The sequence below is a fragment of the Nicotiana attenuata genome, chromosome 12 (assembly GCF_001879085.1).
Source record: "Nicotiana attenuata strain UT chromosome 12, NIATTr2, whole genome shotgun sequence".
Taxonomy (NCBI): domain Eukaryota; kingdom Viridiplantae; phylum Streptophyta; class Magnoliopsida; order Solanales; family Solanaceae; genus Nicotiana; species Nicotiana attenuata.
The window spans coordinates 19,204,143-19,270,845 of record NC_032000.1 but is presented as its reverse complement, the minus strand read 5'-3'; the positions used below and the strand labels follow the sequence as shown (position 1 = coordinate 19,270,845).

At 39.2% G+C, this 66,703-nt stretch overlaps 3 protein-coding genes across 5 annotated transcripts; 1 reads left to right on the top strand and 2 right to left on the bottom strand.

Moving 5' to 3' along the window:
- Nucleotides 18,670-19,462, top strand: LOC109235940. The gene is made up of 2 exons (XM_019402184.1): nucleotides 18,670-18,882; nucleotides 18,959-19,462. The coding sequence occupies exons 1-2, from the start codon at nucleotides 18,670-18,672 to the stop codon at nucleotides 19,262-19,264; spliced, it is 519 nt and encodes a 172-aa protein (XP_019257729.1). The 3' UTR covers nucleotides 19,265-19,462.
- On the bottom strand, nucleotides 27,431-30,986 carry LOC109235363 (esterase AGAP003155-like). 3 transcript variants are annotated; one of them, XM_019401436.1, is made up of 5 exons: nucleotides 30,688-30,986; nucleotides 30,172-30,351; nucleotides 29,871-30,057; nucleotides 28,417-28,518; nucleotides 27,431-28,144 (listed from the first exon to the last, which is right to left on the bottom strand). In XM_019401436.1, exons 1-5 carry the CDS (start codon nucleotides 30,904-30,906, stop codon nucleotides 28,089-28,091), a joined length of 744 nt encoding a protein of 247 aa, XP_019256981.1. In that variant the 5' UTR covers nucleotides 30,907-30,986; the 3' UTR covers nucleotides 27,431-28,088. The 3 variants fall into 3 exon arrangements, with proteins under 3 accessions (XP_019256981.1, XP_019256982.1, XP_019256983.1); XM_019401437.1 differs by having other exon boundaries at nucleotides 30,253-30,351; nucleotides 30,688-30,985; XM_019401438.1 differs by lacking the exon at nucleotides 30,172-30,351.
- LOC109235361 (hyoscyamine 6-dioxygenase-like) lies at nucleotides 32,444-36,216 on the bottom strand. Its single transcript, XM_019401435.1, has 4 exons — nucleotides 35,935-36,216; nucleotides 34,922-35,172; nucleotides 34,024-34,342; nucleotides 32,444-32,818 (listed from the first exon to the last, which is right to left on the bottom strand). The coding sequence occupies exons 1-4, from the start codon at nucleotides 36,127-36,129 to the stop codon at nucleotides 32,564-32,566; spliced, it is 1,020 nt and encodes a 339-aa protein (XP_019256980.1). The 5' UTR covers nucleotides 36,130-36,216; the 3' UTR covers nucleotides 32,444-32,563.

Here is a 66,703-nt window from a genome sequence, read left to right as displayed (position 1 = left end):
GACTGCCTACAAAATAACTACAAAATTATTACATTATTTACCTGCTGCATCCATGGTGCTTGCTGTAAGCATAATCCCCCTGTAGGCTGACTTTAAGAATGTCCCATCAACCACTACTACTGGCCTACAATGTTGCCAACCACTTATTGATGTACAAAGAGCAACAAATGCGTATAAGAAGCAATCATCTGCTGCCTTCTTCAATTTAACAACAGAACCAGGATAAGTCTCCTCAAGAATATAAAAATATTTGGGTAATTTGCTGTAGGAGTCAGACGGATTCCCTCTCAAAAACTGTAAAGCCTTTTCCTTGGCTCTCCGTGCTTGCATGTAGCTTAGGTTCACTCCATGTTCGGATAACATGTCAGTTTGTATGTCCTTTGGTGTGTAAACAGTCTTAGGATCACAATACTTTGGAACGGCCATGCTACCAACTACAACTGCAGTACGTTTGCGCTGTATGAATGTTTCGTCCATTAGGGAGCATGTGTGTTGTCGGCTGAAACTCCTTATCTTGAACATTACCGAATCATTAATTGACGTTGCCTTGAAGTGCCATTTACAGTTTTCAGCAACGCATATAAGCCAGTAGCTACAAAAAAATACAATATTTAATACAGGCTATAGATGTAGAAGCAACAAAAAGGACTGTTTTAACATAAATTCGTCAAAACTACAATTAACTACAGTTTAACTACAATTTAACTACAATTTATAAAAACCACATATCTTCACTAATACACTGCTTTTATTGATCTATTCTCCACAAATAACTCCATACCTTCTATGACTTGATCTTTTTACTCTGAACTGGAACTTGTGCATCACAGAAAAATTCTTCATTGCAGCAGCTACAGTTTGCTTGTCCTGATAAACTTGTCCTTCTTCAATATATGTTTGTGTAGATTCAGTTATTATTTCACTTTCATATTCCTCTATAGCTGGTGAGGATGGAATTTCAAGTAACTTTAGGGATCCAGACGAACCTGCAGCAACATAGAGATAAATGTAGTAACTATGTAGATAATTTTGAAAACGACATTGCTTTATGAGCTTCAGTACATTGTTTTTTGTAGTTAATTTGTAGATAAATGTTGTAATATTGTAGATAACACACTAACACAATAACTCTCTGCAATGTCGAATTAAACATAACTGCACTTGTGCTATTGTTGGTGATTGCCAATTCCATATTGAAATCTCTTACGCTTATACATAAAGGATACAAACCTAAGTTCTTATTCTCCTTTTTGGTCTCCATATACACACGAACCCCCATATCATTCCTAATCTCCATTGGAGGACAATTGTCGTTCACAATGTATTTGATTTCTACAATTTTATCCGATGTATCAATCGATAGTTGTTCTGCAATTGTAGAAATCAGAATTCCGTAGCTTGCATTCTCATCTACCACAATGACATCAACTTCAAAATCTCTAAATCTGCCATAGTTATCCCAATTTCCATTCAATTTTAGCATTATTGGGATTTTTGACATGATTTAGTGTAGTTGAGAGAAAAGAGATGAAGAACAGATATAGGTTCGACAATTTGAGTACTGAGGTCGATGAAGAACAATTTTGAATTCTACAATTTGTATAGCGTTGTAGAATTTGTAAAAGCAAATTGAGTACTGGAGCTCCTGAAGCTTGCGTTGTTTTAGAATTGTAGTGAATGAGAGAATTACGCAGCAATGAGATCTCTTTACGTTTCAAAATTCGAATTTAATGTGGAAAGAATCAAACGCAGATTTCGTGCCTTCTTTTTAGCGCGTTTTAAATGGGAGAATCTGCCTAATTATGGATTGGTATATAAATTGTAGTAAAAATGTGGACTGGGCGGGTAATTAACCAATTATGAACATTTTTGGTAATAAGGTTTCATATATGGTATAGATAGAAAAAAATCCCAATATACTTCCTTCTTTTATTGCGAGCATACAAGCGGGGCGGATGTACATAAGTGGAAGTGGTGTCATCCGACACCGTTGTGTCAGAAAAAACTTTATACTAATATTCCACAAAAATGAAGCAATATATAATAATGACACCGCTTCTTGGTAGAGAGTACTTCTTGGTCCGCCGGTCAAGCTTGTATTTGGGCTTGTAAACATCGTAGGGTCGAATTTGGACCTAGATATTCTACTTTTTGAAGATCTTTGAGTGAACATTTTTGTCAAAAATTTGAGGCTAAGGAGAATTGGACTTACACCTCCATTTGCAATAATATTCAACTAAACCATTGGCCAAGCTTTTCAACTTGTGGGAAAATGATATTAAATTATACTTACTTTTATTTATTTATGTAAATACGACACCGTTTACAAAAAATTCTGCGTACGTTCCTGAATACAAATAGCAGTAAGATTTACATTTTGTGATTTGATTTCAGAACCAGAGATTCTGGCCCACTCCCTTGGAAGCTCGTAGTGTTGTGATTATCACAGTAAGCTCCCCTGAAAGCTCCTTGTGCTAATATATAACTGATATATAAAGTGTTTTATTAATATATATCACACGGTTTTACATGAGCCAAGAGTACATAAAAAGTAATATCCTTAAACGTACACTAGGAAAATAGAAGCGATTTTAGCACACAACTTATGATAAGTACAAATTTTACTTATCAGACAAGGTAAATTAAGGTACAGAAACAGACCATCACATGGTTTTTTAAATAATTCTTTTTCACATATCAGCATGTAGAACTAATAAAAACCTATGGTTTGGACTACATTGGTGGAAAAAAGACATGACACGTGGACTGTCAGCAAGCTGATAGGGTATGACGCATGGAGCATCGATGAAGCAACAAGTGACATTCTCAATTAGATGAATTAAGAATGCAGAAAAGGCACCGGAGAAACACCCACGGGTTATGTAGAGAAAAGAACCGAACCTGAAAGCTGTTAAAGAAGAAACAAGAACGAAATGAATAAAGGCTGCAAAGAAGGGAAGATACACGATCCAGAAGTAAATAAGGAAAGAAAATCGGAGCAGTTACGAGGAATCTTTAGTCATAAATGTGTCAGTTACGGTTACATATGGTAACGAGCAATTAATATAATTAATACCATTAGAGAGCCCAAATTAAGTGTGGGAATCGTTATAATTATAAGCTCCTATATGAGGACAGAAATCTCATTTGTAAGGGCAAGTTACGATTATTACTAAAATACATACTATTAATTTTACTCTTGAAGTTTTAAGCCTTGATTTTGGAGAGTGATTGTCAATTCACTTCTTATTTTTCTTTGCCAATCATTTTCATTCTTTGATCTATTCTTTCTAAAGTTGTTGGGAAAGTAAAGTAAATCTTGGCTATCAGTAACTCGTTTTCTTCTAAATATTGACTTTGACCGAAAAATCTATTTTTGGTTAAATAAATTGGTTCCGTTACCGGAAAACTGATAATCTGTTCACTTTCCAATGTCTAACAATCAAATATGTCTACCATTAACGACAACCAGCCGAACCAACAAGGTACAACTCCACCACACCTCACACCAACAGGATCCCCTCAACAGTCACGTGAAAGTTCACCTGCAAGGTCCACATCTCGTGCTGACGATCAACAGGGAAACGAATAAACTGTGGAGCAAGACGCTCTAAAGCAATTAATTGTGGAGCACATGAATAATGCGCTGCAAGCTTTAGTCAGTGGATTACCTAATGCGGTGCAAACTCCTCCACTAGTTAACACAACAACTCTGGAGAACCCGCGTTCGGGGCTTGATAATTCTTGAAGTGGAGAAAATCCTAATGAATCTCGTGATTGAGTGTCAGGTACTCTAAATAATTTTAATTTACAAAGTGCTAACTTTGCAAAAATAGTTGAAGGAGCAGAATGATTGTATAGAGCAGATACCAGGCGTACCATCTATAATCAAAGGGGTAAATACTGACAAGTATTCACAACAATCCTGGAAGCCAAGTGCAGCACCTTTACCAGTTCCTAAAAAGTTAAAAATGTCTGATATATTCCCAAATATGATGGAACAACTGACGCTCGAGATCATGTAATTGCGTTCACTACTGGCGTGAAAACTTAACCAAACAAGAAATGAAATCGGTTTTGGTCAAAAAGTTTGGTGAAACACTCACGAAGGAAGCATTAACATGGTATTCTCTTTTACCTGAAAATTCTATTGATTATTTTGCTGAGCTTGCAGATTTATTTATGAAAGCACACTCGGGAGCTCAAAAAGTTAAGAAAAGGATGGAAGACCGCATTAAGGTTAAGCAGGGAAATGCAGAATTGCTCAAAGAAATCGTAGACAGATTCCAGCGGGAGAGGATGATGTTATCTCGAGTACCTGATAACTGGCCAGCCATGGCATTCGCGAGCAACTTGAACGAGAAAAGTTCAGAAGCCACGAGAAGGCTGAAGGAAAGTTTGCGGGAATTTCCAGCATCAACTTGGAATGATGTGTACAACAGGTACAGTACGAAGTTGCAGATAGAAGAAGATACAGTCGCACGGCCAAGGGCCTATGAAAGAGGAGGATTGAGACGTTCAGAATCAGAAAAAGGTCCGAAAAAATAGGTATGGGCCGTACATTGGACTTGGGGGGCGAGACTCTAGATCTAAACAGGAAAACGCATGATTCGACTCAAGACCAAGGCAAAAAGACACGAGTTCTTCATCTAGGTTCAGAAAGGAACAGGATGCCCGAGGCAATAATTCCAATACGCAAGCAAGGATAGGAGATTACAACTCTAATATCAGCACCTCCGAGTTAGTAGTTTTTTTAAGAGGTATGCGGGATAAAGTGCGGTGGCCTCAAGAAATGATATTAGATCCAAGCAAAAGAAATCCAGATTTTTGGTGCGAGTTTCATAATGATCACGGCCATAGAACAACAGATTGTAGACTTCTGCAAGGAGAAATCGAGTTTTTGTTGAAACAAGGTTATCTAAATGATTTGTTCAGTGAGAAAGGAAGACAATCATATATGAAGAACAGACAAGAGCCCCCAAAACCTCCATCACCAAAAAGAACAGTCAACGTAATAACTGGGGGAGATGAGGTCAATGGTGTAATATATACAACTGCAAAAAAAGACATAAAAAGTCACGGTTACCCACGGGAAGAGAGTTCGCCAGGTCTTGGATGGTGACAGTATAAAATTTTATGATGAAGATGCTGACTGCTTGATGATTCTTCACAACGATGCACTGGTAATATCTTTGCTTGTACACGATACTAACTTAAAATGAGTTTTGATCGATTCAGGTAGTTCAGTTAACATCATTATATTGAGGGTGGTGAATGAAATGCAAACTAATAACACGGTGATACCAAAGGCATGGTCCTTGTCCGAGTTTGATAATTCAAGCGTTATCACAAAAGGGGAAGTTGTACTCACCACGTTATCAAATTTCCTTCATAGTGGGGAATCCGTCAAATCCTTGGAGATCAGCAAGCTTCAAGAAGTATCAATTCAGTGATGATTTCAAGCACGGTAATCATTGAGGCAGACGCAAAATAGCAACTACAGAATTCAGTTGAGGACCCCAACTGAAGACATACCAGAACAGACTGATGTTGATTCGAGACCTGATGTTATTGAAGAACCAAAAAGAGAATGAAAATATTAAGACAACTACCAAATAATTCAAAGTTGTTGTGCTAATTATACACTGTACATACAGAAAAGTTTACATCGGATCAAATTTAAGCCCAGAGATGAAAGGTAAGTTCATTGAATTTTTGCGAACCAACGTAGATTGCTTTACTTGGTCTCAGATATGACAGGCAGACCACCTGAGGGTGATGACCTACAAACAAAATGAGGATCTTGCATGCCCACCTGTAAAGCAGAAAAAGAGGAAGCAAGGATCCTTCAAAAATCAAGTGATCCAAGATGAGGTACAAAAACTTTTAAAAATTGGATCAATACGAGAGGTAATGTACCTTGACTGGTTAGCTAATACTCTGGTAGTTCCCAAAAAGAATGGAAAATGACGAGTTTGTGTAGATTATACTGATTTAAATTAGGCTTGTCCGAAAGATTCATTATCTTTACCGCATATAGGTCAACTAATTGATTCCACCGCAGGACATGAGCTTTTGAGTTTTTTTTATGCATATTCATGATATAACCAAATAAAAATGGGCCCTCTAGATGAAGAAAAAACTTTGTTTATCACAAACAGGGGGACTTATTATTATAAAGTCATGCCATTTGGCTTGAAAAATGCTGGATCCACATATCAATATTGGTGATTAAAATGTTTCAAGAACATCTGGAGAAAACTATGAAAGTTTACATAGACGATATGTTAGTCAAGTCAGCACAAGCAGGGGATCATTTTAAACACTTGTCAGACACTTTCGAGATTCACCGCAAGTATAATATGAAGCTAAATTCGGAAAAATGTGTTTTTGGCGTGGCTTCAGGTAAGTTTTTAGGTTTTCTTGTTTCTAATATGGGTATTGAAGTGAATCCTGCGCAGATCAAAGCTATCGAGGAAATACCAGATATACTCACGAGCAAAAAAGAAGTGTTGAGATTAACATGCAGGATAGCAGCCCTGGCGAGGTTTAAATTAAAGTCATCTGAAAAAAGCTTTAAATTCTTTTCAATATTGAAGAAGCAGAATCGGTTTGAATGGACTGATAAGTGCCAACAAGCTCTCAAGGACTTAAAGTTGTATCTATCAAATCCGCCTTTGCTAGCCAAGCCAAAAGATGGTGAAAGGCTACTCATTTACCTCACTGTGTCAGAAGCGACGGTAAGTGCGGTGTTGGTACGAGAGGATAAAGGTAAGCAATCCCCAATTTACTATGTTAGTAAATCTTTACTAGATGCAGAGACACGATATCCACACTTGGAAAAACTTGCTTTAGCATTAATTATGGCATCTATAAAGTTAAGACCTTATTTTTAATGTCATCCTATTTATGTAATAACTGCTTTCTCTCTGAGGAATATACTACATAAACAGGAATTATATGGTAGATTAGCTAAATGGGCAATAGAACCCAGTGAGTGTGATATCATATATCAGCCCAGAACTGCAATAAAATCGCAGGTTTTAGTAGATTTTGTAGTGGATTTTAGTACGAATTTAGTTCCTGAAGCATAAAAGGAACTATAGGTATTTAACGAAGCTAATCCGGGAACGTGGACCCTATTGACCGATGGTTCTTCAAACGTTAAAGGAGCGGGTTTAGGAATTATTCTGATTCCACCTTCATGGGAAGTCGTAAGACAAGCAATAAAATGTTATCCAATTACCAAAAATGAGGCAGAGTACGACGCTGTGATTGCAGGTTTAGAATTGACACGAGAACTTGGTATAGAACAAATTATGATCAAAAGTGAATCACAGTTGGTGGTTAACTAGATGCAGAGGACTTACGTGGCAAGAGAAATGCGAATGCAGCGACACTTGGAAAAGGTACGAGAATTACTTATACAATTTCAGACATGGAAGGCCGTGCAGATACCCGGGGAAGAGAATGCAGAAGCAGATGCGTTGGCAAATCTCACGTCTGTAACAAATGCAGAAAATGCATTCGTGATACATTTGTTTCATTCGGCACTCGACTAAGACAAGATGAGGTAAATTTCAATAATCTAACTTGGGATTGAAAAAATGAATTTGTGAAATTTTTGCAGTACGGTATCTTGCCTGAGGACAAGAAGTCACAATTGCTTCGACAAAAAGCCGTTTGGTATTGCTTAATTCGTGGGAATTTATATCGAAAGATGTTTGGCGGATCTTTAGCATGGTGCCTCGATCCATGACAAATGGAGTATGTGATGAGAGAAATACATGAGGGTCATAGTGCCAATCACGCCGGGGGAAGATCATTGATAAAAACATTAATAAGAGCAGGATATTATTGGCCAAAAATAGAAGAAGAAGCAGAAAACTTTGTAGCCAGGTGTGACAAATGTCAACGATATGCCAATAACATGCCCCGCCTGGTAGAGTTGTTGCATCCAGTTATTTCATCATGGCCCTTCATGAAATAGGGCATGGACGTTGTAGGGCCGTTGAATCAAGCTAAAGGAAAGATACAGTTTTTATTTGTTTTAATAGATTATTTTTCAAAATGGATAGAAGCAAGTGCTTTCAAACAGGTGCGGGAAAAAGAAGTCAAGGATTTTATTTGGAAAAACATTATATATCGATTTGGGATTCCAAAGGAAATCGCGTGTGAAAATGGCCGCAGTTCATAGGCACGAAAATTACAGAATTCTTTCAAAGTTGGCGGATTAAACCGATTACATCCGCACCTTACCACCATGCGGTCAACGGACAATCCGAATCGAAAATAAAGTTATTATCAATAACTTGAAGAAGAGATTAGCAGAATAAAAAGGCAAATGTCCAGAAGTATTACCGGGGGTGTTATGGGCTTATCAAACGACGGCAAAACAAGTACGGATGAGACTCCATTTTCACTTGTATATGGTGCGGAAGATTTGATTTCGGTAGAGATAGGTGAACCAAGTACGAGATACACATATGCTACTGAGGAAACAAATAAGGAGGAGATGCGAGTTAATTTTGATTTATTAGAAAAAAGGAGAGAAGCAGCATTAATTCGAATGGCATATCAAAAACAGATGATTGAACGATATTGCAGCAGGAAAGCTAGTTTGAGATACTTTAAGATTGGGGACTTCGTCTTCAAAAAGGTGCTTCGGTCAACAAAAATGGCCAATGCAGGAAAGTTGAGCCCAAATTGGGAAGGTCCATATAGGGTTCGAGACATCGCTGGAAAGGGAGTGTACGAGTTGGAAACCATGGATGGCAAGGTATTACCATCAAACTGGAACGCAACTCATTTGAAGAAGTATTACTTCTAGACAAGGAAAGTACCCACGGTCAAGTATCACACAAGTTCAATTTTTTTAGTTTTACTAACCATTTTAGATGATAGGCAAAAAGCTGGTCCGTACCAAATGATGATATTAAACCCGAAAGACATGTAGAATGCTGAGTTATTCCCGGTTTAAGTTGCAACTTTTCTGAAAAAGACATGCAGAATGTTGAGTTATTCCCGGTTTAAGTTGCAACTTTTCTGATAGAAAAAGGGTTATGCAGTCATCATCTAAATAATTATCTCCGACTCCCGTTCGTATTTTCATTTTCAGGGACTGGACCAAAAGAAAGTATTGATCCAGTGTTCGAGATTTCATACTTCAAAGCTCTTACACTGGGGGACTATGCATATAGCAGGAAGCAAAGAACCAAAGAGGCATAGTTCAGTCTGAATAAAAAACCTTGAAATTTTTTCGAAGGAGTTTGAACTCACAAAAAAGGATGCAAGATATTCCATATTCCCATGAGTTTTAAGTTAAGGCAAAAAATGTAGTCACGGGATAATACGCCCCAATTTGTATTTAGAAATCTACTACAATGAAAGCAGTTATGAAAGTGTTGTATGAACAGTTATGGAAATGATGCCTCAAATTATTTCTCCTTTCATGTCTACTTCATGTTTCATATATTTGCACCAATATGAAGATGAGACGTCATCTTCATCAGTGTCATTAACATAAAAGGGCCCTCTTTTATAGAAACCCATGTTTATCAAAGTCAAGGATTATTAAGTCATTTTTAAATGCAACAAAAAGCTCAAAAATTAAAAGGGCATAGAACATAATATGTGGCAAAAGCAACTGGAGCCTTCATATATATTAAACCCCAAAAAGACAGGGGCAACCAAAACAAACTGTCCAAAAAAAGTTGTTAAACTAAGGAAAAAATAACGTAAGGGGTTCCAAATATAGACCAATAAAAGAGTAAGGAAAATAAAAGCTAAGGAGCATCATCAACAGGAGAAGAAGGATCAAATTGGGAGAAGAGGCTTGAACATCAGCTCCGCCAGGAACAAGTCCATCTCCATCATCCTTAGAACCTTCGTCTTCAGGTGTGGAAAAGCTTTAACGTTGTTGAAATTTGTCAATTGCTTCTTTAGCCCTAGCAATCTGAGCATTAAGGTCAAAACCTTCCTGGTTGGCTTCAATTAAAGTCTCGAGGCGAGTGTTCAGAAAATCCCAACTAACATCCAGCGATAACTTATCCTTGAGGGCCTCATAGTCCTTCTCCCACTGATTAATCTCAGCTCTGAGCTCTTCTTTCTCTGCTTTCAAGGCTTCATAGGCTGTCTTCAAAGGGGCAAGAGTACTTTCCAAGAACTGAATTTTATCTGTAGAGGTATGGAGATCTTACTAGGCTTGGGTAAGTGTCTGAACCAATTCACCCGCATAAACCTCTTTTTGATTGAGGAGTTCTTTCAAACCCCTTATCTGTTCAGTAGCCTTGGAGAGTTGTTCAGCAAAAGAGGATTCCAGTATGTCCTTGTCCTTCCCGATATGACTGTAAGAAGCTTTTTCAACCGCTAACTTAGAGAAAACCATCCTCATTTGTTGCTCCAAAGTATTCTTCTCTTCTGCAAGAACTTCCTTTTCCAGTTGAAGACCTTCGAATTGTTCTTTCCAGTTGTCAGCCTCGGTATGCAATTCAATAATTTGCTGGTCAGTCTAAGAAACTCTTTTCATATGCTCTGTGGCAATCAAATTAATCCAAAAAAAGGTAGGGGAGGAAGAGTTATGAATGAGAAAAAAGAAGGAAGGAAGTGTAATTAAACGTATACCTTCAAAGAAGAATGAACAATGTCATTCATTAAGGTTAGTGAGCTATGGTTTTCTAACTTCTTCTTCTCCACGGGGCCTAGCAATGGCTTCAATCACACATCAGCTTGACCAGATTTCCTCAGTAAGTTCCCGCCTTCAGGGACCTCAATTACAACTCTTTTCATCTCCCTTCTGCTGCTAGAAGGCTCGGGTTCTACATGAGAAGCAACAATGGAAGCAACAACCGGAGTACCATCAGGTAAAGACACAGGGGGATTAATGGTAGATGGAACTGGAAGGGAAGCAAGAGTTAATTCTTCAGAGACAAGCCCGAAACATTCTTCACCCTCGAAGCCGTTGGCTAACAACCTATCAACAGGATTAGATGGAGGATTGACAGCATCTTCATCAGAAATCACTAAAGGAGCATTTTCTTGCTCATCTATGAGTCTGAAAGGAATTGAACTTGATTGAGGGTCATGAGAAGAAGGATTTTCATCATCAGAAACCACTCGTCTCCTGACGTGCGTTTTTTTACCAAAAAACCTTCTTCTATCTCCTCTTCCTTCATCAGTTTTCCTCTTGGAGGAAAAAGTACTCAAAATCTGTTCCTGGGCAAGACTCACAGAAAGCTTGGTTGATGGAACAGACATGGGACTAATGCCGCGAATAGCAAACCCTAATACAAAATTGGGAGGATGAAATTTTCTCATATGAACAAGTAAAAGAAGAAGAAGAATTATGAAGGTAAAAAGTACCGTGCCTTATCACTTTCCAATCAAATTTTTAAGAAAGAAACTTCCAAGATCCTTTGTCCATAAGAGCAGCAATCAACATCTAAGAAACTTCCAATATCTTTTGTCCATAGGAGCAGCAATCAACATCTTTTCTACGCAAGCACGAAAGTTGGGAATCTTATCAAAGACTTTCATGGTTGCTGAAAAAATGGGTATGTGATTACATGAAGTAATTCGAGACAGATAAAAAGAAAAAAGAGAAGAAAACTTACGTCCAAAGTTATATTTTTCGGGAAAAGGCATATTTTCTTCACCTACTAACCCACTAGTGGGGGCAAGAACAAAGCGGGCGTACTAGCCACGCTCCCAGCCATACTCAGGGCTAACTAACACAATTTTACATCTAGCCACGAGGGAAAAAACTCCTTCATGAAATAACTTGAGGGAGTAAAGATGAAGTAAGTGTCGAAAGGTAAAAGGGACGAAAATCAAATCCGATAAGTAACGAAGGCATGCTACAGCCCTCCATACGATGAGGCCAATCTGACCAAGGCACACATTAAAGTAGCGATAAAACTCAATGATAACTGGATCAATGGGAGGCTTAAACCCTAAAGTAAAAGGGTAGGTATAAACAAAAGAGAAACCGGCATGGTAAGAGGTTATTTTTTGGTTGGCACCGGGGACTAAAACTAGGAAATCTGGTTTCCAATGAAACTCCCGTCGAACTAAGTAAAGAAGATCGGCAGTAATTAAACTTGGATAAAGTTCAGCAGGGTTAAGCGAAGCTATAGAAGAGACTTGATTTCTCATGGTCTCACGATCTATTACAAAAGAAAACTCTTGAGGAACAATCTCTGCAATTGTAGGTTCATGCACAGATTCATTTAGGTCCCTATTTCTAGAAGAAGATCTAGGGGCTAGAGGTGCCCTAGGCCTAGAAGAAGATGGTCTGACAGAACTACTTTGAGAAGCGGAGCCACGATTAGATAATGAAACCAAGGCTACGAAGTCTACCACCTCTCCTACTTCTAGCAGGGGCAGTGGAAGGAGCAAGTTCATCAACGATCATAACTTTGCGAGGGTCTGGTGTTGACGAAGACATGTTTATCAAAGGAAATACAGAAGAAAGGGTACAGAGATACGAAGAAAGATTAAGGTAATGGATACTGTAGAAAGAAGACTTCAAGAAATAAAAAAGAATGAAGTATTTATAAGAAGATACAATCGTCGTTCAAATTGGTCATTATGAAGCGTCATAATGGAACCGTCACTTTCTGACTAATGCAGCCGCAGAAAAAGCGCTAAAAAGCGCAAAGAAACTGCAGATCCAATCGCAAGAAGCCACGTGTCATGGGCATTAAATGAATGTGACATACGTCGCATCGATTCTGAAGGAGACATGATGACACTTGAGAAACGACGGCAAAGAATTCCCACCATAAAAACTTACCACTTCCCGAATATTCAGTTGAGAATATTCAGAAAGTGGGGGGACTATCTGTATTGGTGGAAAAAAGACATGACACGTGGGTTGTCAGCAAGCTAATGGGGCATGACGCGTGGAGGATCGATGTAGCGACAAGTGGCATTCGCAACAAGAAGAATTAAGAATGCATAAAAGTCACGGGAGAAATATCCACAAGGTTATGTAGAGAAAAGAATTTCTTTGATCTATTCTTCCAAAAATTATTGGGAAAATAAAGTAAATCTTGGTTATCAGTAACTCGTTCTATTCTAAATATTGACTTTGACCGAGAATCTATTTTTGGTTAAACATGGACCTGAAATGGTTGAGTGCAACTTGAGCATCACATTTTGCACCAGCAGAAAATGCTTTAAAGAACTCTGGATAGGTAAAAGCTCTGAACACTGGTTAAATATTGCTACAACTAACCAAACCAGTGGCAGGTTTAATTATAGACTCGGGCGACTGACCAAGAAAAACCCCAATCGTTGTTCGAGCCTCTTTCGGGTGTGTCACTATGCAATGAACTGGAGTTGTGAATTGCGTTTAATATAGTATAGATATAGATTACCCTTAAGAAATAAGATACAACTGCATACATTCATTTCCTTCTATGAAGTTTTTCTCCAATTATCAAAATATCTAAATCTTATATTGAGATATACTAATAAATTATCGTGTTAATCTTGTGAAATATTACATCAGTATATTGTTTGACCAAAAAGTGTTAAGCATTTTGTTAAACTAATTAATGAGGAAAATAGAGGATAAATCTTAACCAAGGATAATTGACTCTAGATCAAAGCACGTTAAATACGAGAATAAAATATAATCAAGCTTATAACCTTTTTAAGATTATAAAAGATATCAAACATAAACGATAAGCTTACATTCTTTACGTACTGTTCCGTAATATAAGAACAAAGAAGAAAAAGAAGGAATGCCATTGACAGCTGCATGATCTATCTTTATTGATTCAGCAATGATGATTACAAAGATTTGCAACCAAGATCTAGACTTTCGCTTTATTCGTTAAAGATCTCCTCCTGTTCTTCTGTCCCTTTTTCTTGAAGGAGAGAAGCCCCCTCCTCTGTCTTCTTACCTCCTATATATATTATAAGTATTCCTTTTTGTCCAACGTTCCTTAGCCAGAATACCCCCATCCCTTGATTGTATTTTACGTCGCTCCCCTCAAGTATCACGACATATAATTTGCCGTACAAGCTTTCTGATGGCTCGATCTCGGCAGTGGCTGGGATACTTGTTATTATTACGCCTTGTGGATACGACCACGACTTAGTCGACCCCTTACCATTCCTCTTAGCGCTAATCTACGTATGGTCAGATTTTGACCCATACAGTTAGTCCCTCCGCCCGTTAGGGTCGCCTCTTGGCAAGCTCGATGGGCGGACTCTGTCGATCTGAAAATTGGGAGAAATTTGAATGCTTTATACGAGGGACGATCACCTCGTGGGGAGGTAGCGACGTGATGTTTCGAGAGCTGTGTCAGACCGTCACGTCAGTTCAGAATGTCATCAATATTTCTCATGCGTCATTATGGCGCACGTTTTCTATGCATTGCGTCGTTTCCCGTGCCCTTTCCGTTTTCTAACTGTCGGCCCTTGGTTTTCCCGCTCAGGGCATTTATATCCCTATAAATAGGGGGGAGCCTCTCATTTGAATGTTACACTTTTCAATTGCTTAAGAAAGAACTTTACAAATCTTCTCCTTCTCCTTTAGTCTCTCATATTTCTGCTTCTGTTTGGATTCGCTATGACCATTGTCTTTTTCCTTTACCATTGTCGTTTCTTTCGATCAAAGAAAAGATGGCTAGTGCTTCTTCCCACTATGATAAAGCTGTTGGTGCTCCAGTGCCGGAAAATGACATACCCCTACTCGAAGAGGGAGTTGAAATGGCGGAAGACGAGGGTTTTTCGACGGTAGATGAGGTGGTTCCCCGCCCAGGGAAAGCGAGGGCTGACTTTAACAGCCCCGCCGGAGATGAGACGAAGCCCTTCTTTTCTACGATGGATGCGTGGCGCTCACGGCGTTCAAAGCCAAATGTGGGATTTCTGATCATATTGAACTGGTTCCGGCGGATCAGGACATAGTGCATATACACTGTCCGGGCTACCGCGCTTTTTATGCTTATCCCTTTGTCGTCGGGTACACGCTTCCTCTACCTTCCTTGGTGGTGGATTTCTGCCGCTTCTATGAGGTGTGCCCGGCTCAACTTTCTCCATATGTGTACAAGCTTTTTCTTATGCTTATCAAGTACGCGGAGCTGGACGGCCGAGGGATTTCTCTACGACACCTGCTTCACATCTTCGCCCCCCATTTTCTTAGGGTTACGATGATTCACATGCGCCGCCGAGGAGCGAAGAGCTTGGTGGTGAAGATGGACGATAAGGCAAATCATCGCTTTTGGGAGAGCTTCTTCTGCGTCCGAACAGAGCACGTCGTGTCGAACTCGGTGGGGTTTCCTAAGACGTGGAATTTCGCTCGTAAGTTTTCCTTTCTATTTACTTTTTGCAATTTTTCTTAAGTTGGTCGTCGGTCATCTCCCTTTAACGACCTCACTGATGATTTGCTTTTGTTTTGTAGCCGAGAGAGTACCTCCCCCGCTAGTTACTGATATCCGCGAGTGGGTGAGCGCAATTCTCCCCCACACGGTGGGGATTCGTGAATGGGCACCCTTTCATGAGAAGCTTGGTCGCAAGCCTCTTGTCGGTGAGTTGGCTGGTTGTGGTCTTGCTTTGTTCTCTGCTCCGTAGTTTCTTTAACCTTATCTTTGTATGATCAAATCCCTTCTCATTGGCGGGTCGGAGAGGAGTGAGAAGGGCGAGAGCTCCTGCGCTTGCATTTCGTCAAACGACTCCCTCTACCCGGCCCACACCAAGAGCTACTGCGGACAGGGTGTACAGAGTTTCGTTGCTCGGCGGACCGCGTCCCCGATCGAAACCGTGCGCTTGGAGGTTGCTCCTCGGCCGGAGACTCCCGTCCCCGCAGTCCATTCTATGGGCGAACCCTCTCGCGTTGTTAGTGGAGAGGCCCCGTCGAAGAGGCGAAGGGTAGTGTTGGAAGGGGATTCTTTAGCTGGAACGCCCTCGAGGGGCGACCTTGCTTCGACGGTACCTGAAACCGGCGGTGGTGCCAGGTTGGGTGCAGAGGCGATACCCGTTGTGAGCATTCAAGAAGCTATTGTGGTGGAGGGACGGAGTTTCGTGGCTGTCGCTACTGTTTCGGGCGGCCCATCGACGTCTCGGCCGCGACGTACCCCATCTTCGGCCAATGAGAGTTTGAATAGCGTCATGGTGGAGGATTATGAATCCGACTCTGACATTGATCCTGAGTGTAGACATGTGATTTTTGACCATCCCCAAGATTTTTTTATACTTTAGCATGTAAATATTTAATTTAGGCCTAATATAGCTATTTTAACTATTTTTGATTTCTTTACTTTATTTTCGACATAAAAATGGAAAATTACAAAAATATTTTAGTTTTATATATTTTTTCATAATTTTAAATTTTTTTTTAAAAAAAAATAGTACCTTGTTTTTATCTCTATATAATTTCGAAAATACAGAAATAGTTTCATGTTTAGTTTAATTAATTAGGATTAGCTTTGGCATTGTGTAGTATTTTTATCTTATTTTAAAAGGAGTCAATTAAGGTGTTGGATTATAATTTTAAGAGTTTTACAACCCAATTCTAGGTCCAATTCGGATTAGTCCATTAAGCCTAGGGACCCTTCTAAACTCTTCTTTGGAACAAAAACAAATAAAAAAGACCCTAAGAACTTAACACAAAAAGACCCAGGACTAATTTATAAAATACACAAAGATACACCTAAACCTAGACTCTACCTATAAAGTAATGCTTGAGAAAATCTAAAGGAGAACATAGACGCTCTGCTAAAATCAGTAACGCCGCAGAACAAACACACCCCCCCCCCCTGCGACATCATCTCCTTCGTCACCCCGCCGGAAAACACCCCCATCAACGACCATCCCTAAATCTTCACCAACCAAAAACACCCCTAAGCAGCCGAGCTTCTCATCCTCCAACCACACACATACGTAGCAGTAGCACCTCCACCAAAAAACACGCACACAGGCGCAAATGGAGGGCCGTGACAGTGGGGAACGAGAGTAAGAAGGAAGCAACTAGTTTCATTCTGGAAATCGATTGAACCGTAGCTTCGATTTAGCTCCGTTTGAGGTTCCGGCGCCGATTCAGGTTTTGTCAGTAGCTCATCTTTTGGTTTAGCACTTTGGAGAATTTCAGTCATTGTACGCGAAAAAATGCAGCAATAAAGGTCCGAGTTCTTCCCATATCTCTTCGTTCCCTTTAACTTTATAGATATGTAATGTTTTGTGATGTTTAACCGTTGAATAGGTGCATTTTATATTATTGGTCATATTAAGCTTAGTTGTTTAAATTAAATATGCAATTTGTTACTATTTGAGCAAAGTTCCTTTGGTTGACAAACGCAGCATGATATTCTTCATGTTACTCGATTTGTCCTTAGTTAAAAGATAGAAAATTAAGAGTTGAATGTGGTATTGAACTGTACCCCTTTTTCCTTTCTATTGAGGATGATCAAGATTAGTTTTGGGTTTATTTCTACTTTCTGAAAACTTAAACTTCAGAAGTTGTTTCTTTAAGGAGGAAGATGAGTTAATTAGTTGAGCTGAGTTAAAAAGGCCGTGGAAGTGAAAATTGAAAGAGGCCATAATGGTGGTTTAATGTGACTTATTTTAATGTTTCTATTTAAGAAGGAAGTGTCTGACCTTTCATTGAAGGCATATCAGGTGATAATTGCTTGCACTTAGCTTCTCAAATATGTTGGTATAATAAGAGACCTGTGTTCTCCTCTTTTGCTTTTGGCTATTGCTTTTTTATGCACGAACCGACCTCATCTCATGCTTGCTTGTCCATATTGAAAGATTTAAATTCATGCTTTTGCCCTCTAAAGTAGCTTGCTATTTTCTTTAAAAAAAATGCATTAAATGGATCACTCATATATAGAACTCTATTCTCTGACTGGAGATTGAGTTCTTTAATGCAAGAGAGATTGTGGGCTCTTTTAATAAATTCAATTTGATGTCGCGAACTGTTAGCATACGAGTTATGGACATTGAGTTTGAAACTTTCGCATTAGTGATTATAATTGTTCCATGCAATTTGATTTAGCTAATTCCCTTTAAAATAAATCGAAGGCGTGCCATGCCCAAATGAAACCTTAAATTGCATGGCCCTCACTTAATTAGTATTTTGATCCTTAGATTCCGAGGCGTGCCATTTAGCAAATTTCATGGCCCTCGCTAAGTGCAAACGCGTAGTTGCTTTAGGCGCGTGTTTAATAATATTACTTTCCTAAATTCGGGTGCGCATTTATGTGACCCAAGTTCAAATCTCAACGATGTTAAAATATGTCAAAAACCACGGGTGCATTTATGTGACGTGATTCGAGGCGTGTTTTAACGACGTTGCAATTCTTTTTTAAAATAATAATAAAAGCGGCTAAAAGTTAAAATTTGCACATAGGTTCATAATTGTTAAAATCAGATAATTTAAGCCGAATATAACAGTTGAGCGACCGTGCTAGAACTACGGAACCCGGGAATGCCTAACATAGTCGGATTTCTGGTTCGCGACTGTTAAACAGAGTCAAACCTTTTCCTCGATTCGGGATTCAAACCGGTGACTTGGGACACCATAAATCTCCCAAGTGGCGACTCTGAATCTCTTAATAAAGTGAATCCCGTTTCGATTGTCCTTTAATTGGAAAAACTCCATTTATTATACCCTTCACGAGGTGTAGTAAGAGAAAAAGGAGGTGTGACACTGAGGACATGAGGATGTTCGAGGAGGGCTTTACAAGGATTGATGTAAGGGCGGAAGGCCTTTCCCGCATACTCGAAATTCCATCAGATTTTAACATGTTGCAGGACACGGTGGATTTGGTGCCACAGTTCGATCTTCTATGCTCCGCCGCTGAAAGCAGATCTCTTCAGGAGATCAACGATTCTGGGTTGTCATGCGGTATGGCTGCGATGGCCCTAAGGGTGAGTTTCCTTTTGTTGTTTTCTTTATTTTGTGCCCTTTGTCTTTATTGACTCTTTCTCTCCTCCCTTTTTTCAGACTTACATGCTGGAGATCGAGTGTGCTCGTAGGGCTGATACGCGGGCCGAGTTTTTTTTGAAAATGGCTGAGAAGTATCGGCTGTATCGCAACAGGTGTCGTGAGATGCACGGGCAGCTTAGGGCGGGCGCTAGTACCCAGTTCGTCAGGGAGGAGTTGGAGAAAAGAGATGAGGAATTGATGCGGTCTATCCGCAGATGCAGCGATCTTGAGGAGTTACTTCACGCCAAAGACGAGGAGCTCGAGGTGGGCAAAGGGTTTGCCGCGGAGGGCGAGGACCTTCAGGCGAAGGTGCAGTCTTTATGAGCTGAGCTTGAGCAAAATGCTACTAGAGTCGCCGCTCTGAGTGCAGAATGGACGGAAAATGTGCCTGAGCTAGAAAAGAAGGTGGCTGAGTTGGAGAGAGCCGAGGGTGTGAGCACGTGATTTTTGCCTCGCATAAATTACTCCTCCAGACTCCTTAGATTTAGAATTTCCCTTTTATTATTTGATTTTTAGGATTTAATTGCGTAATTTATGTGTGTATTTTTATTTGTGTGTGCATGTTTAGTTTTAGATAATTCATAAAAATACAAAAAAATATTGCATTTGCATTTAGGATTTAATTTTATATTTTTTAGATTAATTAGTAATTATAGTTTTATAAAATACAAAAATTAAAAAAAAAATTGATTGATTGTTGCTGAGTTTTAAATGTTAGCTTTGAATTTTATTAGTTTTCTTTAAATTGGTATTTTACTAATAGTTTTTGCTAGGTTTAATTCTAGTTTTAATATGAAAAAAATAATATAAATAAATAAGTAAAAGAAAAGGAATTGAAGAAAAAAGAAATTTGGCCTGATTGGGTATGCATTTGTTGGGCCAATATTACATACAATTCACTGGCCCAATCATTTAAACCCCTGAAACCCGTCCAAACCGCCCCATGCCCGGCCCAGATCCGGTCCAGCACCCCCTTCTCCCCAAAAACGACGTCGTTTGGTCTAAATCAATCCTAGCCGTCTAGGTTGTTTAATCCAACGGATGAGAAGCTTAGACCTATTAACATATAAGTGTCCAAACGACCCCTACCCCCCTCAGAACCCCCCTACCCTCTCGTCTCTCTCACCTCTCACTAGAAAACCCTAACTCCGCCGTTCTCCACCGCGAACCGCCGGCCGGAAATCGCCTCCGCTGGCGGCGGTCATCCAAAGGCCCCCAAATTAACACCATAGGCTCGCCTCGACCTCCTTAACCCCGATCTACCATCAGTCTGCCTCAAAACCCTCCCAAACCCTTCGAATAATCAAAACCCTAGCAGCCGCCTCCACCGTGTCCGGCGGCGCCACCACCCCAAACACCACCAAAATAATACCACACCACCTCCACCACCCCCTCTTCCCTAATCCGTAGTCTATTCCTTTCAAACCACCCCTGATTCCTTCAAATATAGGTTTGAAGAAAACCCTAATTTCATAAAAGGGGGGTTTATGGGCGATTTGACTACGATAGACTTTAGTCGTGTGTTTTCTCATGAAAACACACGATTAAAGACTGTTTTAGTCAAGAGATTCCAAGCGGCTTGCCCAGGTCTTGATTTAATTCGGGTATTCCTCTTCTTTCATTTTTTTTAATTTTTACATTCGTTTTCTGTTATTTGCTTATTGGAATAATTATTTGTTTGCTTGTTTTTGATTTAGTTTAAAATTGTAGTCATTAGGGTACTGATTTTTGTATTATTTTTATTGTTTTGTTCGTTTTAATTTTTCCTTTATTCTTTGTCTTTGATTGAGCCTCATTAGATTTTCTTATTGTGTTTTCTTTTACTGTTTTCATTAGGTAATAGCAAAATTAGTTTTAGGTTCTATTTTGATCAGTTAGTTTAAATGTTTCCTCCTAGTTCGATTTTAGTTCCTTTGGCCCTTTTAAGAGTTTGGATCAGTCCTTCAAATTATGGATTTGGGCCTCGTTTGATTTGTTCCCTGAAATTAGTAGGTCCATTTGAATTGGGTCACTTGGCCCAGACCTAGTTGGTAGACTTAGGTAAAATTCAGGGGTATCAAGGGTAATTGGGGTATTTCAATTAAGGAATCTTGCAGTAACTGAAAGTAGAACCCCCTAGAACCTTCTGGATGGGGGCTCTAATTTGAAATTCAGAAATTAAGTAGTATAACTTGGGTAACAAGTGAGTCCTCTAAGGACTTTTAAGCAAAAAAGGCTAAAATTAAGAAGGACTGAAGGGGTAAAAAATAAATCTGAAGTTTGCCCTACTTAGTCGCCTATAAAAGGCATTGTTCCTGGCCTTGCAAAGGAAGTTTTTCAGATCTGAGGGTTTTGGAGAGTTTTTCAGAGTTTTGAGAGCCTGAAGTTTTCAGAGCCTAGAGTTTTCAGAGCTTAAGATTTTGAGAGCTCAAAATTTGAGAGCCTAGAGTTTTAGAGATCAGAATTCATAAAGGAGAGAGCCTACAGAATTGAAAGAGCTGAAAAATACACAAAGAGAGATCTGATTTTAGGTTTTAGAGATGAAATCCTGAAAAATCAAAACAAAAATAGCTGAGAAATCGTGCAGTAAACACTGTTCCATTAAGACTAGTTGCTCTTTGAAACTGTCAAGTTCTGAAATCATTTTTAGATTCAAAGGGTGAAAATGGTTTGAGTTTGGATCATTCAAGTCTGTTCTGAAGCTGGTTGGGTCAAGGTCTATTTGAAATTGTTTTATTCCTGGGTTTCGAGCTTGTTTTGATTGCTGTTCTGCTGGGTCAAGTTTATTGCTGTTGTTGCCTCCTACCTTCAAACTCACCTTTGTTTATTGCTGTAATCAGGTACATATCTCCTGAAATTCCCTATGTATTAGTAAAGCTTTGAATTGAAGAAGGGAATAAGAAGAGAGGATTTGAAGATATAGTTCATTTGGTTTAATCATGCCTGTTTTTCTTTGTATGTGGAATACTGACCTGTTAAATAGATCCTTATGTTAAGTAGATAGACTCTTTCATATTATTATTTTGAAATCACTGTAACTGAACAAGACTTTTTTTTTATGCATGCATATTTGGTAGATCTCAGCCACAAAATCTGTTTAGTCAATCATGTGCTCATGGGATTACTTTAGATATTATAACAATGATTTTAACAAGGTCCATGGCGTTGATGACTGCTCTATATTTGCTTAACTGTTTATCAAATCTCATTTAGTACCCTCGCAAACCCTTTAGTTTAGTCATTAGGTGTAATACTAAATGCATGTTTATTCATGAGCCTTTTAAGCAATTATAAATAATGTATCCATATAGAAATCCTAGAGGTCCAGCTTTGCTATTGTATGCATAAAAATAGATGTGTATTTGAAGAAATGCCCATCGATTTGTACCGAAAATTGTGAGGAATTTTGTGAAGTTGAAACTTGCATCATTGGGCTTAATTTTGGCATCCAGCATGATCTGCTAAGTTGTGTATCCAGAAACCCAATTTGGTTACGTCTGTTATTTTGGTCCTTGGGCTGATAATGGATCGATATGAGGCCTGTATGTTATAGTCCATGGATCCCAGTTCTAGGCTGGCCGCACAGTAATTTTGTATGGCCCAATCCCTTGTGCAGAAGTGCTGTCAGAACGGTAGAGTCAATTTTAGAGCATTGGGCCTCTCATTCAGGCCCAGCTGTGTCACATGTGTGTTCTTGTGTTAGGCAACTGGACTTTAAATCCCAGCCCATGTTTATCTCTTGAAACCAATCCTTATGACTTTAGTCAATTAGTAGGACCCTTCGAATAATTTTAGGAGGGCCATCTTAGATAACACAATAGTTCATGGCCCATCAAGTTTAGTCTAATATCCTTTAAAAAAGAAATCGAGGTACGCCGCGCCAAACAAAAAATCACAAATTGCGTGGCCCTCTTTAATTACTTCCATTAAAATACTTAGAAATCGGGACGTGCCATTTAGCGAATTTTCATGGCCTCCCGCAAAGTTATCAACACGTTAGTCGCGTATTTTAATAATCTACTTTCCTAAACTCGGGTGCACATTTATGTGACCCAAATCCAAATCTCAACGGTGTTAAAATATGTCATAAACCACGGGTGCATTTATGTGATGTGGTTCGAGACGTGTTTTAATAACGTTGTAAAATTCCTTAAAAATTAATTTAAAGCGGTAAATAATTTAAAATTACACTATAGGTTGAAACATGTATTAAAATCAGATAATAGGCTAATTATGATAGTTTAAGCGACCGTGCTAGAACCACGGAATCCGGGGGTGCCTAACACCTTCCCCCGGGTTAACAGAATTCCTTACTCAAGAATTTCTGGTTCGCAGACTTCACAAGGAAAGTCGAATTTTCCTCAATTTGGGATTTAAAATAAACCGGTGACTTGGGAAACCAGAAAACAAACATATCCCAAGTGGCGACTCTGATAAATAAATAATCCCATTTCGAATAATGTCACTTAAATTGGAAAAACTCCCTTATACACTATCCTTCGGGGTGGTGTGTAAAAAAGGAGGTGTGACAACTCTGGCGACTCTGCTGGGGATCCAAACCCAGAACTGCGGTTCAGGGTTTAAGAATTCAAGCTTAGAATAGCTGTTATGATTGGCTTTATTTATTATCTGATTTTCCTACATGTTTCATGTTAAATGTGCTAAATGCTTTACCGCTTTGATACTATCTGAATTGTATATATAAAATTGTTGCGAAACCCTTCTCTTCTCATCTTCGGGGATGTGCTCGCTGGTCGAGACTCCCTGTTCTGTTAGTGTCATACCCTAAAGTAAGAAAGAGGCCGGACAAGTTACTAAGCCGGATGGCCTTTTGGTTCCCTGTACGTAGCCCCCTCCTCGACTCGAGTTGTCCGCTTGGGTACACAGTCTAGAACATATACCCAGGTTTTGAACCTAGAATAACTCAACCTCATGCCGGATCCCTAGTAGGAACGCTTATTTGCATCATGTGCATTTGACTTAGGGGACTCAACACAGGGGTTGGGTCCNTCCTAAACTCGGGTGCACATTTATGTGACCCAAATCCAAATCTCAACGGTGTTAAAATATGTCAAAAACCACGGGTGCATTTATGTGACGTGGTTCGAGACGTGTTTTAATAATGTTGTAAAATTCCTTAGAAATTAATTTAAAGCGGTAAATAATTTAAAATTGCACTATAGGTTGAAACATGTATTAAAATGAGGTAATAGGCTAATTATGATAGTTTAAGCGACCGTGCTAGAACCACGGAATCCGAGGGTGCCTAACACCTTCCCCCGGGTTAACAGAATTCCTTACTCAAGAATTTCTGGTTCGCAGACTTCACAAGGAAAGTCGAATTTTCCTCGATTTGGGATTTAAAATAAACCGGTGACTTGGGACACCAGAAAACAAACCTATCCCAAGTGGCGACTCTGATAAATAAATAAATAATTCCATTTCGAATAATGTCACTTAAATTGGAAAAACTCCCTTATACACTATCCTTCGGGGTGGTGTGTAAAAAAGGAGGTGTGACAGAGGGTGCTCGAGTGTCAACTTTGGCGAGGGCGGCAGCGCTAGAAGACATTATCCGCGTCCTCAAGTCTGAGCAGGAATCTGAGAGAGCGATGGCCACGCTGAGGGAGGCGCGTCTCGAGGAGCGGATTGGTGAACTTGATCAGGATGCTTTGAGCTTGGGAGACTGAGTTGCGGCTCTTGAGGCCGAGAAGGCGCAGTTATTGGCTCAAGCTCCCCCTCAAGAATCTGCCTCTGCTACTGTTCCCTGCCGTCTGTATGAGCTATAGGTCCATGCTTAGGCCCAACGTGATATATACAAGGGTTTGTGGGACGCGGGGAGCGTTCCTGAGGTCGCTTTTGAAGATGCTCGGGTGAAGGCACACAAGGCTCGTCTCGCCCGTGGTTATGACCCTGCGACACCGGGGGCCGGTGAGGGTGCTGAGATTGAAGTTGAGCTTCCTTCTGATGACGACGATGCTGGGGTGAACGGCGGTGGAGATGATGCCGAGTGAGGAAATTTTTGCAGCTCTTGTACTTAGTATTTTTTTTTTTGTTCTTTTGTGGTTTGTTTTCACCTTTTCCTTGGGGGCTCGCTTTTGGCCCTTTGTAAGGTGCAGCTGTTGCGCATGTACATCTTCTGAATAAAATAGTCGTTTTGCCTTTAGCTACGTATCTTTTGACATTCTTTCTCTTTCTTTTTTGAAAAAGATCTTCGGATTTCCCCGTGATGAGTCCCTGATTCTTAATTGGGAATTCGAATGCGGTTTCACTTCGCTTGATTTGAGTGAGGTTGAAGTCAGACTTGCCAACTCGGGCGAAGTCAGTTTTGACTTGTAAATTCGAGCGAGGTCGAAGTCTGACTTTTTAACTTGGCCGAAATCAATTTTAGCTTGTAAGCTCGTATATTACTTCCGCTTGGTGATGGCCAAGGGCCGTAGGAGCGTCAATTAGAGCAAAGTCGGAAATACGACTTGAGGCCGAATTGTTACCCGATATGAATTCGAACGAGATCGAATTTCACTCAACTTGCGATGGCCGATGGCCGTAAGGGTATGAATTCGAGTGAGGTCAAAATTGTAACCCGTTGAGTTCGAGAGAGGTCGAACTTTCTTTTCACTTGGCGACGGCCGATGGCCGTAAGGGTGTAAATCTGAGCGAGGTCGAAATTGTAACCCGTTGTGAGTTCGAGCGGGGCGAACTTCTTTTCACTTGGCGACGACTGATGGCCGTAAGGGTATAAATTCAAGCGAAGTCAAAATTGTAACCCGTTGTGAGTTCGAGCGGGGTCGAACTTTCTTTTCGCTTGGTGACGGCCGATGGTCGTAAGGGTGTAAATTCGAGCGAGGTCGAAATTGTAACCCGTTGTGAGTTCGAGCATGGTCGAACTTTCTTTTCACTTGGCGACGGTCGATGGCCGTAAGGGTGTAAATACGAGCGAAGTCGAAATTATAACCCGTTGTGAGTTTGAGCGGGGTCGAACTTTCTTTTCACTTGGCGACGGCCGATAGCCGTAAGGATGTAAATTCGAGCGAGGTCGAAATTGTAACCTGTTGTGAGTTCGAGCGGGGTCGAAATTTCTTTTATCTTGGCGACGTGCGGGTTTGGAGGGATTGTGAGATTTGTCTGTTGCATTACTTTTATTGGAGAACATTACTTGTTGCCGCACTATTTATGCCTGTGTCGGGGTGAGTCCCGGTTTGTTCGATTTTGCTTTTATTGGAGAGTACTATGCGTTGTTGCATAGTTTGTATGCGTCGGTGGAGTCCCAGTTTATCTGGTCCCTTCGTTGCTCGGCCTGGAGAGGTCGTTCGCGGGACGGACGATGAACTTATTGCTTGGGTTACTGGGCACCTTGGGACTTCATCAGTTCAAACGACGTTCGGATGTGACTCATAATATTCAATCGGCTGAATTGGCATAGGATTGTCGTGGCAAGTATACGTGCAAGCTTTTCGAGCTCATGTTCTGTCGGTGTTGGAGAGACTACACGTTCCATGGGCCTATTGCTCAGTCCCAGGTTCTGGAGATTATTTCTTAATAATGTCGGCCTATATGGTATGGCGTAGAGGGCTTTGCTCGGTCATTGCCTGCGAGATGATACGGTACGGAACATTTTCCTGGTGTGTTCGGTGGCGTTCGTTCCTTGTTCGCCCACCTGTGAGAATGCTCGTGTTCCTATCCCGAACCAAAAAGAGAGAAAGTATGATAAGTTAAACCCAAACGAAATTGCATGTTATCTTGACCTGGTAAGTCGGTGAACGGAGAAGGGCGTTGTAGGGCTACTTGCTTCGTCCCGTGCTCGAATGGCGGTTTCGGATTTGGCAGTTGTGTTTGGCTTTATCGTTAGTCGCGTCCAGGCTTCTTGTGGGTTGAACTTACTTTGCCCGTTGGGATCTCGAGACCGAGTCCCAATCCGATCCCGTCCGATATGCGCAAACAATAAAGGAAACATGTCATACTTGTTCATAAATTACATAGTGCGTATGGGTACGAAAATAAGGCAGGGCACACCCATTATTCCAAAGAATCACACAGTAGGCTATCGTCCCTTCCTAAGAGGTGGGAATACAGGTCGGCATATAAAGTAAATACGACAAATAGTATTGCGGTCATGCTGCGTGCGTAGTGACGGTGATCCCACTTTGAACATGTATATGACGTGCTAAACCCATCGTTACAGACGAGGCATGGATTTTGTATAGATATCAGACATAATTTCGATTTCATGCAAAGATCTGACCCTGATTGGTTCGTTTACTTCAAATGCTTGCCTACAACTTTCTCAAGTTGGTGTTCACACAGAGGGTGGGGCTATGTCCACCGGGTAGCGGAACTCTGGCTTTAGATCTAGAGGGAACTAAAAATTTGGCTAAGAAATCCTCACAGACGGCGCCAAATTGTTTAAGCAAAAAGTGTTAAACTTTTTGTTAAACTAATAATGAGGAAAATAGAGGATAAATCTTAACCAAGGATAATTGACTCTAGATCAAAACACGTTACATACGAGAATAAAAATATAATCAAGCTTATAACCTTTTTAAGATTATAAAAGATATCAAACATAAACGATAAGCTTACATTCTTGACGTACTGTTCCGTAATGTAAGAACAAAGAAGAAAAAGAAGGAATGCCATTGACAGCTACAGGATCTATCTTTATTGATTCAGCAATGACGATTACAAAGATTTGCAACCAAGATCTAGACTTTCGCTTTATTTTCGTTAGAGATCTCCTCTTGTTCTTCTGTCCCTTTTTCTTGAAGGAGAGAAGCCCCCTCCTCTGTCTTTTTACCTCCTATATATATTATAAGTATTCCCTTTTGTTCAACGGTCCTTAGCCATAATACCCTCATCCCTTGATTGTATTTTACGTCGCTCCCCTCAAGTATCACGACATATACTTTGCCGTACAAGCTTTCTGATGGCTCGATCTCGACAGTGGCCGAGATACTCGTCGTTATTACGCCTTGTGGATACGACCACGGCTTAGTCGACCTCTTACCATTCCTCTTAGCGCTAATCTACGTACGGTCAGATTTTGACCCATACATAGATGTCCATAATCAAGAAAATATAACTGAAAAAAGCATTTAACCATTATTCATTTGTCATACAATCGAGAATTCTTGTGGAGGAACCAGAACTACCATTAATTCCTCGTGCAGTCTCAAAGTTTTTGAACTTTTTCAATAAACCCAAGCATTATTTCAAGGCTGCTATCATCTGCAAAGTAACAGTAAATATATAATCAAGTTTAATTCCAGTAGATAATTTCAAGGCTGCTATCTTCCTACATTTTACTCTGATTGTTAAATAATTAGTTTTTTTGCAGTGGCAGTAAAAATCAATTCGAAAAGATAACTGATGACCAAGAAATTACTTCGAAGGAGTGTTTCATTTGAATTTAAAATATTACTCAAGTTAATAATTATATTTATATTCTAAACCAAGTATAGATTGTTAATTACAAAACAGCAACTGTATAGAATACTCACCTAGTCTGGGTATGGTATGGCCTTTAGAATGGTGAATCACTTGTGGATCTACAAAACTCTCCAGCAGAATTTCACCATCTTTTTTCTGTAAATCCGTCTCTCCTTTAAAAAGAAAATTAAATATATTTAAAATAATTGTTTTGGAACTCATTTATACTATTTTGTTCATGAAGTAGAACTTTTCGCAGTAGAGAAATAGCTTATGCTACATACTATCACTTATTTCCGCCCCAAACAAATTGGCCAGATCTCTGCAAAATAATTACTTTTTGTAACACTTTCTGATTTTTCAAAAGTTTGGTCAAAGAGAGTAATAGTCCAGCTCCCACTCATATAACACTTTAATAGGCATTTGTATATAGATTCGGTTGAAACTTGACGAAAAAATAATAATTTAGAGTTGTGTTGATAAATTTTTCGAAAGTTGAAGTTGTATTTGGACATGCATTTAATTGAAAAAAATTTAAGTTTTGTGAGTGAAAGAAAAACTTTCAATCAAAAAACTGATTCAAATCAATTTTTGGAACTTGAAAATTCTTTTTCAAAAATTTTTCAGGAAATCTGTAAGGTTTGACAGGGGATGAACAACTTCTTTGATAGGCGTCGCAATGATCTTATTTCGCCGTATTTCTATCTATTATTTTATATTTTCATTGTCACAAATTACAAATAAACCACAAATCATGTTTAGTGGTTGAATCAGTTTGAGCGCACACCCAATGTGTGGACTAATGTAGACATGAGCCTAATGTTTATCAAACTATTTGTTAGACAATCTGTATTACTATAATAAATAACGAAACAACAAATTTTCTGAAACAAAAAACAGAAACAGAAAGTTAGCAGCAACAGAATATCGAAATAATATCTGCAAAAAAAATATTCGGAATAAATCGAGCCCACTGAATGCACGGTGTGTCCTTAAGGAAATTATTCCCTCAAGTACCCGATGTGCTGGAATATTATCCTCCCAGAATAGAACGATTTAAATCACCGGTATATTGGTACCAAAAATCACAGTGTCAGCGAATCACTCAATGGTAGTAAATCGCACTGGAATAGATTTGTGCAGAAGAAGAAGAAGACTTGAAGTTTAGAAAATTCGTAAGGAAAAATCTGAGGAATCAATAGTTAATGGAAGTACTGTTTCTGAAAGTTTATAACTCTTCAGAACAGTCACTTAAAAACGAGAGGAAAATTTAAATAAAAATTCGGGAAGAAAGTGAATCGGGTCGCACACGGATCCGGTAAATTTTGTCCAAAAAGATTAATCAATGAATCTTTGACCGAAGCCGAAGCCAAGCAAGCGACGACGACAGCGCGATGCTTGCCTTCTTCTTAATTCTTTAAGAGCTAGAAAAAGAGCAATTATATATATACCCATCAAAGTCTTTTCTTCTTCCAATATGGGATCTTCGACAACTTCTAAAAAACAAATTATAATATGTAAGTACCTAAGAAGTGAAGGGATGGGCAGTTGATAGGAGATGAAAATACATTGGCAGCTAATTGTGGTACCCCAAATGAAGGTCCTCCAAATTTAGCTCCTGATATTATGATTACAAACTTTATTTCTTGAACTTTTGTTAGAGCCACTCTTTCCCTTTGCATGCCTGGAATTGCTGCACCTAAAACTGCTCCCTATTTTCACCCAACAACCAAAAAATAAAAAATATATATTTAAAAATTAATAAAAACAAAATACCTAGAGTATTCCCATAGTGTAGGGTTTGGGAGGGTAGAGTGTACTCAAACCTTACTTCTACCTTGTGGAGGTAGAGAGCCTGCTTCCGGAAAAAAAACAGAAAACAGAAAGAAAATGGTAATAAGGTTTACTTGGGAGAAACCAAGAACACCATCAAAAGGTCCATGCTTTGACATAAAATCTTCTATGTATTCTAGGCATTCTTCAAAGTTGTAATACTCTGTAAAATCCTACAAAAATAAAATATTTGCAATTTGAATCTTCCACATGTTATACACAAATACTAACGTAGAAAGTTTTGATCTTTATGTATTCTTCATTGGTAAGTTTGACTTTCGAAAAATCAAAAAATAAAAAGATTGAATTAATACGGGCAAAAATTAGAGGCAGATCCAGAATTTAAACTTAACGAGTTCAACCATTATGTTAACGCAATGCACTTTGTTAAAATTCTAGTGATTTTCATAGGCGCATTGAATTTAGTTTGAACCCGATGATTATATACTGAATCGTCTAATAGAAGAAATAATAGTGAATCAAGGATGGGAAAAAGCAAGTGTTAATACCTTATTTGATTGAAACCATTCAAAGTAAGGAGGATCAAAGAAACCCTCAAGTGCAGATTTTCCCTGAGCTGGAAAAGGTGCGTCCAAAAAAACCAAATCTAATTTATCTACGACGGATTCCGGCCACCGGAGAACCAATTTTTTGAGGATTTCAGCACTGCCTCTAAAGCCATGGAGGCAGAGAATTCTTGGTTTCTTCTTCTCTGATTCTTTTTCCATTGTTAGGTTGTCTTTGTTTTGATATATTTTTATTTTCCTGGAAAATGTAAGACCACTTTAGCATTATATGACTGGTTGTCACGTGGTCTCTTTAAGTACTTCTCCATAATTCAGCCAAAATTGACCAACGACTACCACAGTGTTGGTGGACTTTGTAATTTTGCACAAGTATATAGAGTCAAATAGGCAGGTTGAGTTAATTTTGGGGATTAAAATGGTCTGAGTCAATAAATTGACGGTTCAATAATCGGCTCAACCTTGGATAAATTGGACGGGTCAAATAAGTTTGGGCTAAAATAGCCATCCCTAATATAGAGCAATTAATTTCCATTTTGACTCCTCTCCTTCTCCATGTTTGGGGTTCAGCCTTCAAGAAATAAGGGCGAAGTGTACAAATAATCACTTTTTAGAGGACTGATATTTACAAAAAATTTAGCCACTTCAGAATCAACTTTGAAGTTGAAATTGCGGGTCTCAAGTTTCAAGATGATCATCGGGTCTAAAGTTGGACTCTACAAATGCTAAACTTCCATTTTAGTGCTCGAATATATAGCCTTCATTACAACCTTTTTTTGAGTGAATTATTATATGCAGTCTTACCTTGTATTTCTGAAAGAGACTGTTGCCACAGCGTGAATACAAATAGCAATAAGATTAATTGTTGTGTATCTGATGGCCTGGACGTTTGAATTCATTCTAGTACAAATAACTAAGGACCCGTTTGGCCATAGATTTTGTCAAAATATATTTGAGATTTTTTTGGCAAATACATGTTTGTTCATAAATTTAGTCATATTATGGCAAATTCTCAAAACCCAAAATCCAAATCCCAAAATCAGCTCAAGAGCTGGTTTTGACCCAAAATATTAGTATTACATTTTTTTAAAAATTGCCCCAAACTTCTGTATTTTATAAAAGAGCCAACCATTTATTATTTTATAACAATGTTGCTTCGTCTTCTCGGTCATCTGATAGTGTACTATGCAGTTCATTATAAAAATGATAATTTTGTACCAAATTTATTTATGTTCAGGACTATGGTTGCGATAATATAATGAATGTTACTTGCTTTTGGCTAAGGTCTTTATTTACCTTTTTGATGAATGTATTGTTGGGTTGTGATAGTTTTTAGAATTTGTGGGTATAAGTCATGTTTCATGTTTTTTCAAAAATAAAGCTGAAATATGTTTTGAAAACTAGTGTCCAAACATATTTTTATTTTTAAACCAAACTTCACCCAAATCAGATTTTTAAATTTGGGAATCTATAGCGCTAAATATACTACTACTTCGAAATCGAGCAATTGTTTCCTACACATGCATGCAAAAGAGTCCTATCTCATGCACAACATCAATAGGTCGCATAGTTGAAAAAGTGTGACCATTTGCTGGTACGGTAATCTGTCCTTTATACTAGAATAAGATGGAATTAGTTCGGATTGATTATAAAAAAAAAAAAAAAAGGAAGCTCGGTACACTAAGCTCTCGCTATGTGCGGGGTACGGGGAAGGGCCGGATCTATTGTACGCACCCTTACATAACTTATATATAACGTGTTTTATTATTTATATCACAAGGTTTTACATGAGCCAATACAGTACACACCATATTTTACAACAATTTTAGTTGACAAATCATCATGTAGGACTAATTAAAACCTATGGTTTGATCCTGAAATGATTGAGTGCAACTTGAGCATCACATTTTGCACCAGCAGAAAATGCTTTAAAGAACTCTGGATAGGTAAAAGCTCTGAAAACTGGTTCCATATTGCTGCAACTAACCAAAGTAGTAGCTGGTTTTATTAAAGACTCAGGCGACGGACCAAGAAAAACCCCAATCGTTGTTCGAGCCTCTTTCGCATGTGTCACTACACGATGAACTGGAGTTATGAACGTGTCGTTGCTTATTACCTGCATTATTACAATACAAAACTTATAAGAAAATGGACCTTGAGCCAAACTCAACATTCACACGCCCAAGATCAGATATCTAAAGGGGAAAAAATCAAAAATAGCTAGATGTACAATTGGTAATTGAAAATTAGCCACAATTTCAAAAGTAATATTAGCCAGTTTTTCATGTAAAGATAAAATCTAAACAAAAATACCATCAAAAATTAGAAAAAATTCCAGCATAAATATGCTGGAGTTTGAATTTTTTACATATGAGATTCCAGCATAATATGCTGAAGTTCCAACATAATATTATAGAAGTTTACACGCAGGAGCTCCATAATCATGCATATCATGCTGGAATTTTTCGTGTGCTGTTGTACCAACATAATATGCTGGAAGTTTATAAGCATGAGCTCTATAATCCATCCAGCATATTATGCTTTAACTTTTCGTATTTCAGCAAATAAGTGGCTATTGTTTCAATTATCAGTCCAAAATTTTCGGGAGAAATTCAAAAATAGCCAGATTTACCATTGGTCGTTGAAAAATAGCCAAGTTTCAAAAGTCATCGAAATTTAGCCACTTTAAATCTGAGCGAAAACACTGTTCAAAATTCGGAAAAATACGCCCGCAAATTTTACGGGAGTTCCAGCATAAGTATGCTTGAACTCCCGTAAATTTTACGGGAGTTCCAGGATAACTATGCTGGAACTCCCGCAAATTTTACGGGAGTTCAAGCATAATTATGCTGGAACTCCCGCAAATTTTACGGGAGTTCCAGCAAGTATAATTGTCCAGTATAATATACTGGAGTTTGGAGCACTGGTGCTTCAATCTCCCGCAAATTTTACAGGAGTTAGCAAAGTATACCGGTCCAACATAATATGCTGGAGTTCGTACACAAATGCACCAGAACTCCCGTATATTATACTGGACTGGTCCCTATTGCAGCAAAATAGTAGCTATTTTTCATTGACTTGATAAACGCTGGCTATTTTTCATTAACCAGTGTGAAAACTGGCTATAACATGATATTTTAACAAAATTTTCACCAACAAAAAATGGACCTCGAGCCCGAACTTAACATTCTCATGCCAAGGACTGGACATATGGAGAGTGAATAAGATGGAGGCCCAAATTTTAGTGAGATTAACCCCCCTATTCTTTGTAACCAACGGCGCCTAATTTCATAATTAGCATTGAAAATTACTTGAATATACCTTTAATTGTAGACCAGGAATAACAATTAGAGAATCAGGAACAGGGTTAACGCCAATCCATTCGCCATCCTTAAGGATCTGAAGTCCAGGAACATCACATTGGTGAAGTAATGTTATGAGATTTGGATCAGAATGTACAGGCATTCCCAGTGTCAAACTTGGATCAGGACATGGAATATGATGATTCACTGATATCAAGTGAGTTTTACTGATTTCACCTTCAAAATACCCTGATTCTAGTCCTAATCCTTTGCATATCATTTCCAGAATCCTGTATAGTAGCTTCCTCGTTTCGATTGTATATTCACCTATGACTTCCCTAGAAAAAAAACAAATATATATATATATATATATATATATATATATATAAATTTGAAATTTATGGATTATGAATTTTCCATTGAACTCATAGAAATCCGTAAAATACTTTTTGTGTCTTGTAGTGACACGTATTTGCCTTTGATTTTTGCAAAAATAGCCCCCAATTTCTTTTCCAAAGTATATAGGGGCTATTTCTGAAAAGATAGCTTTTTTGTGTCCATTTTTGTCAGTTTCCCGTCCATTTTTTTTGGGCAAAATAGCGGTAAATTCTTTTTTGAAAGTAGATTGGGCCATTTTCTACAACAATAACCTTTGGAGTCCATTTTTTTAGTAGATAGCGTCTATTTTTGCAATTAGCCCTAAATCCTTTTGCAAAGTAAATAGTGGCTATTTTTGCAAAAATAGCCTTGAGTCCCCGTTTTAGTCTGTCCGAAGGGTCGTTTTTGCAAAAATACCGCTAAATTCTTTTTGAGTCAACTGCTTTTGCAAGAATAGTCTCGGGTTTCCGTTTTACTGTTTTAGAGGGTCATTAAACGTGAAACGCAAGGATGAAAATTTTGTACAAGAGAGAAATTACCTATATTTGGTTGGCTTATCAGGCCAAGACTGAATGTATTCCTCTAAAGGATGGCAACGATGAGTAAAATTATCTCTCCAGTAATGAAACTCTTCATTGTCATACGATAATGTGCTAGAATAGATCCTGCAGCTTTTGTTGATGTCATTTGAGTAAAATTTTGCCTTGTATTCACTAGGTAATTTGAAGAACTCCTTGTACATATTCATGGTCTCATCCATTAGATTTTCAGATACTCCATGGTTTATCACCTGTTAATATACCAAAAAAAAAAAACATTATTAAGCATGCAATCAACTACTAAAGTTACAGTGGAATGGTTAAGTGTTCCTCTGTTACCAAAGGTCTCGGGTTCAAGTTTAGGATAATTAAGGAGTTTCTTTCAGGAAAGGGCAGAGCTAGCATGTTAAATACAAGTTCGGTCAAACCCAGTAACTTTAGTCCAAACCTTGTATTTATCTAAAGAAATACATTAAAAGTACACAAATTATTAATTTAGGACTCAGTAACTTAAAAAGACTAGAAACTTAACAAAACAATAATAATAACAAATTCGGTGAAGTCCCACAAGCGGGGTCTATGGAGGGTAGTGTGTACGCAGACCTTAGCCCTACCTTAGGAGGGTAAAGAGGTTGTATCCCATAGACCCTCCGCTCACAAAAGAAGGAAAGAAATAGTAGAGACAAGCAATACTACATCAAGAGCTATAAAGATAATAATAGCAAACTAAGAGCCAGGAACTAGATGGAAGGAAGCAGTAGCAACAAGCTTCAACCACAGCAAGAAACTAGGAAACCAACACGAATGATAATGTGAAAACATGTACAATTAGTAATCTAAGTACACGAAAATACTACCAAACTAACCCTACTACCCCTGTACAGAATACTCCGCCTACTCTTTTAAGGATTACGTACCCTCAAGGTAGGACTTTTCGACGCAGAATCTGGTTAGTCAGGCCTCAAAGCGGACAACAGTGGCTGAAAAACCAAATTAATAAATAAAAATTATACCTGAAAGAACCCAAATTTTTGGCATGCACTAATAACTTGCTGAATTATCTCAGCTGGATGATTTTGGTCCAAGTCTATCACCGGTATATTATTACAAACAGGAAATTCAAGTTTCCCTGGTCTACTATCTAGTGGGAAAATGTATGTTTTAGGCACAGATTCAACATTTGACCAGTTTGAAATCAAGACTTCCATTTTCTTGATTTTTTGATCTCTTTCGAAAAGATACTTTTCTTACGTGTTTAATTCTCTTTGTACATAAATGATCTATATAAATAACATGAGCAATCAAATGATTCTGCTGTTATTAATTAAGGAAGGAGTACTATAAATTGTTATTAATTAAGGAATGAGTACTATAAATTAAACAAAGAGATTTCATTTTCAAGATGTGAGAACAAGGCCATTGTTTGAGAGTATCAAACTTTTAGATTCCTTGAGCCTAGTACGAACAAGTATTGGAGTTGCATTATTAAAGGAGAAAATTCAGTTTAATCCCCTTAGCATTTAGAGTTCATTATGTATTAGGGAAAATAATATAAGTATTACCTTTGATACTATTAGTCCATTGTTTGGTAGTTTCTTATTAGTTATATGCTCTATTCAGTATTATTCTTATACATAGCAAACTGATGTTTAGCTTAAACATATATATTTCTATTTATATCGCCTCATATTTTACTTTTGTTTCGTGAATTTGGTATGTTAAATGCTATGATTTATATTAATTTGAAGTGTTTTTATGTGTAGGAATGATTCGGGAGCAATTGGGAGCGAAACGCGCAAGATTTGAGCCAAAACGAACGAAATCGGGAAACTTGCGAATTTGGGCGCCACAGGTGGCGCCCAGCCCTACCTGTGGCGCCAAAAACAGTAGCAAAAGTTTGGCAGCGCCGTGGAGGGTGCCTGGCGCTAGCCAGGGCACCAATGACGGGAATTTTGTCCAACTTTGCCCGGGAAAAGGTTATTTCGGCCCTAGACCTATCCAACACGTATAAAAGCAAGACTAAACATATTTTTTGGGGGAGGACGCCACTTTTGAGGATATCTAACATACATTGGAGGAGAATTCACGTGGGGGAACACACACCACGCTTGGAGGAGGCTTTCAACTAGTTTTTCTTCTCTTCTCTTCCTTTAATTTCATAGTTTATTAGTTCTAGAGTTTTGGGTGCTACATGAACGTTGTAGTTTGAAGCTTGAATTGTTCTTATTATTTTATCATATTGGTTTATTTATTCAATCTTGCGCTTAATTATTTAATTGCTTGATCACCAATTGAATACTATCTACGAATCTAGGATTGAACTCGGGAGAGGGAATTCTAGATTGCATATAAGATTGAGTAGAGCAAGATCTTAACTCTGGGGGGGGGGGGGGGGGGATTTGGGTTAGGATAGGAATATACCTAATCGCCTTGCTTGGTTATTATACGAGAATTATAAATGCGTTCTTGTTAATCCTAATTCCGTAGGAATATAGGCGTTAGGTTAGCTTGAATAGGCAAGTTGTACTTCGGGAGAAGGCTACGAGCAATATTAACCCTGTCAACCAATAAACTAGATAAATTAATTAGACAATTTAGGTAGAAAACTCAACGGGATTGTTAGCTAACCCATAGCTCTAGAATATTCACTCACATTGAATTCGTCCCTAATATTGCCGACTTATTTTCTTTAATCTCTTAGTTGACTACTCTAGATTAATTTTAGTTAAATATTCATACGTTAGGATTCGCTTGAATAGATTAATTGTTTGGTTTAATTTAGTTGATAGTTAATCACAAGTCCCTGTGGGTACGATATCTGGACTTACAATCCTATATTACTTGTCGACCACGTATACTTGCGTGTGCATTTGGGAGCAACAAGTTTTTGGCGCCGTTGCCGGGGATTTAGAAATTTAACTATTTTACTAGATTAGATTTTTACTTTTTATCTATTTAAGTTTTTAATTTTAGTCTAGTGTAGTTAGTGTTATATTTTTATTTTTTTACATGGCATCTTTGAACGAAAAGTGGTGGGATAATAAGTATTCTTGTTTTTGTGATCCTTGTCCATATTGTAAAGGACCCCACTTGTGGCAATATTGTAAAAATATTCCCAATACCGAGTTGTGTGCACCATCTCCATCCTGTACTATTTGTGATGGAAATTGGAATATTTGTCCTAAGTGTTGTTATCCTACTCCTATCCCTTCTTATGTTGATTCTAATAATTCTTGTGAGTTTGACAGGAGTAACGAACTGGATGATGTAGAACACGATGTTCGCATTCTTGATATGTACGGGAAATTATTAGAGGAATATGGAGGTTTCCGTGAGAAAATTATGAATAAGATGCAACAATTTATAGAAGGAAGAGCTAAACTGGGACAAGAGATCGACCAATTTGGTAGTTCTATTCGCGACTTGGAGGCTCAATTGAATGCAAAGGTTGATGCCTGTAACGCCCAAAAACTTAGTGATGAGTTGTGTGAAGCTGAAAAAGATCTTCTAGGCCAAATTGAGGAGCTAAAACGAGAATACCAATTATTAAACCATGTTCTTGTTGATGATGCTGAGGTTGAGGAAGTATATATTATTGAGGATGTAAAAAATAATGCAATTTTGGAGTTAGAGCGTATTGGACCTCATTCTAAACACTTTTCAACACTGTGTTTGGTTGGTGACATGGGAATTGATCCAGTCGAGCATATGGAGGAGTCAATGGATGAGGAACAAAGTGTTTATATTCTAAAATTTGCCATACAAAGGAGGCAAAACGACATTCCTCACTTAGGCCAAGAAGTGCAAGATGCGATTTCTATTGCTTGATTCCTTTATTTTTACACCACCGCCCCAGGAACGTGATAGAAAAATTGATGCAAAATTAGGGGTGCAATTTATATCCTCAAAGTGGAAGGAAAAGTGGTGAAAATGATGGAGTCGTGCCACGACTATAAATAAGGCGCTTGTTGGGAGGCAACCCAACCTGCATTTTGATTTTTTTTTTATATAGTGTCAAGTTTCTTGTTGTTTTTGTTTTGCAGAATTGGGGAAGTCTGAGTACCCGAAGTTGAAGCTGAGGAGCATGTTTGAGCTTAAGTGTGGGGTCGTCCCGACCCTTAAAATGAGGATCATGTCCGAGCTAGGCCCGAGAGGGTCTCAGGGAGTATTTGTCACCCTTGTTTTAATATCTTTCTCTGTGATCATGCATCGAGGACTATGCATAATATAAGTGTGGGGTGGGAAAACTACGTTCTGAAGTGTAATTGTATAAAACTATTTTTTTTTATTTAGTTGTTCTTTTAGAACTAATAGTAGACATAGTTTAGGTAAAAAAAAATACGAAAATTGAAAAAAAATTTAGAAAAAGTTCGGATTTTTCCCAACAATGGATCTTCTGGACAATTTTCTTGAGGGATAAAGCCCGATTAAAAATACCAAAAAGATTTTTTCTTTTGTTTTTTTAGAATAGCTAGGTAGTATTCCTTGGTTTTTCTTAGGGCACCGGTTCTTTTCCAAGGATGTAGCTCGAACCGGGTACTTTATTTTTTTTAGGAGTAGTTTAGGAAGAAACTGAGTCGCTCTAAGATACTCATTGACATGGTTGATGCTGGCACATTAGGCTATGACATACATTATGTCTTCCCGTGTATTTGGTTTGAATTGTAAAGCCTAAGTAAACTAAATAGCCTATTTTGTGATGCTCTTTCTCAGTTGTTTGACTCGTATTCCACATAGTGCAATATTGCTTAAAATTTTTCAATTATGTGTGCTTACTTGACTTGATAGTTGAACATAACCGTCTTGATTGAGTCATGTGCAACGTGTGTGTGAGGATTTGTGGTTTTCTATGCTATCCTGTGTAGTCTAGAACTTGCCCCGTGTGTTAATCGAAGCGAAATTATAAGTTGTGATAATCTAGGAGATGACGTAGGCATTTTCTTGCTTGATCATAGATGTGTTTGTCACATAAAAATAAAATTTTCCGTTGCTAGCCCCTTTGAGCCTATAGACCTTTTCTTTGGCAACCGCATTACAAGCCATACCCCTATTTTGTTCTTAATTTGATATTGATTGAACCTTTACCTCCTAAGGCACTTAGTCGCTAAAAGAAGTACGGTTAGAGATTGAGGAGTAGCTTTTGAGTGGAACCATGGAAGGGCCCGTTGGTGCCCTAAGTTGAAATCGGAAGTCACTAGCCGATGAACTTTAATGTATGGAGTGTGAAGAAAAGAAAAAAAAAGGAGAAAGGAAAAGAAAAATTGAAAGAAAAGAAAAAAAATGACAGTGAAAGTATGTAGAAAAATACACACCTCAAATTCTTAATGATTTGTGCCAGTGGAATTATAAAAGTGCTTAATTGAAAAGAGGACTATGTTTTATATGGCAAGTGAATTGGTTGAGAAGAATATGAGCTTGAATTGTAAATGTAGTGTATTAAAGTGCTTAGGAGGGTTAGTCACTATTTTTAAATATATCCTACTTGTCCCTTAGCCTACATTACAACCTTAAAAGTCCTAATTAATCCTAGATTTGGCTAGCTTAAATTAGTAGAGATATACACTACGGGCAAGCTTATGGCACGACCACGGGATGCATATGAATTCTTTTTGAGAGTGAGAGAATTTTGTTCAATTGTGTGATGTCCTTAAATTATGTTCAAAAGCATATTTGAATGTGTGGACTAATCTATATTCACTCTTTTGTTTGTTGGTGAGGGCACATGATCTCATGAATGATTGGCAATGTTGTAAACTTTCTTGTTGGGTAAGTGCATGAATTGAGGGTGGTTAGTGGTTACAAGTCGGCTTTTGAGGTTGGGTGGTGACAAATAGGTTGTTGGAATTGATTGAATGTAAAGGTTATACTTAGGCAGGCTAAACGGGAAAAATGTGAAATTTTGTGTATTCATGCTTGTGTGCCGTTGATCATAGTCAAGGGTATAGTCTGTGTGGTTAAAAGTTAAGGTGCTCCTCAATGATTGAACTTTGTACGTAGTTGGACGGTAGTAGATTGTCACATTGCTCGAGGACGAGCAAGAGTCTAAGTGTGGGGTGTTGATGTTTAGCTTAAAGCATATATATTTCTATTTATCGCCTCATATTTTACTTTTGTTTCGTGAATTTGGGAAGTTAAATGCTATGATTTATATTAATTTGAAGTGTTTTTATGTGTAGGAATGATTCGGGAGCAATTGGGGGCGAAACGCGCAAGATTTGAGCCAAAACGAACGAAACCGGGAAACTTGTGAATTTGGGCGCCACAGGTGGCGCCCAGCCCTACCTGTGGCACCAAAAATTGTAGCAAAAATTTGGCAGCGCCGTGGAGGGCGCTAGCCAGGGCGCCAGTGACAGGAATTTTGTCCAACTTTGCCCGGAAAAAGGTTATTTCGGCCCTAGACCTATCCAACACGTATAAAAGCAAGACTAAACATATTTTTTGGGGGAGGACGCCACTTTTGAGGATATCTAACATACTTTGGAGGAGAATTCACGTGGGGGAACACACACCACGCTTGGAGGAGGCTTTCAACTAGTTTTTCTTCTCTTCTCTTCCTTTAATTTCATAGTTTATTAGTTCTAGAATTTTGGGTGCTACATGAACGTTGTAGTTTGAAGCTTGAATTGTTCTTATTATTTTATCATATTGGTATACTTATTCAATCTTGCGCTTAATTATTTGATTGCTTGATCACCAATTGAATACTATCTACGAATCTAGGATTGAACTCGGGAGAGGGAATTCTATATTGCATATAAGATTGAGTAGAGCAAGATCTTAACTCTGAGGGGGGCGGATTTGCGGTTAGGATAGGAATATACCTATCGCCTTGCTTGGTTATTATACGGGAATTATAAATGCGTTCTTGTTAATCCTAATTCCATAGGAATATAGGCGTTAGGCTAGCTTGAATAGGCAAGTTGTACTTCGGGAGAAGGCTACGAGCAATATTAACCTCGTCAACCAATAAACTAGATAAATTAATTAGACAATTTAGGTAAAAAAAACTCAACGGGATTGTTAGCTAACCCATAGCTCTAGAATATTCACTCACATTGAATTCGTCCCTAATATTGCCGACTTATTTTCTTTAATCTCTTAGTTTACTGCTCTAGATTAATTTTAGTTAAATATTCATACGTTAGGATTCGCTTGAATAGATTAATTGTTCGGTTTAATTTAGTTGATAGTTAATCACAAGTCCCTGTGGGTACGATATCTGGACTTACAATCCTATATTACTTGTCGACCATGTATACTTGCGTGTGCGTTTGGGAGCAACAAGTTTTTGGCGCCGTTGCCGGTGATTTAGAAATTAACTATTTTACTAGATTAGATTTTTACTTTTTATCTATTTAAGTTTTTAATTTTAGTCTAGTGTAGTTAGTGTTATATTTTTATTTTTTTTACATGGCATCTTTGAACGAAAAGTGGTGGGATAATAAGTATTCTTGTTTTTGTGATCCTTGTCCATATTGTAAAGGACCCCACCTGTGGCAATATTGTAAAAATATTCCCAATACCGAGTTGTGTGCACCATCTCCATCCTGTACTATTTGTGATGAAAATTGGAATAATTGTCCTAAGTGTTGTTATCCTACTCCAATCCCTTCTTATGTTGATTCTAATAATTCTTGTGAGTTTGACAGGAGTAACGAATTGGATGATGTAGAACACGATGTTCGCATTCTTGATATGCACGGGAAATTATTAGAGGAATATGAAGGTTTCCGTGAGAAAATTATGAATGAGATGCAACAATTTATAGAAGGAAGAGCTGAACTAGGACAAGAGATCGACCAACTTGGCAGTTCTATTCGCGACTTGGAGGCTCAATTGAGTGCAAAGGTTGATGGTACCATTCTAATCTGATGGTACAACGATCTTAGATCAATCTTAGAAAAGACTGTAGCTCCAACAAGTTCATCCAAAAGATCATCTATAATGGGAATGGGGAACTTGTCCTTAATTGTGCATTGGTTTTACTCCCTATAATCAACACACAATCTCCATGACCCATCCATTTTCCCTACTAGAACCACTGGTGAAGAGAAGGAACTATTACTATACTGGATGACACCTTGCTGTAACATTTCTAATACCAGCTTCTCTATGATATCTTTCTTCATAGAGGAGTACCTATAGGGTCGGATGTTGACTGGTTTAGACCCTTCTTGCAGGGGAATTCTATGATCAAAAGCACCCCTCTGAGGAGGCAAAGCTGTAGGCTCATTGAAGATTTGTTAATACTGGCTGAGTAGATTCTTAAGTGATCCTGGTAGAGGCTCCTCTACGGGCAAATGAAGGGAATTAAGGTGGCTGCTACACTCCTTCCTAGTTTCCGGTGTAACCTCCTGTAACATGACAACCCAGCCTTTTTGCAGATTCAACATCAATGAAATTATGAGTACTTCCACCATCTAACAATATCTGAATGGGTTGTTTATCACTATAGCCAATAACATGGATAGTTTGGGCTCCCTGAAGTCCACTTAGAGCACATAAGCATATCAAGGGAGGATCTCCATCAGTCACAGCCCATTCCTTAGTAGCTATTGTTCCTTCTGACTTAACTAGCTCCTCATCCATATCACCCTCAGGGTATTCTAGGTCCATGATGAACATTTGCTTAGGTAAGGAACACCTATGACCAGGTGTGTACTTGTCATTGCAAAAATAGCATAAACCCTGAGCTCTTTTGGCCTGCATCTCAGCTGGTGCAATCATTATTCTAGTTCTGGGAGTAGTAGTGTTTGAAGTTGTCAAAGCTGATTTGTTGGTGGTTAGGAGTTTTGGTAGGGGTGGGTAGGTGCAGGAAAATGTTTCAGAGTTCTAGCATTAGCTGCTAAGGTAGCTTCAACTAATCTAGCTAGTCGATAGGTTTTTGAGAGAGTTTGGGGTTCATGCATCATAATTGGGTTAACCAACTCTTCCTTCAGTCCACCTAGGAAGCATGATATAGCTTGATCTACTAACAAATTACACTGTGAAACTAGCCTATCAAAAGCAAACTGAAATTCCCTCACAGAACCAGTTTGTCTCAGCTATTTTAACTCAAGCATGGGATCTGCAAACTCATCCCCAAATGTTTCAACCAACATATCCAAATATTCCTCCCACTCAGGTAGCCTAGGCACACCTCTACACTTCACAAAGGATTGATGCCAAGCCAACGCATCATCATCCAAATTCATAGCTACTAGCCTCACTCTCTCATTAAGAGGAGTATTATCCATAGCAAAATACTGCTCAATTCAATACAGCCAATTTTTCAAGTATTCACCATTAAAATGAGGAAATACCAGATTATGATTTCGATTGTTAGAAACCTAGTAAGGGTTTGGGCCTAAAATACCCTAACCTATTGTAGCAGCGTGAGCTCGATTAGTCGAAGTAGAACCGTCATCCTTCGATTGCTGATGTAATTGCATTCCATCAAGGGAGCTTTTGAGAGCAATAACCAATTAAACTAGCTCAATTTTCCTGCAAACCATACCGTCCCTAAGCTCCTGATGCTTCTGATCCATGATAGCTCGCAAATCCAGTTGCTGAGCTGCTAAATCCTCATATTGTTCCTGGAGGGTAACAGCTGGAATTCCGTGAGCATCTTCCACAGCCTTTCGAGGTCCTATCGTGGACGCTTAGCTCTGATACGAATCGATACCAATACGGTATCAAACGCAGCAATGAAACAGTAATTCGAGAGAGAAGAGGAGAGAAATAGAAGTAAGAGAGAAGAGAGAATTCAGAAGAAGAAGGAAATGATCTGTATTAGCTTTTCAAGTGACTTTTTCATATTACAAATTATTACTTATACAATTAGAGTTTGAAATTGAAATGCAAAACATGTTGAAAATCAAAATAACTACTTTTCCCGCCAAAACTAAATGTTCAAATAATCCTACTTAGTTATCCTACTCAGCTTCCACGTCAGCTGTTGCTGTAATGCGTGTATCACATAGCTGACGACTTCCTTCTCCTCTTCTCGACAAATCTTCGATAAAGCTGGCAAGAATTTCGCTAATTTCGCTACCAATTTGTACTCGGTATGTTTTGAAGATTGGAATGACGAAGGCATTTTTATTCTGCTATCCAAACACTTTGTCCTTTGTTACCCCTTTGAGCCTCGATTATTTTCTTGCATGCCCCTCTTTCGGAATCAATAATCAGACTCGCAAGTTCAAATGGGGAAGTAAATGGAGAAACAAGAGAAAAACAGTGAAGAAGAAAAAGAAGAGAAAAAAAAAAAGAAGAAAAAAGAAAGAAAAACAAAAAGAAAGAAAGAAAGAAAAAGAAAAAAGAAACGAAAAGAAAGAANAGAGAAAAACAGTGAAGAAGAAAAAGAAGAGAAAAAAAAAGAAGAAAAGAAAGAAAACAAAAGAAGAGAAAAGAAAAGAAAAGCAAAAAGAGAAAAGGGGAAAGAAAAGAAAAGAAAAAGTAAAAAGAGAAAAGAGAAGAGAAGGAAAAGAAAAGAAAAGAAAGGAAAAGAAAAGCGGAAGAAAGATCGCAACAATCAAAGTAGTCGCCTGAACTACGTTTGACTTGATCCCAAAAGGGTACGTAGGCAGCCTCACTCTGAGGTTCAGTCATACCAAAACAAAAATCCAAAGTCCCCCAAGAAAGAAACTGGGGCAGAAGTTGTGGTTGCTGTGGGAAATCTGATTCCGAAAGTTGTAACTTTAAACCCATGATTGAATTGTTTTGAGCCTTTGATACCCCTCCTTTCTAACCCTATCCAAAAGCCCACATTACGGTCCAAAGAAAGACCTTCCGATCAGTCTTCAAGAAATGCCGAGGCAAGTGAGCAAGAGGTGCATCATATCAGGGGCAACACTCCGGTCCGAACGAAGGAAATGAAGAATGAGAAAGTCTTGTTGATGAGAATCCTCACGGGTACCCCCAAGGTGATGAAAGCTGAGAGAGATCAAAATGAGAGAGTCTTATTGGTGAAAACCTTCGCGGGCACCATAAGGCGATGGTGAGTTGAGAGAAAAATCAAAATGAGAGAGGCTTGATAGTGAAAACCCTGTGGGCACTACAAGTCGAATAAGGATTGTGAATCTGATCGGGCAAGCGGAGAATCGAAGCCAAGTTTCACGGCAAGAAGGTATAACAAAAGCTGAACATCAGATTTGCTTAACAGAATAGGCTGCAGGTGCATGTCAAGGTCATCAGAGTCGGTATCCACATCCGGTAGATTGCTACTCTGTAGGTTTCTTGTTAGGAATCGTCTCTCTCCATTACCCTTTACTCCAATCCTCCTACTTTGTTTTACTCCTTCGTCCTGGGTCGATTGTTCAAAACAAGTGAGAAATGACATCAAATTCTGCCACCAAGCTTTCCAATTAAACAACACGGGACCTGGTGAGCACATAAAGGCGTCAAGCCAGGAGAAAACCATAGGCACACTGAGTTGGCCACAATCAACATGCTTTGGGATTCGTGCGAAATACAAGGGTCTGATTTAGGAACCACGCAACAGATGGAGGATGTTTTGGTGAACGGATCAGAGGTAGTCTCCGTGTCAAGGGTAGCAAAGAAAGTGGTTAGTCAATAAACAAGCAAGATCTTCGAGGGGGTGTCAGTTATCATGACAAGTGAAAGAACAATAAACTCAAGGCTAAAGCCAGTGGTCAAGAAAGAACATCATATACACGAAGCGGGGACAATAGACATGCTGCGGGATCCATATGAGACATGAGGATTGGGGAGATAACCGTTCATGCAATGCAACAAATGGAGGATCATGAGCCACCTTCGAAGTTCAAGGCCACAAACCAACCACCACATTTGAAACTCACAAGTTTTCGTTGTTTGAAACAGGAACAAAGCAGTGCAAGAAATTTGTTTCAACAGTAAGGGAACAAGAAAGGAAAGACAAGAAAAGGAACGAGAGGAGAACCGACAAAAGGGAAGTTTCTCAAATCATTGACCTTTGCCATTACTTTTCACAATGTTTCCTCCTAGGGTAAAAGGCCTAGTCTGATGGAGTTTTATAGAGTCAAAATCTTAGTCTGATGAATCTTTCTCCTGAGATAGTAAACCTAGTCTGATGAACCTTTTCCTGGGATCTACATCTTAGTCTGATGAAACTTTCTCCTAAGATAACCAAGAACATACCTAGTCTGATGGAGTTTTATAGAGTCAAAATCTTAGTCTGATGAATCTTTCTCCTGAGATAGTAAACCTAGTCTGATGAACCTTCTCCTGGGATCTACATCTTAGTCTGATGAAACTTTCTCCTAAGATAACCAAGAACATACCTAGTCTGATGGAGTTTTATAGGATCAAAATCTTAGTCTGACGAATTTTTCTCCTAAGATAACAAAAGTGGACCTAGTCTGATGAATTTCCTCCTAGGATCTAAATCTTAGTCTGACGAATTTTTCTCCTAAGATAACAAAAATGGACCTAGTCTGATGAATTTTCTCCTAGATAAAAATCTTAGTCAAATAGTTTTACTCACAGGAGACGTACTTGCCAATCAAGTCTTTAGTTTTGCTGTCACCATCGCACCAATAGCTTAGGTAATAACTCACAAGTCTGCCCAGTCACCAAACCGGGGCAGAAAATTTTCTTTGTTTGTTTATTTTGTTGCAGTCAGGAGCCCACCTGGAGAATAAGGGAATACTTTTCAGGTTTCAGCAGTCAGGCGCCCACCTGGAGAACAAGGGAAGTGCAATTCAATTTTAGCTTTTAATTTTTAATATTTGATAACATGCTGTACCCAGTCACCAAACTGGGGCAGAAAATTTTCTTTGTTTATTTTGTTGCAGTCAGGAGCCCACCTGGAGAATAAGGGAATACTTTTCAAGTTCAGCAATCAGGAGCCCACCTGGAGAACAAGGGAATATTTCAAATTTCAGCAATCAGGAGCCCACCTGGAGAACAAGGGAATACTTTTCAAGCTTCAGCAGTCAGGCGCCCACCTGGAGAACAAGGGAAGTGCAATTCAATTTTAGCTTTTAATTTTTAATATTTGATAACATGCTGTACCCAGTCACCAAACTGGGGCAGAAAATTTTCTTTGTTTATTTTGTTGCAGTCAGGAGCCCACCTGGAGAACAAGGGAATACTTTTCAAGCTTCAGCAATCAGGAGCCCACCTGGAGAACAAGGGAATACTTTTCAAGCTTCAGCAGTCAGGCGCCCACCTGGAGAACAAGGGAAGTACAATTTAAATTTTTAGCTTTTAATATTTGATAACATGATGTGCCCAGCCACCAAACTGGGCAGAAGTTTTCTTTGTTTGTTTTGTTGCAGTCAGGAGCCCACCTGGAAAACGGACACATGTTTCAAATGGTAACAATCAAGCATCATTCGGAGGAATGGCAGCAACATCGCCAATCACAATGCAAGACAACAACAGGAATACCATCGGAAGATTACAAGATACAAGTTCAAGGCAACACAAGAACAAGTTAGAAGATATAGATAGGACCCTTTTGTAATTCGTAGATCATAGCTTAGGCTAGCTTCTTTTATTTTAACACGGTGTAATAAGGAGGTCAGCGAGCAGTAGCAACAGCAACAGCAGTGAAATCACAGCTCCTGGTAGTCCCAGCTACCAAACCTTCCCGAACTACACTGACCTGATTCCTGTTTAGCCTAGGATATGTAGGCAACCTTTGAAGCAGGGCGCGGTCAACTCTTTTAAAAAATGCTTCACACGGAATATGCGAACGGGCAAAAATCGCTCGTTTCCGCTCACTTATCTTTGCACGGAAAAAACATCATCTTCTCAAGGAGCAACTTTGTGAGCACGTGATTTTTGCCCTAAGCAATAAATTCCCAAATTTCAAACAAAAAAAAACAATTTCTTTAGTATTTTATAATTTTTTGTGAATTTTGTGGCATTTTTGGTAATTGTTGCATTTTTATTTGTGCACTTTAATTCATATGAAAATACAAAAATATGCATTTTTGCATTTAGGATTTAATTTCACATTTTTAGATTAGTAATTAAGTTGTTTTAGAATAAAATAAAAAGAAAATAACAAAAGTGGTCCTTTTTGCAGTTTAGTATCTTAGATGGCATTTAAATTAGGAATTAGTGTATGGAAATTAGGAAATCTAATTTTAATTTGGTTTTAAGCTTTAGTTTAGCATTTTAACAAAATCAGAAAATATAAAAATACAAATTGAAATACAAAGAATTAATTAAAAGAAATAAAAAGAGGAAGCAAAAGAAAAATTACAAAAGGGTGGTCTTAATAAGAGACCAAAATTTGGGCCAAATTCACTCCAGGCCAATTAATCAAACCCCCCAACCCAAATTTTCGTCCAAATACCTGGCCCATAAACCTTTAACCCAGCCCAAAACCATTACCCCACCCGGTCCGTCTCCGGTTAATACCAAAACGACCCCGTTTCATGGTGAAGCATATCAACCGTTGATCTATCTTGATCCGACGGTCTCGAACTAGGGGTGTCATTAATATTTATATGTCCAAACGTTCCCCCCTACCCCCCAGTCATCTCTCTCAACTCTTCAGAGACCCCGCCGAGCTCCGCCTTCAAACGCCGCCTGCCGCCCGCCGGAATTCGCCTACGGCGGCGGCCGGCCACCAAACGCCCCCAAACTCACACCAAAGCTCCCTCTCCTCTTCCTCATCATGAATCCACCACCAGCTCCCCTCAAATCCCACCGGAATCCCTCAAAACTCCGAAACCCTAGCCGCCGCCCTGTTTTCTCCGGTGACGGCGCCACCGCCAATCCACCACCAAATTTACACCCCATTACCTCCTTCATCTCCTCTACCCTATCCCATAGTCAGTTTTCCTCAAGCATGGCTTGAACTCGTCGAATTCCAAATCTTAGCTCAAGACCCGCCAGCCATAGTCAAAGTCATTCATGCAGAGGCACCTCTCAAGGTCCCCTTAGAGTTCAAGGTCTGTTTGGCCTTCAAAAAATGTTGTTCGCTTTTTCTTGGCAAAGAACAAGTGGATAACATTATTTGGGGATCAAATGCGAAGTCAGTCGAAATCGAGCTTGATTCAGTAAGTGTCTTCACCTTTTATCTTTCTTTTATTGCTTTTGTTTTCTTAGTTCTTGTCCATTCCCCCTTGTTCTCCTTCTCCCCAGTACGCAATTTTAAATTTGGACGAGTTTTAGTTAGAGCTGATTTCTGTCCGCTGCTGGTTTCTTTAAACCTTGTTTTGGGCCTAGTTTGTTTAAGTTCGTTTGGTTTAGTTTAGTTTTATTAATTTAGTTAATTCTAGTTGATAAATTGTTTAGTCTAGATTTTTAAAAGAATCGAAGTCATTTCAGCATTTGCGTTATATGGCTTATAGTTTTAATTGGATAAAATGTGTCATTTTGGGTCATTGGGACAGATTTGAGCCCACTCTTGGTTTCAATTCAAGGTCTATGGCCCAATTAGTTTGACCAGTTGGTCCGGGTGGGTTCAGGGTAAATAACAGTAGCTACAGGGGTGATTTGGGTAGTTTAAGTGAGGGGAATCTTTTCATAACTGAAAGAAGAAGCTTCTAGTAGGATTACTAGCCAATTTCAGGTTTTTAAGTAGTTTATCTTGGATAGCAAGTCAATAATTGGAGGTTAGCTAAGCTAAAATGAGAATTCAAGAGGGGGCAGGGTGCAAAATTGAAAACATAAGGTCTGCCCTAGTCCCTTGCCTATAAAGGCATCTTAAGCTTGCCTTTCAAGGCAGAGACGGAAGAGCTGAAAATCCAAAAACAATAGAGCTTTTAACATTCTGAAATCCGAGAGAATGAAGGGCTGAAATACAGAGAGAATAACTTGAGAGAGGAGAGATATAGAGAGAAAAAGATCAAAAAAAGCTAGATAGTTCTACTGTTCTATAGGAGTTCAGAGATAAAAGTTTTCAGAAAAGAAAATCAAAAAAAAAAACTAGAAATTCTGATGAATAACACTGTTCTATTGAAATTTGTTTGGGGATCTTTTGGAGCTTCTCTGATTCTGAAGTAGTTTTGATTGGCTGAATTCACAAGGGTTTGAAATCGAGTCTAGTTTGAAGTTGCTAGGGATTTGGTTAATTAAAACTGGGTTTCAGACAATCATACATCATTTCTGGGCTTTAAATTGGTGTTGTTTCCTCTTTATTGGCTCTGCTGCTGTACTGTTTCAAAATTCTGGTCTAAGCTGATTTGCTGAAGTACTGTTCTGTTGCTGCTCATGTTTCCTCACTCTTCTTTCTCCTTTTGACCTCCAGGTATTATATCTCGAGCTCTATTAAACATGTGAAGTCAGATTTGATGTATGAAATAAATATTGGGATTCAGAACATGGCTTCAACCAGTGTTGTGCTTCGTTTATTCGATATTGTATTGTAGTCATTTCATTTCTTAGTTAGTTTCTGTGCGATTTAAGAATAATTCACCATTTGCTGTAGTAAGAGTTTATTTAAGCCATGAAAGGCATGTCTGTGTTTGAGCTCTGCTGAAACTGATGGGTGTTTGATCCCTGGATATTCCATGTAAAAATGTGGATCAGCTGAATCCATGTGAACTTGTTGAGCTAGGAACTGTTCAGGGCATCAGTTGTTCATTTCCTGTTTGGTTTTTCGATTCGAGTCATGATAAGAATTAGCTGCGTTTCCGTGATGAGATTGTTAGTAAGTTCATACTGGTATGTATATAATAGGCTGGAAAATGCATTTAGTGTAAGGTGAATTCAGCCTCTTAGTGTCTACTAGATCAGTTCGCATAATTGCTATTGTGATTAGTTCGGAGTTTTTCTTGGTTGCTTGGTTGTTCAATCCTCTTTGAAGCAATTAATTTTGGAAGCCAAGTGTACGGCTATGTGTATATTTTCCTGGATTTTAATCGATTGGCATATGTGCAGTTTCTGGGTTAATTGCTAAATAGGCATTCATGGTCGTTTGAATTAAGTCTGGGCTAAGTCCTGTGTTTTAAATCAACTTGGGATTGTTCAAATCTTGTGCTTGGGATGCTATTTGGGCAGCAGTAGGATTCGATCCTGGGCTCCTTGTTTGAAGCCGGCGCTGTTTGGAGTGTTTGGGCCCTTTGGGCCTAAATGTTATCGAGGTTTTTTTTAGTTCAAGGCAGCCTCTTTGTATCTGGCAGCCTAATAATTGAGAGACTTGGGCCCGAGTTTTATACAAAGTCTCTTATTTAGCCTATATGAACATTAAAGTTAAAAAGGCTAAGGATCTAGAATCAATTAAGCGAGGTGTGCCACGTTTAGCAAATGTAGTTATGGACCTTAACAACGCAGTGTGAAATTTCCTTTAAGATCAGAATAGAGGTGTGCCAAGCCTAACAAATTTCAAATGCTTGGCCCTCTTTAATTATTTGTGCAAATCCTTAGACCTCGAGATGGGCCGTTTAGCGAATTTCACGGCCTTCTCCAAAGATAATAACGCGGTGGTCTCTTTAGGCACGCAATTTAAATAATTTTACCTTCCTAAATACGGGTGCACATTTATGTGACCCAAATCCAAATCCCAACGAAGTCGAAATGCGTCAAAAATCGCGGGTGCATTTATGTGACGCGGTTCGAGACGTGTTTTCACGACGTTGCAATTCTCTTAAAATAATGATAATAAAAGCGGTTCAAAGTTAAAAAGCATAAGCTAAAACATGTTTTGAAATCAGATAAATAAGCCGAATATGACAGTTGAGCGACCGTGCTAGAACCACGGAACCCGGGAATGCCTAACACCTTCTCCCGGGTTAAACGATTTCCTTACTCGGAGTTCTGGTTCGCGGACTGTTAACAGAGTCATAATTTCCTCGGATCGGGATTCAACCGGTGACTTGGGACACCATTAATCTCCCAAGTGGCGACTCTGAATATTAATAATAAATCCCGTTCCGATTGTCCTTTAATTGGAAAAACTCCTTTACACCCTCGCGGNCGAAGTTGAAACGTGTCAAAAACCATGGGTGCACTGGTGCGACGCGGTTCGAGACGCATTTTCACGACGTTGCAATTCTTATTAAAAATAACAATAAAAGCGGTTTACCACTAAAAGGCATATAGGTTAGAATATGTTTTAAAATCAGATAAAAGCAAATACAACAGTTGAGCGATCGTGCTAGAACCACGGAATCCGGGAATGCCTAACACCTTCTCCCGGGTTAACAGAATTCCTTACTCGGAGTTCTGGTTCGCGGACTGTTGACAGAGTCATAATCTCCTCGGATCGGGATTCAACCGGTGACTTGGGACACCATTAATCTCCCAAGTGGCGACTCTGAATATTAATAATAAATCCCGTTCCGATTGTCCTTTAATTGGAAAAACTCCTTTACACCCTCGCGGGTGTAGTAAAAAGGAGGTGTGACAGTACTCTCTATTTCTCGCTCCTTTTTGCTTATGTACGTATGTATTTATGTGGATATACAGTTACTTTACTTTTTCACTATGCCTCATTATGTAGTTGTTGGATCTGTGCTTAGCTTGCTTCTTTCGGAGATTTTAAACATCTTTCGGAGTACTCAATTCACCTTTTTAATGAGACCAATAACTCCCTTAAATAATATTTTCCATGAAATTCAGGATTTAATACGAGGAAAAAAGATACTCCACTAAGCTATCGGGTGATTTCGTATTTGTGGCCAGCATAAACTAGAGCCCTTGTGTTAGTTCTATCGTCACTAATACTTTCTTAATCATACTTAAATACTACTGGTAGGTGTAATAATTAACTGAAAAAACTTCAAAAACCATCAGCTTATTCCTCAATGAGATCTTCAACAGGAATTGAAGAAAAGGACTCATCCTTGCATGACTCTGGCCAAGAAGAGTTGAAAAAGATGCATGTTGTTTCCCATTTGGTTAAATAAAATTAATTATAAGTATTTTAAATGAAAAGGTATCTACTAAATGAAGTGTTGAATCCTTTCAAAATTTGGTTATCACCGATTCTTATTTAAAATCTAACATAAGGCTGGCATGTGGGCCGGTCCTGATCCCGAGCCGGTCCTAAATTAAACGGTTTTCGTGGTCACGGACTTCGTGGTCTTTTTGTAGGAACCGTTCCCGGACCGAGCCCATGAACTAATGGTCCCGGGTTAAGTGGGCCGGTCCCGGGCCTAAGTGGTCCCAACGGATAATTTTTTTTTAAAACTTTTATAGAAGTTAGAGAAAAAAAGATGGTAATAAAAAATATCTAAGGCAATTCCTTGTAAATTATATGTGATCTAAATTTTTTAATTCAAATTTAAAGACAAAAATATTGTAAAGAGATATTCAAAGCAATGCGTTATAATTTTATTATAGCATTAAGAACCTATGGCAATATCTTTCTTAGTATTCCTCCCCCTTATAGAATGAGCACAATAAGGTGCTAATACCACCATTGAGAAGAAAAAGAAACTGATCAAGATGTGCCAAAATACAAGTTACATAATACATACTATTTTTTATTCATACAAGTTACATGGTATCTCTTACAAACTTCATAAATCCATTAAGGTCCGGAGGAATTTCCGTTGGTGGTGGCGAAAAAGAAGCTTGGTCATCACCGCTTCCGAACAAAGCAGAATCCTCCGCAAGTTCAGCTAGCATTTCTTCGTAAGCTTCGTCTACCTCTGGTTGTAATTCAGCAAGTCCAAAATTTCTTCTTTCTGAACGGATCCAGCCTCTGAAAAGTACTGATTTTTCCAAGATCTCCCTCATAGATGCCTATAATCACTGAGTTAAAGTCTTGCTTGACTAAAAGCGCTCTCTGATGCCACTGTTGAAGCTTGAATAGTTAAAATATCTCGGTCCATCCTTGAAAGGATCGGAAAGTATTTTTCTTTGTCCTTCCACCATTCCAAAATATTAAAGGAGCCGTCAGGATTCACTTCCTCAATTCCCTGTGACAAATAAACTTCAAGCTCATTTAGTTGTGAAAAATCACTAGTAGTAGAACCTTGAGAACCCCTGAACCTGGCCCAAGCACTAGGTGCTCTTACTCCCGCAGTTCTTTTAGATGATTGAGAATCAGAGAAAGAAGGAGTTGGAACATTTGGTCTAGCTTGATCTAATGCAACTTGATAAGCATTATAAATAGTTTGAGCATTTATTTTAATTGAAGCTATCGCTTCCGGAAGTTTAGACAACTACTCTTCTTCAAGTGCTAAACCATTATAAACAGTTTCATACCAAAATTGAGGACCTCCATATTTCATAGTAGGATTTAACAAGGCAGCAACACCATAAATAAGGGGAATAGGGAAAAAAATATTTTTTAAACTTTTTTCTCATAGAATCAATAGCAAGTTCATAAATATCCCCACCCTCTGGAAAATGAGCAAACAAATTTGCAAGTTCTGCAATATAAACTAAACCGTTAAAAATAGTAGGATAATATTGCCTAGAAAATTCATTTGTAGCAATATGAAATTTTTCTAAAAAATCTACAAGCATTTTAACATTAGCCCAATCCGCATTTATAAGGTGCTCATCATCATCACTTACATGAGCATTAAACATTGAGTTTATGGGATTTCTATATTCATATGCAACAACTAAACTTTCATACATGTAATTCCATCTATTTGGACAAGCTTTAGGAACCTTTCTTTCTCTTAGGCCAAATTCATCGCATCTTTTAAAATATTCTCTAAGTCTACTTCTACGGTTTGAATAAAAAGGCCAGTTAAGAGCCATTTTAACCTTTTCAATTTCAATATTTAAAATTATCATACCATCACCCACAATTAAATGGTAAATATAACAAATACATCTAACATGAAAAATGTTACTAAATGCAGGACTTAGTGTAGTGGTAAGCAAAGCTACAACATTTGTGTTACTAGTAGCATTATCCATTGAAATTGACATATTCTTATCAATAATGCAAAAATATCTACAAATATCATTAACTGTGTCGGTAATAAACTCCCTTGTGTGACGTGAATTAATTTTCTATAAGCAATAATGCGCTTTTGCATTATCCAATCCTGTCACGACCCAAATCTACCATGTCGTGATGGCGCCTATCGTGAAACTAGGCAAGCCGACTCTTTTACCAAAACAACCCGATATTTAAAGTTAAAGTTCTTTAAGCTATTAAATAAATAAAACTTCATAAGATAAGTCTGAATAACAAAGTGCAAAAAGAAAAGCCCGACATCGGGGTGTCGCTAGTCATGAGCATCTACAAAAAAAACTGTCCGAAATTGCTAAGACTAATACAGTCTGGAAACCAACTAATAATATCTAAAGGAAGATATGAGGGAGAAGAGCAAGGCTTCGATCGTCATGCAGCTACCTTGCCAACTCCAACAAATCCGCGACGGATGAAAATCAACGCTCGCTAGCACGTCCAGCAATCCCTGGATCTGCACGCAAAGTGCAGGGAGTAATGTGAGTAGGCCAACTCAGTAAGTAATAAAGGTAAATAAAGATTGAGCAGTAGAAAATACATAAAGTCCATATCATGAAATCTCAGTAAGTACAACATGCTTTCAAATCAGTACGTGAGTCAAATCATCTCGTTTAAAAATCCAGTTTTCGATAAAAATCATTTGAAGATATTTATTAACAGTTTTAAGAGAGGCTCAATGCAAAAGAGAGTAAAAGTGATGAAAATCATAAACAACCCCTCGGGGAAACATCGCTCGTATACCGCCCCTCGGGCAACATAAATCATAAACAGCCCCTCGAGCATAACATCACTCAGAATCGGCCCCTCGGGCAAATCTCACAGTCACTCGTATATGGCCCCTCGGGCATATCTCATTACACTCACTCAGGGTACCCGCGCTCACTGGGGGTGTGCAGACTCCGGAGGGGTAGCCCAAGCGCTATAACAAGCCACCTCGTGGCATAAATCAATCCGGCCCTCGGCCTCTCATAATCATAAATCAGTAACAACATGCTGCGGCGCACAACCTGATCCTATAATATCCTCACAAGAACAGTCCCTCGGCCTCACTCAGTCATAAACCTCTCAAGCCACTCGGGCTATTAGAAAAAAAAATAGGGTGCTCAGCCCAAAATAACATTTTTATGCATCAAAACGGGGTAATAAAGACTGAGTTATGAAATCAGTAAACACAACATCACTGAGTATAGATCTTAAATCAAAACAGTGAGAGATAATAAGAAAAGGCCCCTAAAGTCCCAAATAGCTTTGGCACGAGGCCCAAATATGGCATTCAGCCCAATTTATAAAAATTCTTTCTAAAATACATAAGTATCATATAGTTTCAGTCAACTACGCAACTTAGTAGTTGCTACGGGACGGACCAAGTCACAATCCCCAATGGTGCACGCCCACATGCCCGTCACCTACCATGTGTGTCACCTCAAAGTAGTAATACGATGTGAAATTCGGGGTTTCATACCCTCAGGACTAGATTTACAATCATTACTTACCTCAAACCGGTCAAATCCCTACTCCGCGACGCCCTTGCCTCTGGAATCGGCCTCCAAACATCGCGAATCTAACCAAAAACAATACAATGCAATCAATATAGGCCAAGGAACCAATTCCACACGAAAAACTATCAATTTAGGCCAAAATCCCGAAATTCACCCAAACTAGGCCCCCGGGCCCAAGTCTCGGAATCCGACAAAAATCACAAAAATTGGAAACCCCTTTCACTCACGAGTCTATCCATACCAAATTCATCAAAATCCGACATCAAATGCTCCCTCAAATCCCCAAATCAAACTCTCCAATTTCCAAGCCCTAACCCCTCAATTTCATCCCTAATTTCTACCAATTACATGCTTAAACAACTGAAAATTACCATAATTACAAGTATTGATCTCAAATAACTTACCTCAATGTAAACCCCCTTGATTCCCTCTTCAAAACTCCCCCAAAAGCTCCGAAACCGGACAAGAATGGTGGAAAATAACCCAAATTTTGCGAAGGGTGGCATTATATACCTTCTGTCCAGGCATCTCGCACCTGCGGCCCCTTTCTCGCACCTGCGCAACCGCTTCTGCGGCCCAAGCAACCGCACCTGCGAAAATCACTTAAAGTCCAAAGACCGTATCTGCGCCCCAAGAACCGCACCTGCGGGCCCGCAAATGCGTCAAACTCACCGCATCTGCGGCTCTTCTCTTATCCTTCCAGCTCCAGATCTGCGGCTTCCCCACCGCATCTGCGACCTCGCACCTGCGGTCCCCAATCCACAGGTGCAGAAACATCAGAAGCAGCAACTTCAGCTGCACAATTCTATTTCCAAATCCTCTGTTGTCCATTCGAATTCATCCCTTCGGGACCTCAACCAAAAATACCAACAAGTCACATATCAACATACAAACTTAGTCGAACCTCCTGAACACTCCAAACAGCATCAAAATACCAAATCACCCTCGGATTCAAGCCTAAGAACTTCTAGACTTCCGAATTTCGCAAACGATGCCGAAACCTATCAAACCTCGTCCGAATGACCTGAACTTTTTCACACACATCACAAATGATACTACGAACCTGCTCCAACTTTCGGAATTCCATTCTGACCCCGATATAAAAATTTCCACTCTCGACCGAAAAATGCCAAATTTCCAATTTCGCCAATTCAAGCCTAAATCTATCACGGACCTCCAAATCACAGTCCGGACGTGCTCCCAAGTCCAAAATCACCTAACGAAGCTACACGAACCATCAGAATTCACATATGAGATCGTTTACACATAAGTCAACATCCAGTTGACTTTTCCAACTTAAACCTCTAAATAGGAGACTAAGTGTCTCATTCTATACCGAAACCACTCCAGACCCGAAACAACCAACACGATACGATGAAATACAGATGAGGAACACATAAGGATGCAGAAATGGGGGAAACGGGGCTATAACTCATGAAACGACCGGTCGGGTCGTTACAAATCCTCATCAAACCAATGACTGGTAACAGTAAGGTAGCAACACGAAAATTTATATGAGCAAATAAATAGCGCAAATATTGTTCATGTTCATGTTTATATTTATAAATATCGCTCTTTACGGTTGTGCGAGGAAAACCTTTATAAGTAGGATTCCAAATTTTTCTAATATAATGCACAAAGTGAGGGTTAGAAGGAAAACTATAGGGTAAGCACATAACAGTAATCATTTTTTCCAATTCTTCCCAGTCTTTTTTTGGATAATAATATAAAATACCACCAGTAACAGTGTTAATTCCCGATTGAAATTGATTTGACCCGGTACTAGGGTCAGCCTGACTAGGAGTAGGTACACTTATCCCCTCGGCCATGGCTTTCATACGAAGATATTTGGCTTTATCTTGAGGGCGTATCAATATGTGTCTTTTCGAAGTCCCCCCCCCCCCTCCGACCGTCAAAATATTTAAAAGCTAACTCTTTGCCACAAGTTTTACACTTGGCCTTATTTTGTGGAATTAGTTGAGTAAAAAAAGGCCAAACAATAGATGTTTCTATCCGTTTGGTACGTTGTCTAGAAAAAGTAGGGGTAGTAATAAGAGGGTCAAACGGGGCATCATTTGGATTATCATTAGTTGGGTTAACTTCAGGAGCAATACTAGTGAGTGTATCGTCATCCGGTTGCATTTCATCAAAATCTCTATTTCCTCCCCATCATCTTCATCAATAGAATAAAGAGCATTCATTAATTCATGGTTTAATTGTTCACCAGCCCAAACATTATGGAAAAATTGACTCTCAGTAAATTATAATAAACTATTATCGCTATCAAGAATTGCAGGTGTAGTGGAGGAGGAACAGATTGGCCACTAGATTCGCCACTCTTGGATTTTTCCTTATTTTTACCAAAAAGTTTTTTTTAAGGAAGTCATAGTAATTAATCAAATAATAGAAAATAAATAAAACAGACAAAACTATAATATGAAAAATTATTAGTTGGAACGAGTTTAGCGAATTGACGAACAACTTATTGAAAATTGATTATCGTTGAAGACTTGAAAACTTCAATTCACCAACTTCACAATTTTTTCACAAATTGTAACAATAAAGTAAGCAATAGTAGCAATTATAGAAGAAAATTAGAGAGAGATTGATGATTTTGTGTGAAAAATAAAAGAATGAGGGGGTATTTATATTCGAAAAAAGGGAAAAAGTGTAATTATAAAAAATTTTGGGTTAAAACAAAGTTTGGGGGGGGGGGGGAGGGGTTAAATGGCTATTTTATAAATAGCCAACGGCTATTTTTTAAAGGCCAACGGCCAGATTTTTGCAATCCTAGATGTTCAAATTTTTTTTTTTTAATTATGATCGTTGGGACCGTTTAGGACCGCCAAGGACCGGTCCCGGTCCGATCCCGGTCTCAAACGGTCCCGGTCTCGCGGGCTCAACGTGAAGGACCGGCCCACCTCCACGGTCACGGGCTTATCCGGACCAGGACCGCTTATGCCCAGAAGCCTACATGGGCGCGGTCCCGGGCCTGGACCGACCCACTTGCCAGCCTTAATCTACATTATAACTTGTTAATCCTGCCATAGTTTCCTCCATTTATTCTTCAAAATTGTGTTTCTTCTTTAATTTTCTTATCCCAAAGATCAAGTTGCAAAATCTTGATTTTCTAGACGAATTTCATCAATATTTGCTTTGTGCAGAAATTCAAAGACTGTCATATTTAGTAAAGTTGTTTGCATACAATCTATAGCAATCTCTTTGAGAAGAGTGATGAGCAAACATCGCGTTTAAAAAAGGTGTTTCCTACGTGAGGAACAGAGATGTGAAAACATAAGGCCTCCTGATAAAGGGGAGGGTCCAAGTACCTCCCAATGACCTAGTGTATATGGAATGTGAGAGGCATTAATAAGAGGTATAAACAAAAGGAGCTAAGAAATAACCTCAAAACTGCCAAAATATATTTAGCAGGATTAGTGGAGACAAAAGTCAAGCAACATAATGCTATGAAGATAATTAACAATATTGCCCTTGGTTGGGGATTTCATAATAATTATCACGAAGCAGATAATGGAAGAATATGGCTAATATGGGATGATCACAAGTTTTATGTGAACCTATTAGTTGTTGTAGCCCAAATGATCCATCGTAAAGTTACAGATAGAACTACTGCAACTGAACAACTGGTGACAATTATCTATGGTTGCAACACTGTGGAGTAGAGGCTATCCTTATGTAAGGCCCCGTAAAATGTTACCTAGAAACCCGAAATTTTGTGGTGCCGAGATAGGGTTATGGGTAGAGCAGTACGCTAAAGAGTTAAAGGAAAATATTTTGCAGAAGTGTGCGTTTCTGCGGCTCATTATGCGGCCGCATAATCACTCTGCGGGCCGCAGAATGGCCACAGAGTGAAGCAGTCTTTTGGCCATTTTTGATGTCATTTTTGCGGCCCGATATGCGACCGAAGAACCATTTCGCGGGACGCCTGATCGCATATCCAACCTTGGGATTTTTCATTTGGTAGTTCTGCAGCGCATTATGCGACCATATAACAGGTCTGCGGACCGCAGACTGGTCGAAGACTGAAGCAGAAAATGTTAGCTCCGGAGGGCCAATTATGCGGCCCGCTTTGCGGACCGCAGAAGCATTATGCGGTCACATATGTGACTGTAGATCTGTGTCGGGGCTCCTATTTTTCTAATTTCATAACCCGACCATATTTCGATAAAACGGATGCAAGGGGTCATTTTTTAGCTTATTCCTGATATTTTTAGAGTAGGAGAGAGGGCCCTAGAGTGAGAAAGTGATCTCCATCAAAACTACTCCTAAATTCTTGCTTAAAACTTTGAAGATTATCAAGGAAAACACACTAGGTCTTCATCCTATAGGTAAGAATCTATACCTTAGCTTTTAATTTCGAAAATCTAATAATAATGGGATAATTAGAAAGACAATTATGGAGTGTGGGGGTGGACATCTTGCATGCATGTATTCTTAAAGTATGTGGGGAGGTTGTGAGCTAAAGATAGTAAAGAATGGAGTGTGGGATGGTGGTGTCTTTCATAAAAGGGCCTTAAAACCTTAATGCACACTTGGTGGCTGATAAAATGCTCCAATGAGCTAGAACCATATTGATCATTTCCCTAATCTTAGTTCAATTTGTTTTATTTCTAAAATAGATTGGTATTTCTAAGATTCCCGGAACATTTTAGAGTGTAAGGGAGCTCAATTGAGGTATGTATGGCTAAAACCCCCTCTTCTTAGAATTGAATCCCGTGGTGTTCATGCAATCGTTGTAAGTCCCAAATTAATCGTTATAGAGTTTGCTATTCCGAATATGTTTGTGTTGTAAGATATATGTTCAATATATAATCCAAATGCCTTAATGCTTCATCATGTTATCTTATCAATTGAGGATGTGTTCAAAACATGAATATGGGTTAAAATGTTAGGACTTCAAGTCAAATCCTGTCACGACCCGGATTTTCCACCGTCGGGACCGTGATGGCGCCTAACTTTTCAGATGCTAGTCAAGCCAACAGTTAAAGATTTAATACGCTAACCCTTAACCAATTCAGTAATTAACAGTAATTAAACCAAAACAGATTAAATGAGTGCAAAATTTCATAATAACCAGAGTACTTATACACAACTACCCAGAATCTGGTGTCACAATTCACGAACTTCTAAGAGTCACTACAAATACCGCCTGAAAGAAAGTACAACTGTTTTCGAATTAAAAGAAACAGAAAACTGGAATAACTGGAAGGGGACTCCAGGGTCTGCGAACGCCGACAGATCTACCTTGGGTCTCCTGTAGGATTGAAGGCAGCAACTCAACTCGGGTTAACACGGTCCAGTATCGAAATCTGCACAGAAAAAGCAGAGTGCAGTATCAGTACAACCGACCCCATGTACTGGTAAGTGCCGAGCCTAACCTCGGCGAAGTTGTGACGAGACTAGGATAAGACACATACATAAACCTGTGCAATTAAACAATATGCTAGCAGAATAACAACTAATAGAAGCTAAGCAGAAATTAACGGGAGGGGAAGCATGCTAAGGGGGTTGCAAGATAAAGAATCACAACAATAGAGAAATTTAAACAGCTAGTACACCTTGAACCGGTAATAACAAGAGCAAACGGAAAATGCACGACATCACCCTTCGTGCTTTTACTCTTAACCTCACCAGATAATCAATAATAGAAACGTACACGGCATCACCCTTCGTGCTTTATCACTCAACCTCACCATATAAATAATAGAAACGTGCACGGCATCACTCTTCATGCTTTATCACTCAACCTCACCATGTAAATAATAGAAACGTGCACGACAACATCCTTCGTGCTTTATCACTCTACCTCACCAAAACAAGAGACAACAATAATAGGGAGATAGAAATGACAACAACAAGTCTTACTTCAACACTTAGTTCCACAATACCAATCTCAACTTTGAGTAAATGCTCAATCAATACCAAATTCAATAAAACATGATAAGAAATTGCTCAACACATCGAATAGCTAGTCTAAACATGAACAATATGATCAAAAATACAACATTTACAAGAATAAGACTCACTCACATGCTATGACTCGACAACAACGTATAGGTACTCGTCACCTCACTTATACGTTGTACTCAACATCCAAACACGTAACAAGTAAGCAAATAACACCTAATCCATCAAGCTAAGGTTAGCCACGACACTTACCTCGCTCACACGGCCAAACTCAAAGCTCAATCACCGCTTTTCTCTTCACACAAGCCTCCGGACCAATAGAATCTAGCAAATTACCAACCAAACAATTCAAATTAAGCCTCAGGAACTACCCACGATTGCAAGGAATTCAATTTAGGCCATTTTTTGAAAAAGTCAACACCCGAGCCCGCTTGATCCAAACCCAAAATTCGGACCAAAACCCGATTACCCATTCACCCCTGAGCTCGTATATACAATTGGTTTTGGAATCCGACCTCAATTTGAGGTCTAAATCCCCAAATTTTGAAATCCCTAGTTTGTACCCGAAAATCCCCAATTCTACCATGAAAATCTTCGATTCTAGGTTGAAATCTTGTAAAATATAGTGAAAGATTGAAAGAACGAGTTAAGAATCACTTATGATTTGAGGAAGAAATGGTCTTTGGAAAATCGCCTAGAGGGTTTCTTGTTTTAAAAATTTGAGTAATGATTGAAAAATCCCGTCTTAGTTCCTTTTACACAGCTGCAGATGTCGCATTTGCGGCCTGAGCTTCGCAATTGCGAAGCTCGCAAATGCGCGAAAGGCATCGCAAATGCGAACCTGTCGGATTTCTGCTTGTCGCAAATGCGAACATATTGTTCGCAAATGCGGAGCTAGGATCGCAATTGCGGCCACCTTCTTCGCAAATGCGAAGAACCCCTTCCCCAGACCAACTTCGCAAATGCGAAGATTGCAAACATAGGTTGGTCCAGCTTCTCTTCGCATTTGCGATGAGAAGCTTGCAAATGCGTCCTCAACAATAGTCGCAAATGCGAAGCTTGACCTCACATTTGCGAGGTCTGAGGCCTGCAACATAGCTGAAGAACACCAGCAATTTTTCTAAGTTTCAAATCACTCCGTAGCTTATCCGAAACTCACCCGAGCCCTCGGGGCTCCAAACCAAACATGCACAAAAGTCTTAAAACATCATACGAACTTGATCGCGTGATCAAATCGCCAAAATAACACCTAGAACTACAAATTTAGCACCAAATCAAATGAAATTCTTAAGAACACTTTGAGATTTCTATTTTCTCAACCGGGCGTCCGAATCACGTCAATCCAACTCTGTTTCTCACAAAATTTCACATACATGACTTAACTATTATATTGGACCTGTACCGGGCTCCGGAACCAAAATATGGACCCGATACCAACAAGATCAAACATTAACATTTTCTTAAGAACCATTAAATTTTTTGACTTACAATTTGTAACAAAAATTCATAACTCGGGCTAGGGACCTCCGAATCTGATTCCGGACATACGCCCAGGTCCCATATTTCGATACGGACCCACCAGGAGTCAAAACACGAGTCCGGGTCTATTTACTCAAAATGTTTACCAAAGTCAACTAAATCAACTTTTGAAGGCAAAAATGATTATTTTTAACAACTCTCCACTTAAACGCTTTTCGAAAACTTGCCCGGACTGCGCACGCAAATCGGTGAGGAATAAGTTGAGGTTTTAAAGGCCTCGGAACACCGAATTGGATTCTAAAACACAAGATGGCCTTTTGGGTCATCACATTCTCCACCTCTAAAATAACTGTTCGTCCTAGAACGGACATAGAAAAGTACCTGAGCCGGTGAAAAGGTGGGGATATCTGCTCCGTATATCGAACTCGGACTTCCAGGTAGCTGCCTCAACAGGTTGATCTCTCCACTGCACTCGAACTGAAGGGTAACTCGTCGACCTCAACTGATGAACCTATCGGTCTAGAATAGCTACCGGCTCCTCCTCGTAGGTCAAATCCTTGTCCAACTGGACAGTGCTGAAATCTAACACGTGGGATGGATCACCGTGATTCTTCCGAAGCATGGACACATGAAACACTGGATGTACCGCTGATAAGCCTGGTGGCAACGCAAGTCTGTAGGCCACCTCTCCCACTCGCTCAAGGATCTCAAAAGGTCCAATGAACCTAGGTCTCAACTTGCCCTTCTTACCAAACCTCATTACACCCTTCATAGGTGATACCCGAAGCAACACCCTCTCTCCGACCATGAATGCGATATCACGAACCTTACGGTCGGCATAACTTTTCTGCCTGGACTGAGCTGTACGAAGCCTATCCTGAATGATCTTAACCTTGACCAAGTCATCCTGTACCAAATCTGTACTAATAAATGAGCCTCCCCTGGCTCAAACCATCCAATAGGCGACCGACACCGTTTGCCATACAATGCCTCATAGGGAGCCATCTGAATGCTCGACTGGCAGCTGTTGTTGTAGGCAAACTCCGCTAATGACACTGATCCCAAAAACCTCCAAAGTCAATAACAAAGGCGCGGAGCATATCCTCCAAGATCTGAATAGTAAGCTCGGACTGTCCGTCCGTCTGAGGATGAAATGTTGTGCTCAGCTCAACCCGCTTGCCTAACTCACGTTGCACTGCCCTCCAGAAATGCGAGGTGAACTGTGTACCTCGATCCGAAATAATAGACACGGGCACACCATGAAGACAGACGATATAGGAAACTACCACAGGAATGAAGTGCACTGATTTGGTTAGTCTATCCACAATGACCCAAACCGCATCAAACTTCCTCTGAGTTCATAGGAGTCCAACAACGGAATCCATAGTGACGCTCCCACTTCCACTCAGGAATCTCTATCTTCCGAAGCAAACCACCAGGTCTCTGATGCTCGTACTTAACTTGCTGACAATTTAGACACCAAGCTACATATGCAACTATATCCTTCTTCATCCTCCTCCACCAATAATGTTGCCGCAAGTCCTGATACATCTTAGCGGCACCCGGAATAGAATACCGGGAACTATGGGCCTCCTCTAGAATCAACTCACGAAGTTCATCCATATTAGGCACACAAACACGACCCTGCAAGGAAGACCGAGCGACTGTGCAAGCTAAAACGCGACTGGGCTCAAAAACATCCAACCTCACGAACTGATTGGCTAAGGCATGAACATCTAATGCAAGCGGTCTCTCACCGACTGGAATGTACGCAAGGCTGCCCATACTAGCTGACTTCCTACTCAAAGCATCGGCCACCACATTGGCCTTCCCTGGATGATACAAGATGGTGATATCATAGTCTTCAATATCTCCAACCACCTTCTCTGCCTCAAATTGAGCTCCTTCTGCTTGAACAAGTACTGCAAGCTCTTATGATCCGTGAACACCTCACACGACACGCCATATAGATAGTGCCTCCAAATCTTCAACGCTTAAATAATGGCTGCCAGCTCTAAGTCATGAACTGGATAATTCTTCTCATGAACCTTT

Coding starts and splice junctions, on each gene's coding strand:
- LOC109235363 (XM_019401436.1), bottom strand. CDS start 30,906: ATGGAAAAAGAATCAGAGAAGAAGAAACCAAGAATTCTCTGCCTCCAT. Junction 30,352..30,687: donor AATGGTTTCAATCAAATAAG/GTATTAACACTT, acceptor TTATTTTTGTAG/GATTTTACAGAGTATTACAA. Junction 28,519..29,870: donor CCCATCCCTTCACTTCTTAG/GTACTTACATAT, acceptor TTCTTTTTAAAG/GAGAGACGGATTTACAGAAA.
- LOC109235361 (XM_019401435.1), bottom strand. CDS start 36,129: ATGGAAGTCTTGATTTCAAACTGGTCAAATGTTGAATCTGTGCCTAAA. Junction 35,173..35,934: donor AAAAATTTGGGTTCTTTCAG/GTATAATTTTTA, acceptor GTATATTAACAG/GTGATAAACCATGGAGTATC. Junction 34,343..34,921: donor GATAAGCCAACCAAATATAG/GTAATTTCTCTC, acceptor TTTTTTTTCTAG/GGAAGTCATAGGTGAATATA.
- LOC109235940 (XM_019402184.1), top strand. CDS start 18,670: ATGAGGATGTTCGAGGAGGGCTTTACAAGGATTGATGTAAGGGCGGAA. Junction 18,883..18,958: donor TGGCTGCGATGGCCCTAAGG/GTGAGTTTCCTT, acceptor CCCTTTTTTCAG/ACTTACATGCTGGAGATCGA.